At 44.7% G+C, this 69136-nt stretch overlaps 6 protein-coding genes and 1 long non-coding RNA gene across 12 annotated transcripts; 4 read left to right on the top strand and 3 right to left on the bottom strand.

Moving 5' to 3' along the window:
- Window positions 1-14670: 14670 nt before the first annotated feature.
- cldc1 (C-type lectin domain containing 1) lies at window positions 14671-17099 on the top strand. 2 transcript variants are annotated; one of them, XM_076991215.1, is made up of 6 exons: window positions 14671-15144; window positions 15313-15436; window positions 15607-15750; window positions 16069-16220; window positions 16437-16558; window positions 16780-17099. In XM_076991215.1, the coding sequence occupies exons 2-6, from the start codon at window positions 15340-15342 to the stop codon at window positions 16940-16942; spliced, it is 678 nt and encodes a 225-aa protein (XP_076847330.1). In that variant the 5' UTR covers window positions 14671-15144; window positions 15313-15339; the 3' UTR covers window positions 16943-17099. The 2 variants fall into 2 exon arrangements, with proteins under 2 accessions (XP_076847330.1, XP_076847329.1); XM_076991214.1 differs by having other exon boundaries at window positions 14674-15144; window positions 15332-15436.
- A 2001-nt stretch (window positions 17100-19100) lies between these two features.
- Window positions 19101-25406, top strand: cops7a (COP9 constitutive photomorphogenic homolog subunit 7A). Its single transcript, XM_076991175.1, has 8 exons — window positions 19101-19206; window positions 19958-20080; window positions 20316-20391; window positions 20496-20584; window positions 21447-21649; window positions 21922-22027; window positions 24215-24384; window positions 24997-25406. Exons 1-8 carry the CDS (start codon window positions 19201-19203, stop codon window positions 25034-25036), a joined length of 813 nt encoding a protein of 270 aa, XP_076847290.1. The 5' UTR covers window positions 19101-19200; the 3' UTR covers window positions 25037-25406.
- A 2447-nt stretch (window positions 25407-27853) lies between these two features.
- On the bottom strand, window positions 27854-32354 carry pianp (PILR alpha associated neural protein). The gene is made up of 5 exons (XM_076991172.1): window positions 31191-32354; window positions 30587-30954; window positions 30135-30213; window positions 28488-28607; window positions 27854-27933 (listed from the first exon to the last, which is right to left on the bottom strand). The coding sequence occupies exons 1-5, from the start codon at window positions 31199-31201 to the stop codon at window positions 27912-27914; spliced, it is 600 nt and encodes a 199-aa protein (XP_076847287.1). The 5' UTR covers window positions 31202-32354; the 3' UTR covers window positions 27854-27911.
- A 327-nt stretch (window positions 32355-32681) lies between these two features.
- Window positions 32682-40994, bottom strand: LOC143493063 (uncharacterized). 2 transcript variants are annotated; one of them, XM_076991170.1, is made up of 13 exons: window positions 40657-40994; window positions 40167-40282; window positions 38885-39009; window positions 38072-38195; window positions 37824-37945; window positions 36817-36903; window positions 36432-36521; window positions 36249-36337; window positions 35738-35966; window positions 34877-34999; window positions 34585-34750; window positions 33192-33274; window positions 32682-32948 (listed from the first exon to the last, which is right to left on the bottom strand). In XM_076991170.1, exons 1-13 carry the CDS (start codon window positions 40744-40746, stop codon window positions 32860-32862), a joined length of 1533 nt encoding a protein of 510 aa, XP_076847285.1. In that variant the 5' UTR covers window positions 40747-40994; the 3' UTR covers window positions 32682-32859. The 2 variants fall into 2 exon arrangements, with proteins under 2 accessions (XP_076847285.1, XP_076847286.1); XM_076991171.1 differs by having other exon boundaries at window positions 32682-32945.
- A 410-nt stretch (window positions 40995-41404) lies between these two features.
- On the top strand, window positions 41405-51379 carry znf384b (zinc finger protein 384 b). Of its 3 annotated transcripts, none has more exons than XM_076991257.1 (11): window positions 41405-41588; window positions 42468-42523; window positions 42864-43074; window positions 43220-43309; window positions 43493-43635; window positions 44893-44966; window positions 45730-45954; window positions 47822-47989; window positions 48144-48222; window positions 49961-50119; window positions 50225-51379. In XM_076991257.1, exons 2-11 carry the CDS (start codon window positions 42473-42475, stop codon window positions 50564-50566), a joined length of 1542 nt encoding a protein of 513 aa, XP_076847372.1. In that variant the 5' UTR covers window positions 41405-41588; window positions 42468-42472; the 3' UTR covers window positions 50567-51379. The 3 variants fall into 3 exon arrangements, with proteins under 3 accessions (XP_076847372.1, XP_076847371.1, XP_076847373.1); XM_076991256.1 differs by having other exon boundaries at window positions 42837-43074; XM_076991258.1 differs by lacking the exon at window positions 45730-45954 and having other exon boundaries at window positions 42837-43074.
- LOC143493105 (uncharacterized) lies at window positions 50472-52605 on the bottom strand. 2 transcript variants are annotated; one of them, XR_013125345.1, is made up of 2 exons: window positions 52452-52605; window positions 50472-50597 (listed from the first exon to the last, which is right to left on the bottom strand). It is a non-coding gene; the product is annotated as an uncharacterized LOC143493105 (long non-coding RNA). The 2 variants fall into 2 exon arrangements; XR_013125344.1 differs by lacking the exon at window positions 52452-52605 and adding an exon at window positions 51573-51724.
- gnl1 (guanine nucleotide binding protein-like 1) lies at window positions 51758-61825 on the top strand. The gene is made up of 12 exons (XM_076991254.1): window positions 51758-52076; window positions 53201-53354; window positions 54150-54286; window positions 54771-54922; window positions 55635-55706; window positions 56837-57029; window positions 57158-57256; window positions 57352-57534; window positions 57706-57884; window positions 57985-58156; window positions 58438-58578; window positions 59723-61825. The coding sequence occupies exons 1-12, from the start codon at window positions 52004-52006 to the stop codon at window positions 59971-59973; spliced, it is 1806 nt and encodes a 601-aa protein (XP_076847369.1). The 5' UTR covers window positions 51758-52003; the 3' UTR covers window positions 59974-61825.
- The last annotated feature ends 7311 nt before the right edge of the window (window positions 61826-69136 follow it).

Here is a 69136-nt window from a genome sequence, read left to right as displayed (position 1 = left end):
ACCGGTAATATCTAATTAAATATCTAATTGATTTTAAAATTATTCTGTTGACCTATAAAGCATTAAGAATGACCAAATCCTCGTCTTTTGACAGAAATACCTTTCACTCCCAAAGCACTGTCTAATTGCAGGTGTTGGCAGGTGTGAATAGCCCTTCTTGCCTCTCCTGTCTCCTAATAGAAACTAATAGAAACCCTGCAGCAGGCAAGATGGGTTACAGTATGCAATGAGTTCACTCAGATATTGTAGGGCAAGACCATTTGCCTCCAGTGTTATGTAAATGGGGCGTGTGTCAGGTGTGGGTGGTCGCTGCTTACACACCTTTCCTTACACACCTTGGCTGCCACATGAGACTGTGCAAGCTCTCTTGAAGAAGTCTCCTCATCTACATGACCATATGTTTGAGATTTGATTTGTGAAAGGTTGAAATAATGTGAAATTGACACAAACATAATATTTGAATTATAGTGGCATATAAGAGGCATATTGATTATTCAAAATGGCTCTGATTTTTTAAACCTTATTTTAAGTAGTTTTTGTCTTTTGAAAAACTGCAAATAGGTAAAAATATTTTTACATAAATGTATACAAAAAACCCTCAGCTTTTAAGCTCCTCAGTTATGGAGCGCCGACTCTACTCCGAGCCTCTTCCGGATGACCGTGCTCCGTACCTTAAGGGAGAGCCCGGACACCCTGCGGAGAAAACTCATTTTGGCCGCTTATATTCACGATCTCATTCTTTCGGTCACTACCCAGAGAGTCAGAATGTAGATTGACCAGTAAATCGAGAGCTTTGCCTTTTGGCTCAGTGGTGAAGGAAGTTTTTATATGAACTCTTTATTAGCGTGCTCACTAACATAGTCCAACATTTCTTGTTCCCGCACTCCCAGGTTACACCCACCACGCAGGTTAACTCCCCTCAAACCCTATGACTCCCCATGACGTACAAATGCGCACTTTGTACATCAGTACACACAGCCTGCAATGGAAGTGCTGATAGGACACATTATGTCTAAAGTTAACAAAGGTTAAAAAGAGAAAAAGATGCTAACTCAACCACCAGACAATGACAATGCAAACTGACAAAAGATATCATTAGTAGATATCGATATTCTTTAATTCTAGCCATAATTAAACCTGTTTATGATATCATATAATTAGTAGTTTAGACTCATGAATGTTAGTACTGCATTTAAAGTTTTAGGAGAAAGCTGAAGGAGCCTGAGGAGAATGTCTTGACACTGTAGCAGCATGATGGCTTCAGCCAGCAGACCCAGTGCTCCATATGTTGGGTTTGATGGATTTTCAGATCCAGTGAGTCTACCCTGTGTGCACTATTTCTGTAAGTACAGCAGCACACTTCATCTACAGACCAGCACATATCCAGGTCAGCAAACAGAATGCCCCAAGTGCAGGAACATCTTCAATTAAACAGACATCCAGACTAACAGACAGACATCCAGACTGAGACAGCTCACGAACACTGTGGCATCTGTCAAGGCACATCTTCCTGAACTGGTCTCAGAGCAAAACGAGCAGAGCTATGCTGAGAGCATTGAGAATCTGAAGAATAGATTCCTCCAGATGTGTCCTGAAGACATCGATCTGATCTTCTGTGAGACAGATCAGAAGCTCATCTGGTTAGTCTGCAGTGATGGACATGTGCAGACCAGTTTTCATTCTGCATTTTTTTAGACCTTGTTGGTTACTGAATTAAAAAAGCTACCATAGCAACATGAAACAGATATATTAATGAAGTGGTGCAAAACGGTTTTGTCTAGAGATCTGAAATGAAAAGTATAGTGTGTGAACAGCAAACTTGATAATTCACTTTTGCTTTTCACACGATTTTGTTCTCACCTAGTATATTTTGTTCTCATCTAGTTCTCACCTAGTATATGAATTCTCCAAAGTAACATGCTTAAAGATTGAGTCTATTATTTTGGAGACACTAAACTTTGAGCTCTGTGTGTGTGTGTGTGTGTGTGTGTGTGTGTGTGTGTGTGTGTGTGTGTGTGTGTGTGTGTGTGTGTTTTCTCTTTTCACCAGGTCCCTGTTGGACGCTGCCTATTGCACCACGGCCACATGTGGTGGAGCTTGGGCTATATAGGTGGTTTGGGTGTTGCTCGCCGGCAGCAGAGAGGAGAGAGAAGGAACGTACTCTGTGTGTTTGGATGTTGTCTGTTTCTGGCCTGTTTGCAGACATTTAGGCGAACGCAGTTTCACTCTGGCGGGAGAAGCGGTGCCACTAGGTTTGGGAACAGGGAAGTACGTGTGCGCACCTACCTACATCTATGTAGTGAAGAACGTAAAATGTTACTGGAGGGGTTTAAAATGGACACAGCAAGAAAAAATAACAGATTTAAAGTGTGCAGAAACAGTCTGAATCGTGGTTTGATATAACCTAGTTTTTTTGCCGGGACCGAATATTAAAAAGAAGAAAAACCGGGACAGCCCGGGAAAACTGGGACAGGCACGTTAAAACCGGGACAGTCCTGGGAAAACCGGGACAGGTGGCAACACTAATAAAGAAACATCCGGTGACATTGTTGGCCTCAGTGACCCCTTGTCTCGTGCTGCTGTTTGCGTTCCGGCATCGTTTGATTTACAAATTAAGCACTGGGTGATTACCCTTTAGGGGTGTCTGTTGAGCTGTGATTATACACTAGGGTATCCTGAATAAAGTCGTCTGTGAGTCCAGGGGCAGGAAAAGCTTCTCCACTGCTACTCTTTTACAAATCTCTGTCAGTTTATTGTGCTGTGGGAATCTTTCTGAATGACAATGAAGAAGCCAAATCTATTCCTATTTTCTCTCAAACCAGGTTCAAACCTGTGACTTCATTGTGTTGTAATGGCGCTGGATTTGTGAAGTATGTGTTATCTGATTTATCTGCTTTTAGCAGCTGTTTTCACCACATATCACAGCTGTCTAATATCATTTGGCTTCTTTAACACTTTTCTCCTTGTGATAGCAGCAAACGTGACTGTACCTGTAAGACATCTTCACACATTTTCTATTCAAGAAATCAACTCTACTCTGATGGTGGATTTGTTTCCTCTTTTAGGTTTTTATTAAGAAGGAAAAGTTCTGTTTTCACTCCTGAACTGGAGATACATAATTTTCCTGCTACATTCTGAATACATTTTTTTCTTTCTTTCTTTTTATTTGATTACTGATTTTGTAAATAATGTAAATAATTCAGCATATACTTAATGTATATAACAACAATAATAACAGCGACAACAAAAAAAATAATTTAACTGATGTGTTTCAGTATACAGTAGGTCTACCTTTCAAACCAGTTCTGTGCAATACTGCTTGTTTCCACCAGAGGTCAGTCTCTCCAGAATTTTGAGTTCCTCTTCCTGAGCGTTAGCCTCCTGTCCCAATTGTTCCATGTTGTCTAATCAGTCCCTTGCTCCGTCCAAAATGCCGTCATTTCCTCAATATACAGTACGCCAAAGCACTACTCAATAAAGGGTAGTATGTCTAAATACATAGTATGCATTAAACAGTAAGCGAAAAGTACAAGGATGGCTTACTTAATTGTGATCTGTTTTGAAGTATGTGATTGCAGCACATTGTCCTGTCCCTTGATTCAACTGGAGCATTTAACTATGATTGTTTGACATCATATGTCATAGATAAAGTGGCGGATTTAGTATGTAAGTTATGGCTTTAACGGTTGAGCAGAACGTACTACATTGAAATGTAGTGCGTAGCTACTGCCATTTCGGATTGAGCCTCTGTGTCAGCTCCTACTGACATCTCTGTTTAAAGGCCTGTGGTTCTGGGTGGCTCCACCTGCTGGTTACTGCTGGTTTGACCTTTGCTTTGCACTTTTCAGGTGTTGGGTTTCTCCTCTGGTTTTTGTTTTACCTGGTCTCTCTATGATTAGTCACTGAAGTAAACAATACACAATAGAATATGGATAAACAGTAAAATAATATACAAATACACAAAATGCACAGGTGCCCAACTTTTTTTGTTGTTGTTGTTGTTGATGGGATTTGAGAAAGAGACCTGACAACCAGTGACTGTTCATTGCACAATGTGTGGCGATGATTCCAAACCAGATGGAAATGGATGACACTGCGACTATCTGTGCTGTGGCTGTGCTGTGGCTGTGCTGTTGATGTGTCTTGGCTGAGCAGCTGGGCAGGCCAGGCTGGGTGGTTCTTGTGACACCCCCGACGTCTTGTGCAGAGACAGAGCATGTACTGTTGGGTCTTCCAGGTCTTTTGAGTTGGACATTCCTGGTCTATTGTTGGAATACCGTCGGAAATACAAGGAAAGGCTACGCAGCCTGGAGCGTGCATGTTCAAGAGAGTGAAGGGTGTGCACTTCCTTCTGAAGACAATAACCATCTGGACAGCTTCTTTTCTGTCTGCACTGCTCCAATCACCATGACAGAGGCACCGTGGATCTGCATCACAATTTGAGATGAGACCAGTCACAATGGAGCTGTCTGCAAATTTCAAAAGATTTGGACAGAATAATAGTTATTTACCACAGAGGAAGATTAGCACTGTGTGTTTCCAGCAATTGCTACTGTGAAGAACCATGATGAGTATTAAAACATATGTTGGCTAACACACTGGCACAGAATAACTGTCATGACGCCTAACTACACGCCAAGTAGAACAGATTAATGCACTTTTTACTCTACGGTATGTCCAGTCCTTGACTGGGTGTTACGTTTCAAACAAGCTCATATTAGTTGTATGTATTTTTTCCTTCTCTTCTGGCCCTTCCCTTCCACTCTGCTTTTTTTAGACCTCCACAGCATCTGGTAAACTCTGTTTCAGACTGGTATTACATCATGATGGGTCCCATTTCCCCCTCGGTGTAGGAAGTAAGGGTGGAAGAGAGCAGTGACCATAGGTCAGTGAGAAACTAAACAACAGAAAACATCTTCTTTGATTTCTCCTCCCTGTGAGTTCAGATAACTGTGCACCCAAGCAGCATGTCAACCCTTCACTCCACCTTATTGTTCACTACAGTTCAGAGTCACTGTTCTGTCTTACATCATGCATGTGTACAGTGCACACAAAACAAATGCTACACCAATCAACATCTGCTCTAAGGTGTTAAACTAATCTAATGAGACAATATTGGTAGCATATAGATTAATTAATTAATACTGATGTGTTACTAGTTACTAGTTGACAATATTTGTAGCACCATGCCATTATTTTCTAGTTTGCTTGCTTTCACAGTAAGCACAGCTGATGCCTTTGTGTATTTTGAAATGTGTGTATAGGTCCATTTTAGACAAAGGCTTTGCCCTGGTCCGTCCTCTGTAATGAATATGACATATACTTGGTGACGTGTTCTCCCCTTGAGAAACAGACTTTTTGGACGTGTGTGAAACAAAGATGGCCTCGTCCTTGTACAAAAAGATCCTGTGTGTCCGGTTGCTCGTGTGACCGGGCAGATCTGGACCAGCTAGCGCCAGTGTCCATTCTACACGCGATACGTCTTAGGCTGCGTGTGAAGACGCACTCTGAGCTGAGACCTCTTTGATGTCATTGAAGATTCTGTGTTTGTTGTGCTGCTGCACTCTCATTGGCTGCTGGTTTTCCAGGACAGTGGTGAGTGCTCACAGAGACACTCACACTTCTCGATGTTCACAGTGACATGAATGGGACATTTTTCATACAGTGACCCTGACCTAACAGATGCTAACAATGCAGTAATGAGGTTTGCATAATGATACCAAAGCACTAGCAACAAGGAAGACATGTAATTGGTAGAAGATGAGTCAGGGATGAGCTTCAGAAACACCTGTCACTTCTCACTCACTGAATATATAAGTTGTATATGTCCATTGTAAAGCAACCTTGGGTTCCATGAAAGGAACCACATTCATTCATATAGAGTTCAACACAGCAGCAAGAACACCCAGATGTTTTACTCTGACAACAGTTCAGCATGTAACTGCATGTAACCAGTGTGTAAAAAACTTTAAAACCAGATAGGCTTCTTGTGCTGTGTCATATTAGTAACATAAATAAAACACTACTCATATACTGTCCAGACAAAATCGTATAATTAATCAAGAACCAACACGAACTGTGATTTTGAAGAAGATGGTTTACAGACTCTAGCTAATTGTACTACCGCAAGACACACTCAGTGTGTTTATAATGAAGTTACTGGTGTGTGCACTGCATGGTATCTGTGGTGATATTTATGGAACTCATCTGGGGGGTTCCTGTCCTTTGTAGGGTTGTTCCTTTGCAAGAACAATGCAATGATGTGTTCAGCATGTATTCATCTATGCTGTTCATGTATACATCTACCATCTGTACTGTGCAGGATGAAGTGAAGAGAGCACTTGGAATCCTGTTATCTATATCCTATTAGCTATAGCAGTAACTATAGCACTAAATATAGCAGAACCTGTAACAGTAACAATAGCAGAAATGAATGCTTTTTACATTCATTACAAAGAAATTTGTAAGATTACAAAAGATTACAAAGAAATATTTGGCAGATTAATCTCACATTAAATTCCCTATAACAAGAACGCCATGATAATGTAATCTTCAAATCTTGTCCGAATTGTCTGAATTTTCATTTATTTGGGTGTGTCATTATATCCTGACGTGTCCAGAAGTGTTGAACGCCCAGAACTAAGTGTCATAGTGAGGATTCTCACTTATCTTGCAGGAATGATAACGGCAGAGATGAGACTGTATTTGTTCACAAATAAGCCAATTAAATTGTGTAAAAGTGTTTTAATGACAAATGATTATGGAAAATCATTAAATTGCGTTATGCATTGTGGGTTATGGTAACTATGGTAGCTATGGTAACTAAATAAAATGCATTATGCATTATTGGTTATGGTAGCTATAGTAACCCTTAATAAAATCCTTCAGGCTAATGCAAGGGTTCATTTTGTTTGACAAAGCACACATATATCTTGCTTCTATTCATAAAAAAGAATGTACCCACCCTCAAAATAAATAAATAAATGAAAATGTAATTTGATGAAAGTTTAATTTGAGTGATTTAGATTTATGATCTTGAGCTGAAAGGTTTTGGTCTTGACTTTTTCTCAGTCTCACACCTCTGTTCGTCTTGTTCTTGTGACGGATATGACTCACCAAGGCCTTGTCTGAACTTGGTCTCACCTAGGAAAGCCATTCTAGAGACACACCAAAGTGATGTTAGATACATGGGACTAAACATGCGTGTTCTGTTCAGAAAAAGTTGGGGGGGGGGGGGGGGGGGGTGTCATAATTATCCTTCATTTCATTATAGGTTGATGATCTCTGGGCTTATAAATTAGGTCATCATTGGGACAAGATAAAATAGGTTACTAGCAAACTGTGGAGGAGATTTTTGTGCACAATTAATTACTGATTTAATTACGCATTTGACATTGTATAACAAATATAGCAAATGAAATATGAACATACACAATAAATTAAAATTGAAAATAAATTGAATTTAAAAACTAATTTTAAAAGTCCTGTTATTATACATATGTGTGTATTTAATACCTTCTGTATAAATGTGGCTGATGTATACATGTTGTATAAGGGTGGCTGATATATTTAATACCTGTTGTATAAGAGTATCTGATGTATTTAATACTTGTTGTATAAAGGTAGTTGCTGTATTTAATACCTGTTGTATAAGGATGGTTGATGTATCTAATACCTGTTGTATAAGGGTGGCTGCACATTATAGAGTCATTCTGGGAAGCTTTCACAAGGCTGCCCTTGTCTGACATTGACCTGAGGCTCAGTGCTCCATAACTCTATGATACACATACAGGTCAACCCTAACCCTAACCCTAATCAGCCAATCACCAACTAACCATACTCAAAATACTCAACCAATCACCACCTCACCATACTCCATACTCAAAATACACAACCATCACAAATTCACTTTCTGATAATGAAAGCGTGAATTTCAAGTGTTATGCTATGTAGCATAGTTGAAATAGCACGTTTAATTATTTAAACTCACTTATTTTTTCACACTTTGCAATATTGTTATTTACGTTTTTCATATATTTGACCAAAATAAATTCCAAAGTAAATAGTAGAACAGGAAGCAAGACACAAAAGGAAAACATAAAAGTGACGTTCTGTTGCATACTGAGGACTATTGTATAACTAGATAAGAAGACCTAATTGGAAGCAGGTGCATATCTTCACTTTAACACAGCAAAGTCCTTTTCTGTGACTTGTGAAGAAAACTTTACATGTTAGATACATATATGGTCAGTAGTGTCAATTGTTCCAATTGTTATTTTGTAAAAAAAAAAAAAAAGAGACCTTGGGACTGTTTATATTAACATCAAACTACCATTGATCAAAAGTGCACTTGAAGGCAGACAATCTGAACATCCTTCTGATAAGATAAAGAATGACAGACAGTGTTTGAATCACACCAACGAGGGAAGACGCATGAAAGTGTCTGACACCAATAATTTCTGACTCAAATGAAATTGATCTCCAGTCTGTGACTTCCGAGATCAATGAGCATGGTCTCACATTTCTCCACTCCAAGTACTTAGAGTGTCTGAGCGATCTGCTGATTATAACGAACTGGTGACCCTAACCTATGAGAAGACACTACCAGCTGGTGCCCCAGGGCACGTGTTTTGAGAAGCATCTCAGGCACCACTTCAACTAACTAAATAATTCTCAAAGAAAAAATTTTACATTTGCAAATAATGCAACTGTGATATGCCAATCAATAGTTTATGGATGGGGCTTCATTGATTAAAACATCTGTAACTTATACCACTATTGGTGTTTAGGTTGCTGACCAAACATTACAGGGTCTTGTCAGTAATACGTCTAAAAAATTGCAGATAACCATTTCTCAAGAATTGCTGCTCTGATCAAAACAAAATATTCCCTGCTGCTTTTGTGCGCAAGCTGGATCAAAAATTCACAAGGATTACCTAATAAATAACAAGATGCCATTTAGCAGTCATTTGTTGGTTTTAACACAGGTCAATTTTCACAAAACAGGCAGGAATTTTATACAAACCTACACAATTTCATAACATTTGGCCTAAAGTGGGGGGAGGGGTGTCTTATTGCTCTATTCAAGATGAATTCTGTCTTTCACAGTTTTTCTGTGTTTCACAGTTTTTCAAATGTTCAAATTGGGCATCCAAAACAGACTTTGCAATTAACATTTTTTATTGTTTACAGATAATCTGTTCAGTTTTCTTCTACTGTTGATTGGTTGCGATACACACTTCATATTTACAACATCACATTCTGAAGATATCTGCCAAGTTTGGTTAAAATCTCCTCAGCAGCTGATATAGTGGTGGTGTTTTTGTCTCAAAATAAATGATGCATGTTCATCATATTTGCTGCATTGCAACATATTTGTGAGTCTAATCTGAGAACAGAATTTTTTTTTTCTGATTCCAGGAAACCTACTGAATAAATGGGTTTAAGTAATTTTTTTCATTCGCATTTTAGATTTAAAAACTAAGATTCAAACCTCACAAATTCAGTTTGCAAGAGACTGAATCACAACAATGATTTTATCTATGTACATAATATACCCTTGACATGCTACTCATCTTTTATTAAGTGTTTCTATTAATTGAAAACTTTATTTTGAATGACACAATTATCACTTCACGCAGCAGGTTCAAAGCAGCTAGAGTACTGTATGTGCTGGAGAATCCAGTGATCACTCTGAAGACTATACTTCTTATTAAATACTTTGGGCCTCAGCAAGTCTGAAACTGTCTACTCTTTTTGCCTGATTTTGGAGATACCAAACCATTTGAAGTGATGGATTACATATTTTTTGGTAACAATCAACTGACTTCATTTTTGGAGTTGTTTCTGCTGCAGATGATTGGGCAAATTTGTGCTCCCCTACCCAATATGCTGATGAAGGACTTCTAAAGTGGCAGATATACTCAACCACAGCAAGGTGGTTTTTTGCTGCCACTATTAACCCAATTAGCAAATCTAGCCTGCAACCAACACCAGCAACACAGGGTTCTAAGCACCCTGGATTGTGTTTTTCACTATGGTGTGAATGCCAAAAAACTGCCAACCATCAAAAGAGAGTTTATAGTCTATAATTGTTTTCTAGCTAAAATTGACATACTTAATTGAAAGTATTTTAAAAGGCCACCCTTCAATAACAATCTCACAATAATTCAGCCAACTCCATCTATAAACATTAGCCTAAAAGAAAACTTTTATATAGGTAGTGTAGGTGTGCCTGGCTAACCTGTGTCTCTCAGCCAGAGGGACACACCCACTGACTCACACACACCTACATGCACACACACGCCTCGTCCTCCCTAATCAACGTGAAAATTAACACGTACACGTCATTAGCGTCACCCGTGCCTGGTTCTGTTCGCTATATTTCAGGTCTGCAGGTTCCTGCTTCCAGCGCTACGCAATGCTCTTCCAGTGCACTGTTGAGGTCTGCCGAGGTCTCCAGTCATGACAGCTAGCTGTCTACATCCTTTGTTACCCATTTTTCTTTTTTGGGGGTGGGGGGGTTGCGGGAGGTGGAAGTGACCTGTGGCCTGTGCATTATACATCCACACAGCTGTGTAAATATTACATTGAATGCAATTTGCTTTTCTCTTTTGTACCATAAACAACTGGTGCTCACTGTGCTGTACTAAAGCTTGATGACTGAAGCATGCAACCCTCAGTGGTATCACTTCTCTAAACATAATCATAGTGTTAAGATCATAACTTAAATTTATGGAAGAAACAACAGTAAAGGACCAACTGGAGATGGAAGTGAGGAACATCACTGCAGAACTTCTCCATGGTTAACGAAAGTCCAATGGACTCACACACTACAGGGAGTACAGATTCTGGAGACTGCACAGCATGACAAATGTTTACAGGTAACTCCTGTAAACTTACTAAAGGTGCCACTTACTTATTTGCCTCACATCACACTCCCTGGAAAGTTATATGTCATAAGTAAAGTCATACTAAAGTCATTACTTTAATGCATTTTGTAAAATATTTTTTTGGTTGTTTGGGAATTTGTAGGTGCATCAAGGTAGCAGGAGCTCTTGATTTTATAATATGATTTTACATGGTTGTTTCCACAACCACATCCATAAATATATTTCAGAAAGTTTACTAGATCACCTGGATGCCTATTCGGCAAAGGCAACAGTTTTTTAGTAATTTGATCAACATGTACATAAAAACCTACTCCCAAAACACAGTATTAGACAAACAGTATAGCAGTAATGCTGTTTAGACTTCAGTATATTGCCAGATGCTATTCTAGTCTAGTTTAATATCAGTATAGGAGATATTTACACCAGACACCTGCATGTTTTGTTAACTGCTCACCATGTCATGTCAAAACCACCATGTATCTCCCTCCACAGTGCTGGAGTAATTTAGAAATTCCTGTCACAGAGGTCACAGAGCAGAAAGACAATGCAGAACTCAAGTAATTTAATTGTAATTTACCAAGCTTTCACATCATTATTAGTCATTATGGTTATTTCTGAGAATGAATAAATCCCCATATTGTCTTCATATTGCAGGTACAAGTGAAGGGTGAAGGACCCCGATGTGATTCCTGACGCCTCATTTATTGGTCGTTATTTGACTCACCTGCAGTTCTTTGTGTGAAAAAAGATGCTATAATGATCAAAGCATGTGAAGAAATTACTCTCATGTGCACAGATGAGATCATTCTGGGATAATTGTAAATCTGCTCACCAGTAACATCAAGTAAACTGGACGTCTTACTTTAAGAAACATTTTTAAAGTATAAATGTTGCTAATAGCATCAAATCACTGCCAATTAGCATGCAGTCATTAGCATAATGGTACCTGGTGGCTGTTCGCATTGTTTGGCTAGCATGGTATATCAGCTAGACTGTCCTTCTCTGTGTGTTTCCTGAGAGACTGACCATAAAGGACCCCACAGACTCCTAACTGAAGGCGTCACCAGGAGGCACATTCGTATAGCAAGCTGACAGGTGGTCCACAGGAGTTAAGGAGTAGCAAAACCAATGGTGTCAACAGCAGTGAAAGAGGTCCACTTCCAACTTAGTCCTGATGAGAGATTTCATCTCTGCCTTTTTCAGGGTAGAATAATGTAAAGTCACAGTAGAGGACAGAAAACCAGTGTTTTGCCTACATGTTTGCCTACAGGTCTATGCAGGGGTTCTGGAGAAAAGAGTCCGGTCGATAGTTGAATATCAGTTACAAGAGGAACAATGTTGGTTCCCTCCTGGTCGTGGAACACTGGTCCAGCTTTTTATTCTTGCGAGGGTCCTAGAGGGTGCATGGGAGTTTGCTCAACCAGTCCACATGTGCTATGTGGATTATAGGGTATGTATAGGGAGTATAGGGTATGCGGCCCATTGCTACAGGCTATTCATTCCCTGTACGAACGGAGCAGGAGCTTGGTTCGAATGGCCGGCTGTAAGTCAGACTGGTTCCCGATGGGAAGTTCCCTGATTCCCTTTGTCACCAATTCTGTTCATAACTTTTACAGCTGGGATGAGAATCAGCACGTCTAAAACCGAGACCATGGTACCATGGACAAAGGTGGAGTGCCCTCTCTGAGTTGGGAGTGAGTGCTTGCCTCAAGTGGAGGAGTTTAAGTATCTAGGGTTCTTGTTCATGAGTGAGGGAAGGATGGAACGAGAGATTGATAGGTGGATCGGTGCTGTAGCTGCAGTATTGCGGACGCCGTACCGGACCGTTGTGGTGAAGAGGGAGCTGAGCCAAAAGGCAAAGCTCTAGAATTACTGGTCAATCTACGTTACAACTCTCACCTATGGTCACAAGCTATGGGTAGTGACCGAAAGAATAAGATCGCAAGTACAAGCGGCTGAAAAGAGTTTTCTCCGCAGGGTGTCTGGGCTCTCCCTTAGAGATAAGGTACACAGCCCGGTCATCCGAGAGAGGCTCGGAGTAGAGTTGCTGCTCCTCCATGTTAGTGAGGAGCCAGTTGAGGTGGTTCGGGCATCTGGTCCGGATGCCACCTGGGCACTTCCCTATGGAGACCTTTGGTGCCCACTGTGAAAATATTTTGTAGGCTATGCAATCCTGTTGTCTGCATGGGAATGCTAAAAGCAAGATGGCCCTATCAACAAGGTCAACCCTTGGCTTCTCTAAAATCACAGAATGTACTTTTGGATATGGTAGTGCTTATCTCTGAGGTCAGGGCAGACTTGTGAAATCTGATTTCCCACTAAACATGCTCATACGATTTTGGTATTTCCCCAAACTGATACAACATAGAAAAAATCTATTATTGCTTGAGATTCTTAACCAGTTTTGTAATTATTAAGTTCATATAATTCTGAGGTAAATGCTCAAGGCTGACTTTAACTGACATAAACATTTGTGTTGTATGCATCCTGTATGTGTTTTGTTGAACAGGATGGTTTAGAAGAATTGTTAGAAGAATTGGTTCACTTGGTTCACATTGGTTCACATTGGTTCACATCTGTAAAACATACAAAGTGTGTAAGCTTTACAATGTTTTAAACTCAAAAGAGAATCAAAAGAGAAACTTATAAGATAATCAAAAACTGATTATTAGGCTGAATTGATTAGGCTCAATTGCAGCATAATTTTTGCATTTTAAGGTGCAAAAAGTAAGAAACAGTCAGAAGGGAAAAAAGTTTAGTATTTTAAGGTCCAAAAACATTTGAAGGTCTTACAGCAGAGAAACACCACTGTCATGTTTGGTCATATCAGCGTGAGTGAGATGAGTCCTATTGCTGTGTCATGGTTCGACCTTAGATCAGTGTCTCAGCACAGTTTTGTCAATATTTACTTTTTGGAGCATTTAACACACAGTCCTCTCTCTCTTTCTCTTTCTCTGTCTATCCCACCCATTACTAGCTGTACTGTCTGAAAGCACTGTCAGTGTTTACCATGAATGTAATCAAAATGAGATCATTGTTTTGCTTTCATTGATTTAGAAGATTTATGTGTATAGTCTCTCAAACTGAACACAAATGAGCCAGGTGCTCATTTCTGGGAATGTAACTTTTATAAATTTTATAAGAAATTCTGTTAATCATTGCAACATAATGCTGGCAGGAAAGCCTGTCTGTGCCAAGTGTAAAGGAGACCTGAGACTCAGCATGAAGGCACTATGCAAATGATGCTTTGTAATAGAGAGGAAAGGTGTCATTGAATAGGTGGGTAGGAATGATGTTCAGGTGAGACTGATTAGTGTGGCTGTGGTGTCTGACAGTCAGGGATGAAGTCAGGGAGACATGATAATCATTACTCAGTGAATAACATGTTGTCCATAGACACATATGCTATTGTGGATTTATGATTATGGGCAAAATATTCACATATGAACATAAGTAAACAAAAACATATATCAGAAATTTTGACTAGAATGTTGAATATTACAAAAGGTTTTAGGACAGAGATGAGTACGTTAGTCCTTGTATGAAAATTTTTCCAGTTCTAAGGGTTCCTGGGTTTTTATAAGTTACGAAATGTGTGTTTTATAATGTGTTATTTTGATTGGGTGTTTTCAAAATTGCTCAACCACTACTTTACCTCTCTTCCTTTCCAGGAGTTCATGTCCTCTGGATTCCTGCTGTTTGGCACTGACCACTTTTGCACACTTTCTCTCTCTCTCTCTCTCTCTCTCTCACTCTCTCTCTCTCAGTCTCCCACGCTCTCTCCTAGTCCCTCACTGTCTCTCTCTCGCGTGCGCCGTTACACGCTGTTTGCATGTCTGTACATAAGAGGGGGAGAGTGTGAGGAGGTGGATAAAAGCAGGAAGGAGCAAGGAGCAAGCTGAGACTTGGTCTGAAGGGAAGGCGTCACAGAGCAGCTCCTCACTAACATCTTCAACTCTCCAGATCCTCACACCTCACACAGGCAGTTGGCTGTTGTGTGGATTACAAGACCACAATCATAAGGACCTGAAACTAGAGGTGGACTGTCTTATAAATCTGACAAACCCAGCAGATTAAACTACTGTGTTTTTTTGGGGAGGGGAGCAGACTGGCTTTGAGACTTTTGGTCTTTGGAGACTGAAGCAATCCAATATGGCAGATATTGAGAACTACAGCACGTTACAAGAGTTCACAGAGGACGGCTCAGGCAGAGGGAACAAACCTATACTCTACACGTCACAGGGCAGCCGAGGTAATGCACATGCATGTGTGTATCTGGAAACAATGGGTTCTTTGGATGGCAGAGAAGAGGTTGCGTCAGGGCAGCCATAAATCGGGGGTTAGGGGCATCCATTCACAAATTCACAGTTATAATTTAATCCATTGCATGACTTGATTCACAGCCTTGACTCAGTGACAGATTTATGCTTACATTCCAGGAGGTATCATGAAAGGACTGGAATGTTTGAAAGGACAGATGTCTGTTTTCATATTCATCGCTCTACTGACTTCTCTTTGTGTGAACATAGTACTGGGTGTTCTCTGTAAGTAAACACACATTCACAAGTAAACAACGTCAGGACCATCTATGTTTCCCTGTTTTAGACTAGATGGACATTTCTGTTAGGAAGACATCTCTGATCTCTCTCTCTCTCTCTGTCCGTCTCTCTCCCTCACTCTCTCGCTCTCTCCAACACACGCACATGTCCTGCAGTGACTAACAGCAGGTCCAGTTCTTCTCCCAGCCCATGTTCTGTTGAAGCTTCCACACTGTCACTGAAGCTGAGTTCGGTGCAGGAGCGTTTCTCTCGCCTGTGCTCCGACTACACGGCTCTAGGACAGAGCTGCTCCAAGCCAGGTGAGGAAGCCGCAGACATACACGTCCTACGTGGCCGTAACTGCTTTGGCGGGAAGGTGGCACACATCACTCAGGGAGGGCTGGGACGTGCGCCATTTTACAAACTCGACAGTCATCTGCCCTGCTGAATACAGTCCTCCTCAGTGATGTTTGCTCTCATTTAGTTTTCTTAATATCATGCACATTTGACGGGGAGGGGCACAAAGGAAGCTTTTATGTCACCGGGGCTCTCAGACAAGGCACAGATAAACCCACCCACCCTCCTGCCTCCACTCCCACTGTCCCCACCCTCCATTGACCCACATCCGTATTTTCCAGTGAGGACGTGCAGACCGTGTCCAGAGGGCTGGACCCACCTCGAGGGGAAGTGCTATTACTACAGTGACGACAAGCTGAACTGGGAGAGCAGCAGAGAGAGCTGCACGTCTATGGGCAGCCATCTAGCAATACTGCACACCCACAAGCAGCATGTGAGAGAGTGGGGGGTTAGAGTACACCACAGGAAGTGGATCGCTAGGGTGCCCAGTTACAGCTATACAAACAATACAGCATTTAGTTCATATTCTGTGTTCCCAGTGTGTTTGTGTTTCATTCAGTTGATTCATTCTTCTTTTTGTTCTTAATATTTTTTTATTATTATTATTATTATTATTATTATTTAACTTTGTGCATTTATTTTGATATAGGACTCCCTTGCAGACTTGGCTCGTAGTATTAGTGGGATGGACTACCATTACTGGATTGGCTTGTCAGATACTGAGGTGGAAGGGGTGTGGAAATGGGTGGACAACACACGTGTCAATCAAACGTAAGAGCTTGTATACATAAAGACACAAGTGCTATGTATATTCACACGTACGTTTATGCCCATGTTCAAATATGCACAACTAAAAGGATTCATATCTTTGTTTCATTCACCATTACAGTTAAAAGATTTGACACAGAGACCTACAGGATTTATAGCTGGGGTGGAGTTTGTACGTTTGTAAAACTGTTCTGACGCTCTGTGCTCACTGCTGCCCCCTATAGGTATTGGAATGAATGGGACAAAGAACCCAATAATCACCAGGCTGGGGGTGTTCATGGTGAAGACTGTGCAGTCCTGGAGTCCCACTCTAAGAGCTGGTTTGACGTACCCTGTGAGTTTCATTACAAACGGATCTGTGAGATGGATGCTGTCAGTACAGAGTAAATCACATCGTCCATAGAAAATAATGTGAATAGAATTGTGATATTGTAAAAAAGTCACCACATATATTTTAAAGTTTGAATGTTATGTTTGAATGCTATGTTTTGTGCCTTTCCAATTCTTTTTTTTCATAAATAAAAGACTTTGCTATGTAATGAAATTGCCTGGGTTTTGGTTTTTCTATGGTTGGTGATTGTAACATTAGGGTGGGAACATTTCGGAATGATAAACTGACTCTAAAGCACAAATCTGGCTGTAGTTTTGTTTTCGAGGCGACAGAGAAAAGCCTTTGGGGTTGTTTTGGAATTCTGAGTTTTATTAGAACAAAATATTCGATTTTTTAGGTCAAAATATTTCAAACAGGTATAGCTATTATCCAAATGTATCAAACAAAATGTAGAAAACAATATACACCTCCATTTCATCTCCAGTTTGAAATGTTAATTAAAGAACTGAATTTTGTGAATATAGAATGTGCGACTTAAAATCTTAAGATTATTAAATTTAAGATTTAACAAGTACAGATTTATATAAATGACATGGAGTGACGATAAGGTTTTGTACAAACATGAACCCGTGTGTATTTCCAAACTGTGTAGAAATATTTGTGCAGGACTAGAGATAGATACATATACAAAAACTGTGTTGTGTTAGAATTAGTTGTGTTGGAATTATGTACCATTTGGAATTATTACAAACCAAAGGGCAATCTGGCATGCTTTCAGTGACATCACATGTGACATAGGAAGAAGAATCTTCTTTGCATCACAGGGCATCTTTAATAAAGGATATCCTTAATAAAGGGTCTCTTTAATAAAGGGTATCTTTAATAAAGGGTACTTTTAATGAAGGTTATCGTTAATAAAGGGTATCGTTAATAAATGGTATCGTTAATAAAGGGTATCGTTAATAAGTGGTATCGTTAATAAATGGTATTGTTAATAAATGGTATCATTAATAAAGGGTATTGTTAATAAAGGGTATCTTTAACCCTTTATTAGTCACACTTTACAGCACCTGTTGCACTTTGATCCTCTTCCACCTTAGGGCAGCATGTTCATTGATGCAAAAGGAAGATCACCAGTCTTGTCTTTAACCTTTTATTAAAAACAAATAAAAATACAGAGCGTTCTGGAGAGAATACACAAAAGCCTCACTACTCTACTCTGTAGCTTTGTGTGCAGGTCTCTCAAACACATACTTTTCCTCCTGTACTTTATAGTATGGTCTGGGTATAAGCCCCCACCTTTGCTACTCTGCGATGGAATCTCCCTATGTCTGAAAACGTGTCTGCCTATTCCTCAAAATAGACTTCCTGTCAGCCGCTCTACCCCCAGTGCACTTGATCTGACCTTTCCACTGTTTTGCACTTTGATCTCTGGCTCCCTCTCGCAGATGCTGACGACCGTTTTCAACTTAAAACATATTCTTTGAACTTGCACAGGTGTTAACATTCTGTGGAGCTTCCAGTTGGTCTTTTGCAGAGAGCACACTAATATGCTGCTTAACTCTTGCAATCCACCCTCCAAAATTATGAATATACTTTTGTAATTTAATGCATCTTATATCTAACTTTAATATCAAGTTTACTGGTAAACAAAATATATTGTTGCTAATGTTACTGCTAAGCAAAAACCCATTATCTCAACACTAGGGATAGTAATACAGTCAGTGGAAAGGTGTAAAAGGCGTGGGCGTGCAGCTGGGTTAAACTACACTGGGGACACTGGAAACTTACTGGTTTAGTTCTAAAATATACACGACTGCATGTAGACATAAGATTGCACGTCAGGATGAATTTTGTCCTGAACTTTGTCATTTAATACCTTATGATTGTTTTTAATGCCCCTGTCTTTTAATACCCCTCCCTTTGTCTTTTAATAACCCATCTTTGTCTTTGTCTTTGCGTTTCATTATTTGACAGTTAAATTTTTTGACCTCGTGTTCTTGTTTGTTATTTATTATCATTGATGTTGCTGTTTGTTTGTTTTATTATTCCTCCCACTCGTAATATGATCCTTTTTAGGTAGGGATTTTTGCCGAGAACGTGCTGCTGTTCCCCACACTAAAGATAGGTGGCGGGCTTTTTTGCCAGCCTGACCAGTTCGCCCCCCCCACGCCCCCCCCCCCCCCACGCCCCCCCCCCCCCCCCGCCCCCCGCCTCCGTCTGTCCAATCACACGCGTCGTTTTGTTGTGGAGCGTCGGTAACGGAAGCACCGGTGCGACTGCGGGGAGAGAGCGAGACTACCTTGTTTATCACATGAAGGTGAATGTTTTACTCTTTACTGATGACACATGAACACTGTGTGTTAACGCACATTAAACACATTACTAACGTGCGTGACATGTTCAGTAAACACTGAAATGCGGTTAAAGCGAGCTCAGGCCTGCGCTTCCTAGCTAGCCTATCAGCTAACGTGACTAGCTCACGGTGTGTGTCGGTACCGTCACCTGTAGATAATGAACCCGCTAATCCCGGTGTGCTCCGGACTAAGTGTAAACCAGGTCTAGGTCTAGGTCTAATTCCCAAATGTGCGCCCTGTACTTCGGTCGTGTTTGTAATTACGCATTAAATTGACAGGTCGTTTCGTAACAAGATACCTAGCTGGCTAACTAGCTAGCTTAGCATGAAGTGTGGGTCTTTCTGTATCAGCCCACTTGATCATCTAATGTCTGGCTGTTCTCACTAATAGTATTCACACTCATTCTCATAATAATGTCTACTTGATAAAAGGTTTCTGTTGTCATTTTAATTCTTTTGTTGCGGCTTGCATTGTGGCTTTGCTGAAACCACATAGCTCTGGATTTTACAGAATTTTAATGATGTATTATAAATGTTCTGACAGCTGTGTATGTTTTTGTTGAACATTGTGTATGTCAGTAGCTAGCCTAGACTGCACGTCTTACACTTACTACCTTTTCTTTTTCCTTCATGGTCATAAATATCTCTCCCCCGTGTGTGTGTCCTATAGATATCAAACATAATATCTCTTTCTGTCTCTCTTTCATTGTGTCAGATGGAGGTGGATCAGCTGTTGTCTCTGTCTGGTTCTGCTTTGGCTCAGGCTATCAGTTCTTTGTTGGAGACACCAGGCCTTTATGTTTTCTCAGACATACTGGAGTTGCCTAACGTTCGAGAGGTAACATACACATTTGTGTAACACATACACACGACTAATGCCAGCCTAGTCCAGTTTACATAGTCCAGTATTCCTAGGAATACTACCTACCCAGTGGTGTCACTTCTCCATTGGCTTATACTGAATATTAGATTATTAATTTTGGCTTACACTGAATATTCAGAAAATTGTTATTTGCCACAGCGTTGCATGTCATCAGCGTTGAGTCTGTCCCGCCCTTTCTCTCTCCCTGTAGCTGGAGACAGGCCCTCATGCCCCCGTCTACCAGCTCCTCAATCTGTTTGCATATGGAACCTACTCTGACTACAAAGGTAAACCCTAAGTAGACAGGGGCCGTCGGTTCTGCTCTGGCAGACCCCAGACAGTGATGGTTCCTCTGACACATGTGTGGGTTTTGTGTGTGTGTGCTCCTCAGAGAGGGCGGCCTCTCTCCCCGAGCTTACGCCATCCCAGAAGAACAAACTTCGGCACTTGTCAATCATCAGTCTAGCCTCCAACCTCAAGGTACCTACTCAGTTCTATTAGCAGTTCCTCATCATTTTATACCATGAGTCATACAGATCGTACATTCTAGTCTAGTCAACACCAACAGTGGGGCCTGTCTGCTTGTCTACTGTCGTCTGTCTGCCATGCACTAAAAGCTATTTTAAAATCCAGGAAAATTCTGCACTTAAATGTAGTTCAATGGCCATATGTGACGTTTATGTAAATGTAGTTCAATGGCCATATGTGACGTTTATGTAAATGTAGTTCAATGGCCATATGTGACGTTTATGTAAATGTAGTTCAATGGCCATATGTGACGTTTATGTAAATGTAGTTCAATGGCCATATGTGACGTTTATGTAAATGTAGTTCAATGGCCATATGTGACGTTTATGTAAATGTAGTTCAATGGCCATATGTGACGTTTATGTAAATGTAGTTCAATGGCCATATGTGACGTTTATGTAAATGTAGTTCAATGGCCATATGTGACGTTTATGTAAATGTAGTTCAATGGCCATATGTGACGTTTATATAAGTCTGTTGTTAAAAGATAAAGATGTCCTGTTATCGCTTATTACTCTGAAAATGCAACTGTGCTGAAAGAAGGACAAAATTATTGATATTTTTTGCCTGTAGTCTTTATCCTCTGGAACTGCTTATTGTCATGTTATCGATCTTGATTTTTTAGTAACTGTTGTGAAGGATTCAGTATCGTATGCTGACCGGTATGGCGGTAGTTACAAGCTGAGGGATTGAGACTATGGAATAATGTTATTGGTTTAAATATGACAAGTATGGATTGGATGGGGTGGTGTGGGGTGGTGTGTGGTGGTGGTTAGTGGCTGTGGGAGTGACGTTGGGGGGTGTGTGGCCGCAGTGTCTGCCCTACTCGCTGCTCCTCCAGCAGCTGGAGCTGAAGAACGTGCGTGAGCTGGAGGACCTTCTCATCGAGGCCGTCTACTGCGACATCATCCACGGCAAGCTAGACCAGCGCAACCAGCAGGTGGAGGTGGACTTCAGCGTGGGTCGCGACCTGGGCCCCAACGAGCTGCCCAACATAGCCAACACGCTGCAGGAGTGGTGAGCGTCTGTGTGTGTCTGTGTGTGTGTGTGTGTGTGTGTGTGTGTGTGTGTCTGTCTGTCTGTCTGTGTGTGTGTGTGGTGTTAATCTGGTGAGAAAGCCTGAATGGGAGACGGGGAGAGCTGTTTCAGAGAGAGCGTGTGTAAACTTTCACTGAGGTGGTGTGTTGTTGCACAACAGTGGTTGTGTGGCACTGTACAGCATGTGCACTGCAGTGTTTCACTGTGTATATGATACACACTCCATTTTCTCCTCTCTCTCTGCCTCTCAGGTGTGCGGGATGTGAGGCCGTGCTTTGTGGAATAGAGGAGCAGGTTTCCAGAGCTAATCAGTACAGAGAGAGCCAACTAAAGGTCAAAGTTCAAGTGGAGACTGAGGTTAGTGTGTGTATACACTTGGCAAAAGAACAGTTAAGTACATAACTCATTACTGCAGTGGTTCCCAAAGTGGGGGGCGGAGCTATTGCAGGGGGGGGCGCGGAGCTTGGAAGTAAAACATGTGCACATGTGTCAATATTAGGGATGCACCGATTCCGATATTAATATCTGAAAAAATTCTAGATCGGGTCTCGATGACAATGTGACTGATCCATAAAAACAGATCTATTCAGTCTAATTCTATGCATGTAACGCGTGTTTAGTTCAACCTTAAATATCCACTCTGTCCCGGATAGAAGTGAACTTGGGACAGTTAACAGGCGAGCGAAACACGAAGCACACAGAGGAGAGGTGAATCACTGACTCGTACTCGCGCTGGTGGTATTACACTTAGTCCGTTTATTTGCTGGTTGACCAAAATAAACCTGGGCTCCAGCACTACTTGACTGTTCATACATGAACTGGTGAGTTGTTCAAAGATCATTGAATGCGTTACTTACAGAAATAAAATAAAGAGCAGTGGTCTGAGTCTGTCTACGGCAGAAAGCTAAAAAAACAACAATATTCCATACGCGCACTCAACTCGCTCCCTTAAAGAGACAGTACACATATTTCTGGCCGTTACATGCTTTGTGCTCTGCGTGATGTCTGCGCTTGCAAACTAGCCGCATAGGTATTGCTGTTTCTCTTATTTCATCTCCTTATTTATCTTAAATTATATTTAGAATTCTTGAATCATTTCAAAGGTTTCTTGCAGTTAATTTTTTTTTATGTTTGACCAAAGTTGTGAACCTATTGTTTTTGTCAGTTTCAGGTTCTTTGGTATTATTTATTTTACATTCAATGTTATATTCATAATTGCACTGACTGAACAAATGCAAGTTGTGTTGTTTTTACATGTTTTTATGTGTGTTTAAGTGTGCTATACTGGTGCAGAGTTTTCAATAAACTTGTAATTCAGTATGTCTGTGTTAAAAAAATGTTTTAAGTTGATTCAGCACTGCTTTACTCTATCAGATCGGTATCGGATCAGTGTCCTCAGATATCTGAATCGGTATCGGAAGTGAAAAACGTGAATCGGTGCATCCCTAGTCAATATGGGGGGGGGGGGGGGGGGGGGGGGGGGTGTAGGGGGGGCGCAAAAATATTCTCATCTACTAAAGCGGGGAACGGCAGAAAAAGTTTGGGAACCACTGCATTGCTGTATTGTGATTTTTTTTGTTTGTTTTTCTCAGTCTACGAATGATATATACGTAGGTGGTTTTTGGTAATATACATGGTGAGATTTTGGACATAACGGGTTTCTGATTTCTATGTCTCAGCAGTGTAAAGACAGAACTTTAGTCTCCTGAGGATCACATTTATCCATCCAACTGAGCGGTGATGCGAAGAACAGAACTGTAGTCTTCTCAAGCTGTTTTAATACCAGTGTGTTATGTTAGAAATCCAGAAATCTTTGTGCTTTGTGGAAGGCCCCATTTCAGAGCTGTTGGGTACAAGCTCACTGTTCAATTCAAAAGAGCTTTGATATATTTCAAACTGTCTGATGAATTTAGCTTAGGGCGATGGTTGCATACCCAGTGAGAACAATTATGTTTTACTGTTCATTCAATTTAGCTGCTTGTATTATGGGTTGTTTTTTTTTTATATGGGTGTTTTTGACTGGCTTATTTTTCTACTAGAGTTGTCATGCCCCCCACTCCCCTGATAATTACATGTCATATAGAGATGTGTCTACACACTTCAAACATCATGTATTTATAGCGTGGGTGCTATTCTCAAATACCCTGCAATAATGTTGTCAGAAAGACAATTCCTTGAGAAAGCTACACCGCCGTAGGCCTAGCAGCTCGCCGTCTTCCGCACCTCATAGATGCCTCTCGACCAGCTTGGACACCGCGACCATGTTCCTTACGTTGATAAATCCTCTCTGCCATGATTTGAACAAGCACTGCCGAAGTCCACGTTGGCTCCGAACATAATCGGATTTGAATTGATCTTCGCTTCCATGATGCAAATTAAACTTGATGGGAGATGCTGGGTTTTCTGAGGCAGCTGATGTAAAGGTTGTAGACTGAGATCAGTTTGTGGTGAATCTGCAGTGCTGCTTGTGTTGGGGGCTCGCAGATTCCGACGCGAGAAGTGCACAATGTGAATCCTTGGTAAACATTCTTGTCTCTTGGCCAGGTGTCAAACCTACAGAAGACCCTGAAGGCTAGCTCAGCCTCGCCATCATCTGGGCCCGCCCCCGGAGGTGCGGCATCCAATCAAGATGCAGATCAACCCGCAGAGCCACGAGACCCCGCATCTTCTCAGGAATCTCGACAACCGGGCAAAAAGAGTTCAAAAGTTAAAGGGTAAAGGCGTGTCCCTAGGCTTGGCTTCCTTCAGCCAGCCTGTCATGCTACGGGAGCCGTTTAAACTATCCCATTGCCGTAAGACTGTAGCCACCGAGACATGAGGTATATGGCATCTGTCAAACCTCAGGAGCACAGAGCCATGTTTCATGTAACCCGGGATGAGTGCTGGATCAGGTCCCTGATTCATCACCATGCTAAGAACAGACTTGGGCGCCTTCTACGTTGAAATAAGTGCTGTACACTCTGGAGTCCTTCATCTCATTAGTATTAAGTGTTTGCTGTAGTTCCATTTTGCCCGGGTTAAGTGTTTTTTGATTTATTGACAGACCCACAGGTTTAATTAAGCTCTGACAGTCTGCTAATTGTTCCCCTCTTGGGGCTAAAACCTTGTGAAGCTAGATCAGATGCACGTTGTTTGTAGAAGGGTTTGATCAGTTGCTCGTCCACTACCCTGCCTCATGTCATTGGTGTTACTCTAGTTGCTTCACCTTGGTTGGTTGTTTTAATAATCACGTTTTCTGCATAGTGTATTATATCCTTATTGTTGAATGTTGATGACGGGCATCACAGCATTCTGCTGCCTGAATGTCGTTTCTGCGTATGATGTAGGCTTCGTGGGAGCGGGAAGATCTGGTCGAAGTCTAACTGAGCACGGAGGCGAGGACGATCCGGACCGAGGCTGCGTGTCACTGGCTTCCTGCTGGACCCGCTCCCAAAACCGGGACAGACACACACTGGCAGACAGCTGGATTAACATGGCCAGAAGGACTAGAGATTTCAGCTTCGGAACAAGGCTGTACAGACATCATGTAATTGCGACTTTACAAATACAAGATCCTTATTGAAGACTGTGTGTTTGTGTGTGTGTTTGAAAGAGCAAGAGAAAACGGAGCCCTGTGTGTATGTGTGTGCTGTAAATGTTTTAGCTTAATCTCCATTTTTCCTTATTGAAGTGCTTTGAGTTTCGTTAATCCATAATTAGGATGTAAATTGATAAAGGAATAAACATTTTCCATCTATTACTGCTCCCTTATAATTGTTGATCCTCTCTCTCTCTCTCTCTCTCTCTCTCTCTGGTGTTAAGTGGTGGCAAATGTTTAGTCACAGAGGGAGCTTTGTCTGTTTAGAGGTCATGGCATTAATTATCTCTCTTACACACGACCACACAAACACACACAACCCGTCACACACACTGACATGCGCACCATTAGAGCCATCACATCTCTCCAGATGGGTTTTGCCTACAAGTGTCTGCGCCTACCACACAAATTGTTAGGGGCCTGGAACCATCATTTTCTCTCCTTTGCTTTCTGCGTCTTTCGTTCCATTTCCCCTGCATGACGTTAATGGCAGCAATTAACTCCTGGCACCCACTCCATGAACACGAGACGAGTTTGAGAAATGAAAAATCCATTTTTATATTAACACCCTTCCTCTGTTGTTCTCGAGCCACGCGCGTCGTCTCTTACCAGCCGTCTTCCTCCATTCACTCTGCTGCCTTGTTCTCCGTCTGTCTGTCCCCCTCTCCCTCTATAAATAGTAGTGTTAATTTCAGTCAGTGTGACTGAACGTCAGTGTTTCACAGGCTCCCAGAACAGATGGGTTCTGTGAACTCTTGGAGCTGCACACCTGCGTGTGTGAGGACGAGGTGTGCGTGTGTGTGTGTGCATCACAGACCCTGGGTGAGGATGGTAATCTGTTTCCAGGTAGAATGTTTAATGACTCCAATTATCTACTTGTGGAGGGTTTGCAAGTGTCCATAATGTCACAAGCAATATAAAAAAATCCATATTTCAGTACTTTTAAAACATCAGGGATTTTTATTGATCTTTTTGTACAATGAAACAAACGATATTTAAGGCAATGCTACTTTAATGATATAAAACTACATTTCACAAATCCTACATGATATCACAGCTTGTAACTGAATATTGGTTCCATAAATCCAGGTACTTTAAACAAACTAGCCCAGGTCCCAGATTAGTAACATGATCCCAGATGAGTAAACAAACACAGAATATTTATAACTTCTCACTGCCTTTGTCTACAAGACAAAGACCGACAATTCCCATAAGTCACTGGGCACGTGCTCTGAATGTATTTTTCATGAAAGGCATCACTTTCGGATAAATGTCTTGAGGCTGCTTCTTGTATTTACAGTCACATATACAGTGTGCTACATCCGGGACGCCCAGGTCCAGTCGGGGAGCTCCGCTGGCCCACGCTGCATTTTCCTCCACTCGTTTTCCGCTTCATTTCCTCATCAGCTGTATGCTTAGCAGTCTTTGAGCTGGATGGAGTTATATGTTAAAAGCAGGACATTAAAATTGTGCAGGGAGGGGAGTCTCCCTCCGTAAGTGTAAAATCTTGCCGACTCCAGAAGGACCTTATAGTTTGTACTTTTCAGGTGCAGAAACTGAAGATGATCCCCCCCCCATTCAAACTACATAAACCTTGCCTGGAGCCTAATGTTTTGCAAAAAATCAAATTTCTATTCAGATGCTTTGGATAAATCATGCTACCAGAACAACAACTTTTGGTCATTAATTTTAAAAAGGTTTTCTTCAGTTTTGGCCTGAGGAAAGTGAGGCACAGGAACACACCCCGGGCTCCCCCACACCCCGGGCTCCCCCACACCTCGGGCTCCCCCACACCTCGGGCTCCCCCACACCCCGGGCTCCCCCCCACACCTCGGGCTCCCGCACACCTCGGGCTCCCCCACACCCCGGGCTCCCCCACACCTCGGGCTCCCCCACACCTCGGGCTCCCCCACACCCCGGGCTCCCCCCCACACCTCAGGCTCCCCCACACCCCGGGCTCCCCCCCACACCTCAGCGTGCCTGTCCCACGGCCGCCATCACGCCCCTCTAAATGCATCTGCGTGTCGGAATGAACCTTTCAACACCGCCGGAACACCGCCAGGTCGGGCTCCCTCGCCCCAAGTGGTTTTCTAATGTCCAACATCGCGACACGGTTTTCTGGCAGATGCTGAAGGCGGAGGTGTTGTCCACCACGATAGGAGGCCACCGGAACAGCAAAGGGGTGTTGATGGCTGGGGCCACGTACGTGCATTACAGTTACAAAACAGCAGTAGAAATGACAGTGGAGGCATTTTGAGAGCTCCTGAAAGCGTTCCAAGCGTCGCACGTCCACGGCCCGAGAACATCAGCACATTTGCTGTTGCCAGGGGTGACGCAGCTATATAAAACCGAACAGTCTGGATACAGAGTCCGAGAAAATAGGCCATGTTGGAGTCTCCCGCACAAGAAAGTCGTTCTTCGAGCCTTGACAACTGCTACGTGGAGGGCGTGGAAGGCGGCGGTGGGAGTGTTCGCGCAGGAGAGCGGTCAGCAGACGAGTTGCGGGCCACAGAGCGGCAGTGAGGCGCTGCCACTGAAGCAGGCGGGCAGGAGTGGTTACGTCTGCGTGAACAGCTGCACAGCAACGGCGCGACGGGTGGGGGGTGGGGGGGTGTGTGTGTGGGGGGGGGGGGGGGGTTTATCGAGCTCGGTGCAGTCGGCTTCTCAGAGGTTGACCACTGGAATTCTGCATGAGGAGAGATGGATGGAGGAGAGGGAGGGAAAGAAAAGGAATGAAAGAGAAATAAACCGGGGTTTATCGTGCATGAGATTAACTTCAAAATCCCCTGGCTGGAGAAAGACAGCAGATTTGACAGACTTGCTTTCTGTCTGTGTCTCCCTGTCTCTGCCATTCAATATGAACATTCAATTCCACTATCAATAAAAACACAAATAAGGTCATTCTACATTTGAATAGGAAATTCTGTATAAACAATCATGTTTTTTTTGTCTCCCCTGCACATATTCTTGCATCCCCTTTAATACACTCACATTTCAGCCTAGTTACCTCTGGCTGGCGCGTGCGTGCGTGCGCACACACACACACACACACACACACACAGCCTCTGTACTTCTTGGATACACGTGGCCACACGTACAAACACTAAATCAGCACTGGCATCCTTGCTCGGTCTCTGAGGTGCACGCACACACACACACGCACACACACACACACACACACACACACACGCACACACACCCACACACACACACACACACACACACACACACACCCTCTACCTCTCTCTGTCAGGGAAGGAGGGGCTGCTGGGAAGAGCATGCCTGCTGTCCTCCTGGGCCAGGGAGCGAGAGACGGAGAGGGAGAGAGGGGGAGGACGCTGTGAGAGGCTGCGATCATAGCTGAGAGAGGGAGAGAGAGGAAGAGGAGATAAAAGAGAGAAAAGCTCGTGAGAAAGTGGGAAGTGGGAGCACATCAGCGATTCACTGAGAGAAAGTGAGACGGCCCAGCAGCTGGTATCCCAGTGACTCCTCGGGCATCTTTGGTATTAGCTAATGTCAGAGAGAGACGGAGACAGCGGGAGTGGGAGGTCTCACCTAATAGGAGTGTTTGCTATTTGTCAAATTGTACCTTTCAATCAATCAATGAGCTTGACTAAGAGCTGCAGGTAGATAGTCCCTGCACATGCAATATTCATATCACACGCACACACACAAACACACACACACACACACACACAGACTGATGGAGAGTGCCAGATCGGGTTCTGTTCCGAGTGAGAAGCCATAAACGGCGGTGGGTCGTTAGGAGGGGGCAGGGCTAACACGGGGAGACTGCCGCATGCGGACGGCGGGTTCATTTCATCTCCCCGTGAACACGGACACGACAAACCACCAGCAGCCGAGTTCACGTGACGAGGCGGAACGGCGCTGTAGACGCACGCGGATCAGAATCCGCTCTGTGCACCGACGCAGATGCTGGTTGACAGGCCGGGAGAACAGAATCCAGCTGCCTTCAATATCATCTTCTGTGTTAAAACTGCACTCACAAGTGTCCATGGAAACATATAGTAAAGATGTATGATAACAATAATCATACATCTCTTACAACCAATACAATACAATACAATACAAACATACATGATCATACATCATACACGATGCATCACTGAGATCACATTATATACTGAGACACATTATTACACATTATAAGCCTTAACTTGGATAACTGGATAATCCTCTTCAGACTTCATACATGATTATAGCAATGTTAGCTTTGGTTCAAACTATTTCAAACACTTGTGTTGTGACGTGAGCTCTCTAGGCTATCAACTCATTTGAACAAAAGCTTTGTATGAAACAGCGACTGCTTCCTCACAGGTCACACGTGCGTGCAGCTAACAACGGTAGCGCTACGGATCTTACGGAGCCATAAAAGTCCCTCTGTAACGCATCCACTGAGAATTAAGGGCAAGAAAGCCTGGTGTTGGAGACTGCAGCATTATCAGCCTGAAGGTACACACGTACACACACACACACACACACACACACTCACACACACACTCACGCACACACATGTGTACGTACAGGCAGGTTGTATGGCTCTGTGACTGTCTGACCATAAACACACACACACGCACGCACGCACGCACGCACGCACACACATGCATGCACAGGCAGTCTGTAGGGCTGGGTGACTGTTTAGCAATCACACACACACACACACACACACACTCACTCACGCACACACATGTGTGTGTACAGGCAGGTTGTATGGCTCTGTGACTGTCTGGCCGTAAACGCACACGCACGCACGCACACACATGCATGCACAGGCAGTCTGTAGGGCTGTGTGACTGTTTAGCAATCACACACACACACACACACGTGCAACAGTGCGGTGAGAACAGAGTGCTGAAAGAGTCTCACCAGAGTTTGGCTGAGATGATGACCGCCGCGAGAATGAGCAGAGAGGAGATAGTCACGGTCACGTAGAACTGGGGATCCACTACAGCCAGAGAGAGGGAGGGAGAGAGAGGGGGAGGGGGGGGAGAGAGGGAGGGGGGGAGAGGGAGGGAGAGAGAGAGGGAGGGAGAGAGAGGGGGAGGGAGGGAGACAGACAGGGAGGACAGGATGAATTATAGAATAAATACAAGAGTTGGAAAAATGACCAGAAAAGATACAAAGAAAAACGTCGATGGAAACTCGGTAAGCAGAACACAAAGAACTTCAAAAGGGTTAAAAAGAGAAGGACGGGATTATGAACTCAGTCAGTTTTCTTGCTTAATGTAACAGAAATCAAGGTACTTGTTATGTGTGATTTTATACAAAATATCACTGGGTGTTGGAGTCCTTATTGCGGAAAGCTCCAGTGTATCCACCTTCTTCAAACTCTCTCTCTTCTGCCTCACGCTTGTGCTCCCCATCTGAACCTCTGGCTTCGATGGATAATGGCTGCTGCTGGGTTTGAGTAGCGGGTGCGTTGTGGCGACGAAGCCACGCCTCGGCTGTGGCCGCCTTCACGCCTTCCATTTCCTGACTGGACAGGAAGTGATGCGTATCGTCCTCCAGCGGCTGCGTGGGGCCCCAGTCCACGGCCCATAGCGGAGTGGGAGTGGCCTGTGCTGTGACGGACAACTGCATCTCACCCAGCCCCTCCTGCCATTCGTCCTCAGAGCCGCAGGAAGTGGGGCAGGCAACTATGGCAACCAGCAGGAGATGGCAGAGAGGAGTCACCCCAGAGATGAACCTAGAGGGTAGAAACAAGTGACAACATAAAACATTAATAGTCAAGCAATACGTTTACATGGCCAAAAACATGGCACCCATGTTGTACATGCCAGCTGTCTAAAACAGGAGGTGACCGACATCCATGCTAATAAGCGGACACGCGTGATGGTGTTTAAACACGCGTGATGGTGTTTAAACACGCGTGATGGTGTTTGAACACATGTGCTGGTGTTTGACACCCTCCTCTCCCCTTACCAACTCTCCATGGCTTCTCTCTCTTCACTGGCTGCCTGCTCCTCCGATCATCTCTTTAAAAGACAGAGGGGGGTGAGGGGGGTGGGGGGGTTCAGTCTTCACACCTGCTGAAAGACCATAAACAGACGGCTGCAGGGGGACGAGACACCTTGCTGAGAGAGAGAGAGAGGGGGAGAGAAAGAGAGGGAGAAAGAGGAGGAGAGAGAGAGGGGGGTAGAGAGAGACGGGGGAGATGAAGAGAGAGAGGGGGAGAGGTCGAGAGAGAGGGAGAGAGAGGGAGAGAAAGAGAGGGGGAAAGAGGAGGAAAGTGAGAGAGAGAGAGACGGAGGACATGAAGAGAGAGGGGGGAGAGGACGAGAGAGGGAGAGAGAGAATGAGGGGGAGAAGGAGAGAGAGGTGGGGGACAGGAAGAGAGGGAAAGAGGAAGAGAGAGAGAGAGAAAAAGAGGGAGAGAGGGACTGAAAGAAGGAGAGAGGGAGAGGAGAGGAAGAGAGAAGAAGAGAAAGAGGGGAGAGAGAGAAAGGCGGAGAGAGAGAGGGAGAGGGGGAGAGAGATGGAGTGAAAGAGAGGGAGAGCACAAACACGCCCGCGTGCTTTACAGTTGTACTGTACAAAACACAAACCTCAACACACTCACACAACACTCAGTACGGTAGTTGCACATTTGTAAACGAACATATATAGACACACACACACACAGACAATCACAATAAAATCATTCCCATCACAGAAAAGATACAGTGGAACTCAAATGCACACTCACATTTTAACACCCCCCATCACCCCAACACACGCACGCACACACACACGCACACACACACACACACACACACCTGTGGATATATCCACTAAGCACTAAACCAGGTCCTGACTGAACAACAACTGAACATATGCAGCCGTATCCAGTACCGCTAATTAATGCTCCAACAAATGACACCGTACACACACCCCCCCCCTACACACACACCCCCCACACACAGCGCACCACACACTGGAGACAGTTATCAGTCCACACTGCCTACCTCACCGCTGATGAAGAGTGGGAGAGAGCCAGAGCGTGTCAGAGTAGGAAAAGGCATTGGTTGCCGTAGCGACAGAGACATGGAGAAAGTGAGCGAGAGAGAGAGAGAGAGAGAGCAAGGGGGAGGGGCTAGGGTGGGGGGCTCTCGGTTGGGGGGGGGTAGATCCTGTAGAACAGATATTTAAATGCTAATTATGCTTTTTAACTGGTTCAATTAAACAGAACAGAAGAAGGAAACATGAACAGATTTCGAAGACAGAAATAGCGGGACGATGAGTAGAAGCATCTTACTGATCTTCCAGAAAAAATGTATTATGCGCCATTTCAGCGGAGGACACAAAATATGCAGGGGCCGAAAAAAAAATCAATGTACATTAATTTAATACAGGGAACGCTCAGACGAAGAGAGCTTCGAGTATTTATAGACAATAACTCCAGTGATGATAAATAATCGCTCACACGCACACACATGCTGTCACAATATGGCAATTTTATTGGCTGCATGGCACAACATTTACATGGAGAACAATCTGTTGTCCATCCGTTCTCCACCACGTCACCATTTACCCACAATCTGTTACACTTCACACCTCTCATTCTACCCTTCCAGACACTCTCTCTCTCTCTCTCTCTCTCTCTCTCTCTCTCTCACTGAAGAACACAACGCAGCCACGAGGATCCAGCTGCCTCTTCTACGTCCGATGAATCTTGGGGAATGTAGTCTTCACCATCATCTGCTGGAAGACATGGGCTTTGATTATGTGCACCTGTACCTCATGGTGAAACATCTGCTCTCCATCTGTTCATACATTTGCTGGCCAATGAAACTTCTTCTAATGGACCAAACAAAGTTAGGTCTGATAATACTTGAATTTTATGTCCAATTGTTCTCATCAGATAAAGATTTTTAAAGCAAATTTACCTGGACCTCACAAAATCTATAAAGAAGAGTAGACTGTCCTGTTTTCGTTCTCACTCACCATCACTCTCCTCCTCTGAGTCTCTGTCAGATTCCTCCAGTAAACTGTCCAATCGGCTGTCTCGTCTTACACTGACATCAGCTCTGGAGATAAAACAACAGAAATATGACAAAACACAAAAAACAGAGCTACTGGGTTATGAATATCAAACCCAACCCACTAACTTCATGCGTTTACCAGATTAGGCCAGAGGTCAGATGACCTGGGTGGAATTTGTTTGGCTAGATTCATGTGGCACATGGCCACTCAAGTTGGATTTTCCGAATTCGGATAAAGAGCCATCATCCTGCCGCCATGAAGACAACTTTGGCCCTCACAGTATTCTAATCAGCCAATGACAATGAGGTATAGCTGGTGTGATATGCATCGGGATGACACCAGTGAAACATCGCTCCAAAGGCGCTGCGTTCAGACAGTCATTGCCACATTATCACACAGTCGATGAACACAAAGACAGAAGTTATTACTATCAATAAGGCAACCAGAAGACGAACACGCTATGACAGCTTCTTTAGAGCGCTCCCAGACGGCTGATTCTGACTACACGTGAATATTATTTGTAAGTCGATACGTCAGTCAATACTTCTCTGCATAAACACACAGCTCATGCTTTCTGAAAGGTCATATCGACGAAGCTGGAACTCGGCATTTGAGAACAGACTTTGAGTTGGTCTATGAAAGCCCAATACAAGAACATAGAAAGAATACGAGTGCGATCCAACTTGGATACTTCAGGAGTGTGAAAGTTTACATAATTAAGTTGGAAGCAGTGTTAGAAAATGTGCTAATCATATGCAAAACACAAATTAACATTTTTACCATATCCATTGGATACAGCTTATAAACATCTATGCAATTATGCAAGAATGAAATAAAGTAAGTTAGTATGAAATACTAAAACTTTCTATTTGAGTACTCCATTTGAGTACCATGTACTCAATTGCCCCCATCATGTCATAGAAACTGAACATACAAAGACGGATGAGAAACAGATGGAGCCGGGTTACTTTCCTGATTTTTGATTGGTGCACGTAGCTTCAGAAAATATCATAAAGCATTTGTAATGACGAATAAATAAAACAAGAAGAACATGAAATAAAAGAAAAGTAAGTCGCCTTCGTCAAGCCAACTTAATTATTGATTGCCCATTAGCGGCTGACATTGAAATATGCACTAGCAGCATACAGTAATTGAGACGGCAGGTAGTTCATTATATGTGATTTAGTGGTCATTAGTCTGTGGAAGGAAATCTGTGATATTTTTGGGAACACAGACTTGGTGTTTGGGCGGAGGGGATGGATGGCCTGTAAATGGAAGATTCCCAAGACCAGAGACAGTAGAAGTGAAGAGGGAAGAGAACCATAAAGGTAGACTGAAGGGTTAAAGGTCACACCTTTTTTTGGCATTTACTGGAAGCTGTTCCCAGACTATGAGCTCACGACCCCCGGTGACCCACCGATGACCCCCGCTGGGTGTAAGCCATGCCGCAAAGCAAAAGATTCTCTGTAAATTTGAACTGGTGAGAGAGATGAGGTACCTACACTGGGGAAGAGAAAACACTGAGAGAGAGAGAGAGAGAGAGAGAGAGAGAGAGAGAGAGAGAGAGAGAGAGAGAGAGAATATCAGATCAAACCAGGAAGCAGGCATTTACAGAGATCTGACAAAACATCAGGGTCCTCTCTTACAGTTGAGGTTACTCTCTCCAGTGGTGAGATCGAAGCAGGAGCCAATCAGAACACCTGGTATTTGATTGACACAATCTGTCACGCCAGCAGTGCTGCTGTGATTGGTTAATCTGCTCACTGTGCCTAAAGGGGATTGGACAGAAAAGATAAAGCTTTTTTACATTATAAAACAAACAAACAAAAATCTGTAACTGAAACTAAGGAGACATGTAAAAGCTATTTTGTTGCTTTGAAAATTACATCATTTGTTTATGTCGAATAACTGGATCCTGAGCTTTATGTTTTTGTCCCCGGTCCTAACCATATTTAGCAGATCTTGCAATACATGATAAACTATTATCATTACTGTGCATTACCCTTTCAATTAGGTTATCACACCATCCCTTTCCCTGATGGAACTGTTTACTGATTCTGGAATAACACCCTTCAGATCCACCGCGCTCCACGGAGAAGGGATTAAGGCGGGAACGTTATGGATGTTTTCAACATTTCCTCATGCCCCGCAGGCAGGAGGCTTCTCGCCGCTCCCTCTGAGCCGCTGGGATTTAGCGCGGTGGAGAAGGAGCAGGCCTGAGCTAGGATGCTCGCCATTATTAAATCTGTTCCAACAGCTCCAGGGCCGGGAAGCGGAGCGCGGCTGCCGAGAGTGGTGAAATATTAAACACAGCACGACTCTGCCCGGCAGACACTCGCGCGCGTAACGGGCTGCCGACCAAACGCCGGCTTCTTCTCCCGCGCGGAGGCGTTGAGGCTGAGGAGACCCACGGGCGCCGTTGAACCGCCGGCGTCCGAACCCCTCGCCGCACGCTCCGCCGGTTCTCGGCCCCGGAGAGCGCGGTCGACGGGGGAGTACGGGCGCACCTGTCTGCCAGTCCAGCACACGGAGCGTGGCTCTTCCGCACGCCAGGTACAAGCGCTCGCCCCGCGCGCTGAGCCTCAGCCTCCCGCCGACGTCAGTCCCGCCGCCACAGCGCGTGACTTCCGGCCCCCACTCCCGCAGCCGCCGGAGAGGCTCCGCCCCCTGGTGACGCACCTCCCACACGCACACGCCGCCGTCGGTGGAGCCGCTGAACAGCAGAGGACCCTGGGACTAACGAGGGAGTGGGGGGGGGGGGTCGGTCGTTAGTGTCACTGTTTCCATAACAGCTCAGTCAGACTCTTAATAAATAAAGAGCATCAATAATAAATAAATAATGGCAGATCAGACGACGCATTTGCATCCTCAGAGAAGCTTCGGGCCCCGTTTCATCTTCAGCTTAGCATAATGTTAAATTGTGAAACTGACTGGATCGATGCCACTAACGAGGAGACAGGAGAGCGATAAACCCCCCCCCCCTCCCCCCACCCCACGGTTGCCATGGTGCCCACCCACCTGTAGTGCATCCACGACGTCTGCGTGTGCGTTGACCGACTGACAGTTCTCCTGATCGAGCCAACCCCACACCTGCAGTTTCCCGGCATCTGTCACACAGCCCAAGCAACATCAGCACCAGTCACACACACGCGCGCGCGCGCTCGGCAACAGAACACCCGCGCACAGGTGCGATGCTCTCACCTGAGCCAGTGACAATGTAGCCCTCTCCTTCTGCTAGGAAACAGAGGCTGGCGATGGCGTTAAAGGTGTAGACAGATTTCACGCACTGGCCTGTCAGAGAAACCCAAAGATGACACTCTTTCAAATTCCACACTAACCATCAAAAGCGCATTAACAGTCATACACACCACACACAGTTGAAGCCCTGCATTTGTTTACAGGACACTCCCCTCTTCACCCTTAAGCATTCCGCGTTATACTGTAGCGTACACTAAAGCAGCGTTTATCTTCTTCAGGCATACCGAAATGTGTGGCTGTTGAGACAGGTGATATTTAGTGTGCCTTCACCTGAATGCGCGGGGGGCGATTTGAGTCGGCATGGATACGACGTTGGCGTGTGACTCACCCGAGCTCAGAGTCCACGTCCGCACGCAGCAGTCGGCGGAGCCGCTGAGCACGAACCTCTCGCCGTCGGGCAGACGCAGCGCGGAGGCTGAGGGGGACGGCCCACGGAGAACCATTAGAGGAGCAAAGTGGAGGAGAAAGGGCAGACAGAGCCAGATGGCAAGGAGGAGTGGAGGGATGGAGGGAGAGAGAGAGAGAGAGCAGTCAGGAGAGAGGAGGTGGGCGGGAAGAGTGAAAGGAGGAGAAGGAACAATGGAGCGGTGGTTAGCGCATCTGTGACAGCCAGCTGTTCCGTCCAGATGATCGGTTGTTCTCTACTTTGTACTTAGGTGGTGTAGGTGTGTGTAGGTGTGTGTGTGTACGTATGTGTGAGCCTGTGTGTGTAGGTGTGTGTGTATGTGTGTGTGTGCGTGTACGTGTGTGTGTGTGTGTGTGTGTGTGTGTGTGTGTGTGTGTGTAGGTGTGTGTGTGTAGATGTGTGTGTGTGTGTTCATGTTTGTGTGTAGGTGTGTGTGTGTGTGTAGGTGTGTGTGTAGATGTGTGTGTGTGTGTAGATGTGTGTGTGTGTGTAGGTGTGTGTGTGTGTGTGTGTAGATGTGTGTGTGTGTAGATGTGTGTGTATGTGTGTGTGTGCGTGTACGTGTGTGTGTGTAGGTGTGTGTGTGTGTGTAGATGTGTGTGTGTGTGTGTGTGTTTGTGTGTAGGTGTGTGTGTGTGTGTAGGTGTGTGTGTGTAGATGTGTGTGTGTAGGTGTGTGTGTGTGTGTAGGTGTGTGTGTGTGTGTAGATGTGTGTGTGTGTGTGTGGGTGTGTGTGTAGGTGTGTGTGTGTGTGTGTTTGTGTGTAGGTGTGTGTGTGTGTGTAGGTGTGTGTGTAGGTGTGTGTGTGTGTGTAGGTGTCTGTAGGTGTGTGTGTGTGTGTGTGTGTGTGTGTGTGTGTGTGTGTGTAGGTGTGTGTGTGTGTGTGTGTAGGTGTGTGTGTGTGTGTGTGTGTGTGTGTGTGTGTGTACCTAGTCTCCTGCAGTACTCAGCAGGCGGCACGCTGAGGCAGGTGACCCCACCACTGTGACCTCCCAGGTTGCGCTGCTCTGTTGCCGTGGGAACATGCCACACCTTAACTGTGGTGTCGCGGCTTGCGAGAGGGCGTGCGTGCAAGCAGATGAGTGATAAGCAGTAAAATCTTTAATCTCACCATCTGTTACAATTATACTGTTTCATTTTGTACACAGATTAAAAAAAATTAATAAGCTCCCAGTACCTGCCAGAAATGACAAAGTTGTCCACGACGGCCACGCAGGTGATGATGTCACTGTGACCTTCTAGAGTCCTGAGACGAAACTTGACTTTTTCCCAGGATGCTCTAACAGCTCTGAACTCTGTGTCTGGGGACACACACACACACACACTAGTGAACCCACTTTACTGGTCTCGACACTTCCTAATTAACCCTGTAATACACAGACAGGTAACGGAACGCAGTCCTGTCTTAAATCCACATTCAACTTGGAGATGAACACCACCACAATGGTGGTAATTCTAGCTCATAAGTGTGTGTGTGTGTGTGTGTGTGTGTGTGTGTGTGTGTGTGTGTGTGTGTGTGTGTGTGTGTGTGTGTGTGTGTGTGTGAGTGTGCACGCATGTCTGAAGCAGTGATTGGTAGGAGCTGTGTATATATATATATATATATATATATATATATATATATATATATACATACATTGTGTGTGTGTGTGTGTGTGTGTGTGTGTGTGTGTGTGTGTGTGTGTATGTGTGTGTGTGTGTGTGTGTGTATGTGTGTGTGTGTGTGTGTATGTGTGTGTGTGTGTCCAATCTGGGTCAGGGGTGGCTGTGGTGGATGTTAGGTATGTGTGGGCCTGTATGTATGTGTGTGTCTGACCTCTGTAAGGAGGGGCAGTGGTGGATGCTAGGTGTGTGTGAGGATGTGTGTGTGTATGTGTATATGTGTATATGTGACCTTGGTCAAGGCTGACAGCAGCGACTAGAGATTGTGTGTGGGAGTGTGTGTGTGTGTGTGTGTGTGTGTGTGTGTGTGTGTGTGTGTGTGTGTGACCTGGGTCAGGGCTGACAGCAGCGGGTGGGAGGTTGTGTGTTTCTCTGTGTTTGTCCTTCTGCTTATCTTCCCGCGCTGCCTTTGCTGTGGGCGGAGCCACCAAGCAAGTCTCCGCCCCCTCCTCTCTGTCCACAGGAACCAACCAAACAAACACAATGAATTCACGGTGGCTGCTGTAACCCATGTCTGTGACAAATGCCCGACCCATGTATCCCATGTCAGACGCATGTAACACATGTCAGACGCATGTAACACATGTCAGACGCATGTAACACATGTCCGACCCATGTAACCCATGTCCGACCCATGTAACCCATGTCCGACCCATGTAACACATGTCAGACGCATGTAACCCATGTCAGACGCATGTAACACGTCCGACCCATGTAACCCATGTCCGACCCATGTAACCCATGTCCGACCCATGTAACACATGTCCGACCCATGTAACCCATGTCAGACCCATGTAACCCATGTCCGACCCATGTAACCCATGTCCGACCCATGTAACACATGTCCGACCCATGTAACCCATGTCAGACGCATGTAACACATGTCCGACCCATGTAACCCATGTCAAACCTGGGTCAACAGCGTATTCACCAGCATCACTCCAAGGTTATGTACCGTATGCCATTAAAACCTCATGCCAGGTCTCTGTGCTCCTAGCTTCACCTAGTCCATGGGCTGACCGTGTGATTTTGTACAGGGCTTTCTTTCCTAGTCTTGTCTGAATGTCTGTTATAAACCAACTACAGTTTCTCTAATGTTAATGTGTGACTATTTTGGCAAGCGAATAATGTGTACATCGTGTAACACAAAAGCACATACTGCAAAGTGCTAACAACACCCAGGTCATGGGTTCCACTCCTAGACAGAATAGATATAATGGAGGTAACTTGCTCTGTATAATATCATCTATCAAGTGTGAATGCACACATAGATCCAGGTTAGACAGTGACGTCCTACATGGCTCAGTCCTTTTACACCTGGGAATGAATTGAGAAAGCTTGATAGGAAAGAGAATATATCTGTGTATGTGACACACTGTGACATTACACACATCTGACTCCTGACACTCTGTGACATGACTGTTATTACACGCATATTACTCAATGTTGTTAATCTGGACGTAATATAACGGACAAACTGAACCAGGTATAAGTAGATGTGGCGAAACACTGTTTAGATCAGAGCGCTAACAGATTACGCTTCACACGCTCCAGAAGGTAAGGACCTCCGGCCTCCCTTTCTTTTTTCCCTCATCATCTCTCGTTCTTACACTTGTCTCTTCATGCTCCCCTCCTCTCCTCCTACAGGACGCTGTGTTTGCTGGGGGACAGACTGCTGCAGGAGCAGGTCGGCCAGTCTGGTGCGGAGCTCTGCCTTCTTCAACACCTGAGAGACAGAGATCCAAAAAACTGTGTGTACCAAATGGAAATAAATCAACAAAAAAGGGTTCAAATACGATTTAAATATATATATATATATATATGAGGTCTTTTTTGTTGTTGATTTCATTTTAAACATATACTCCTAATGACATTTGTCCTAAAAAGCACGTTGCTGCAGGGTAATCTACTGTGTACAACTGAATTATTAAAAAGTAAAACTATTGGTAAGTAAGTTACTGTCTGAGACAGCAGGATTCGCCTCTTAAGAGAGACCAGCGGCCATCGGACACGTTGGCAATACATGTGCACAAAACACAGGCGGAATGCAACACCACCGCAGCAGAGCGAATGCGTTTTGCAGCAGGATTCATTCTGTACCTTTATGCTTTCCTCCGGAGTGAGGGAAACTTTGGTCTCCAAGTTCTCGATCTGCCTCAACTTCTTCTGGAGTTTCCTCACTTCCCCCATCTGAACACCTCTGTTCAAAAGCTCGTTCCTTCTGCCTCAAACTGAGATGTTGTCCTTCTACAAATATTTACGTTCTTCTAACATCTATCATAGTTTAAGGGTAATGTTCACTCATGCTGAATTCGCCAGGAGATTTACACTCTAGCTGTACCGCCCAGCATAATAAAAGTTGTTTCCATAAATCCACTGGCTGAGATTCTGATCGTAAAGGTTTAATAAGACCTTACCAGCCGGAAAACCACTGAAATATTGATGACCTTATCTAACGGAAGCGACTGTAAATCTCTCTGGCGACATCGCGCGGGCATTCAGAGACATTCTCCTCCATGGTGTAATCTAAAACCAATTATATACAAAAGCTGATTTTATAAATACGCACTAGTTACACAAAACTCGCCTCGAAGTGAAATAACGTGTGGTGCAAAATATGCAGAGGCACACATCAGCAATACCACGTGAATGTTTTGCTGTCACATGAATATTATTGAAAGTCAAATACTTGGAGATCGAATAAATTAAATTAATAAATTTAAAGATATTTTGGCCATGCAGAATATGTGATGGTTCGATTGCAGCCTATCTGTCGTAATTCTGTGTCATTAGACCTCACTGGTCGGAAATGACGTCAGGGTGTATGGAAGGCGTGTGTGAAATTCGACCTCATTGGGAGGAAGTGGAGCGCAGACAGTTCGGGCAACTCCGTAAGAAAAGAAAAAAAATAGAAAAAAAACGAAAGAACGGAAACTCGTTGAATTTCTTCAACCGGGTGTTTCTGGACTGACTTCAGAAACTACCCCAACCGGAGGAATTCCCCGGGGAGGGAACGAAAGTGTCATTGACTGGTAATTAGGCTCGATGTTTTTTGCTCGAACGTTGTTTTTTTCTGTTAATTTCGGCCGCTAGCAGCTGTCGCCTCTCCTGCGTCTCGCGCGAGCCGGAAGTCGGCGGGAAGCCTCGGTTTCGGCGGCGACGTTTGTTCCGCTCACTTGTTCTGCTGCCCGATCCGCCCGCGTCTCTCAGTTCATCCGCACGGCGCCGCGGCGGAGCGGGCGAGGGGGGCTTAACCTGCCGCCTCGGGAGACACGGGGACGCTCCTGGTCCTTAGCGAGGCTACGTTTAAACAAACCCATCGATGGTTTATATTATAACATTCCTGTATATTATGTGATATTTTCGAAATAAACAAAAACACTCCCATCTTTCATTAGCGAAAACAAATTGAGACACTATGTCCATTTGAATACGTATGACCGGTTTCTGAGTAATGATGATCCCGCCAAACTAGTCCGCTTCCGAAACACACAAAAAATGTTTAGAGCTGTAATGTCACAGCATAAACACAGCCAGGGAAGCCGAGTATTAATTACTAGCTAACTGGAGAAGAGTATAGGTGGGTAGGTTAGCTACTTCTGTTATAGCAGCTCTTTACAGAGAGGTGACAGACTGTTTAATGGGCCACGGTTGAGTGTTATTGTTCTGTACTACTGTAACTCCAAGTTGGACGTAATTGTTATTGAGATGTTGTTTTCATATTAGCGTGGCTCGGATGTCGAGTCCATTAGCCTTTCTGTCAGTGCCGCTTCCATCGGTTTGCAGGATGTGCCGTTAATTTAGATACGTTTTAAAATAATTTCTGTAATGAAAGTGGGGCGAAGCCCCTGTCCTTGTTATGATCATTAGGGGCATGCCTTTTACCTCTTTTGTCTTTATGTTCATCTCAGGAATAATGGAGGATTCCCATTTTAACTCCTACTTCTGGTCTCCAGTACAAGGACAGGTAAGGGCGTGTTGGATATTACCCCACAGAATTGGTACTTATTCAGATGTACATGAACACTGTCAAGTCAGTGCCTGGACACCTAAAGATGGGTCACATTTTTGTTCTGGTCCCGATATGACTGTACTGTGTATACAATGTCCCCAACGTCTTCATTGAGGTGTTATTTGAGCAGGTACATGATATAGACCATTTGAGGAACACTGCATTAAGACATTTTTTAAGTAAGCCATATTTGAGCAAATATTCCGTTTTTTCCAGTTTCTCTTAATGTATGTGTGTGTGTGTTTGTGTGTGTGTATGTGTGTGTCAGATTGAGAATGCTGTATTTCTTAACAAGGTGAAGGAACAGCTGGGACAGGACAAAAACCCCACCTACCCACATGGCTCCTCCCATTACCCCACCACAGCGGTGGTGGCAGTTGCCGGAGGCGTGGCGATGGACACAACAGCTGGAGGGCGGGTGCTGAAACAGGAGCAGACACACCCGCCCCAGTCTTCCCACAGCATCACCGTCGTGCCCGTCCCCTCTACTGGAATCATGACCGCAGGTACAGAGTACTTGGCCGTGTGAAGAGCACCACTGCCTAGAAACCTCCCCACCAAAGGCCTGACGTGGAGCTCTTGGGGCCTGTCTCACTGCCTGTTCCGTTTGTTACACACACTGTGTCTCTCTGATTCTTGCACCCTGTGCAGCGGGCTTGGTCACTCTGGTGTCTCCTGCATCCTCTGCTCCATCTCTCATCCCTGGACATCCAGCAACTACTATGATAACATTACATACAGGTAAAATACCGCTCTACAGTAAATCTTCTCACAGGTAACTCGCTGCTGTAGCTAATCTACATACAGTAAACACACCACCGTCGGAAAATACACAAACATCATTGCAGCGATATCCAGCAACTCACTGGATGATGGGAATTATGGATCAAACATGTTTTCGGTGCTTTTTGCCACGTCTGGCAGATAAGAAAGAAGACGCCGTGTCCTGTTCCCCTGTTGTCATACCGATACCTTCAAAGCGAGGCAGGAAGAAGAAATCCACCCACTCGCTGGTGGGCCCTCCCACAGGAAGTGACACGCTGATGCTCAGTCACCTGACTGGACAGGTACCACACCCATATGCCACATTTGCACAGTGCTAGACTACAACTGAGGTGTTGTGCAGCACTTAGTGTGACTAAGCCCATAGTGTGCACACATAACTGGCTTTTGTATGTTTTGTGAATATTTGGTATTATGTTGTGTTACATTGTAAATACAATATATAAACTATAAATTACATACACACACAAAGATAGTCAGCAGTAAGAAACCACATCACCTTGCAAAACTACCAGTTTTATTATATTTTATTGTTGTAAAAGAAACACCAGTTGAAGTCACACAGGCCTGCTGAAAACTCTGTAGGGGGGGGGGGGGACGAAGCATACCTGATTGTAGATGTAGACGTTGTAGAGCAGGTAGAGCAAGGTACTAGAAACCCCAGGTGCACAGAGCATGGGGTTATATAAGCTGCTCTGAAATGCATAAATCAGGAAACAAGCACCCACATGATGTTTGACAGTTCAACAGATGTCATTGATTGCACTAGACTGCACTTTTATCTGTTCTATGTCCCTAAACCACAATATAGAAATACTGTGATAAACCTAAATGAACTGTAGCCAGGAAACCGGCTCTTGCCGTAGGGCGTGCCTGACATGCCAGAGGGGGCGTTGGCATGTTTCCTCCACATACGTCCAGTGTGGTGCCAGCGTCTTGATAGTTACTCACACTGGATCTGACTCATCTTTCCAGATACGTGCTGAACATGTGATTTTGTTTTGATGAGAGATATCAAAAATATCAGTATGAAATATAGAAATTCCTTCACTTAAACTAGCAACTTTTGCTCTGGGTAGAGTAGTGTGCAGAGTAGTACAGTTTTCTTGCTCTGGGAGGAAGGTAGTTAACTTGAGCAAAGCGCCCTTGATGGTGGAAGATAAGGAGCGTGTGCTGGTGTTGGGTATTAACATTTGCATGCTGTTAGCACCCAGCCGACTCGTTCGCTGCTGACCTGACTGGTTGGGTAACAGGGCCACTCCGCGGTTCACTCGTCTCCTGATCTGTTTCTCGCCACTACCTTTTCTCCTTGGCCCCTTGTGAGCCTCCTCTGAAGCTGGGGGCGGGGCAACCCTGGTGGTGTTGCCACATGACCCCTGTGTGAGTGACATAAAGGGACAAAACAAAAGTTAAATAAAGCCCAAATTCTGTTCCTATGAGAGATTTTAATGAGAAATCTGCACTACATGCTTATGACACAGACAGAAGGCCCTCGTTGGAGGTCTTGTGCTAACGGACCACGTGCTCTCTGTGTTCTCCAGCACCATCCCGCCGATCACTACGACCTCTCGGCCGAAGAAAGCCTTGCGGGGAAGGAGGGAGGAAAGACGTATAGGTACGGCACCTCGTGAGGGTCATAGCCAGCATGCACGATGCGTGTGTTTCCATTTCCAAAAGCTCATAGCGGAGGCAAGACTGAAACGGAGGCACCTAGTGCATTGTTCACTGGCACAGCAGCGGTGCATGGTTCCTCCCCTCCCAGCAAGCACGCGTACACACACACACACACACACACACACACTCACACACACGTGCGCTTGTGCATTTTAGGCTGTATGAGTTTCAGTTGTATGAGGAATGAGTTTCAGTTGTATGGTGTTGGCTTTGCTTAGTATAAGTGGTGTCCCTCTGGCATGTGAACACAGCTGCATGTGCTAGCATGGCTGTTGCCAGCTACACACACACACACACACACACACTCTGTCCTCCAGACCCTCCCCTTCATCTGACTCGAGTGTCTTGCCTTCCCCTCTCATCTTTCCGTTCGTCGGCAGTCTATGGTTTCCCTCTGTTGTTTTCCTCACTGATCTCATCCTCTCTGTCTCTCTCTCTCTCTCTCTCCTTCCCTCCCCTCCCTCTGTCTTCCTCTCCTCTCCTACATCACACCATCCACTCCGTCAACCCACTTTCCCCCTTCTTCCTTTCTACCTGCTTTTATCCTTTGCCCTTACCCCCCCCTCCTCCTCCTCCTCCTGCTCCCCGTCAACCCCACTCCCCTCCACTCCTTCCCTCTCTCCACCTCCCCTTCACCCTCCTCCCCTCACACCCCCTCCTCCTCCTCCTCCTCCTCCCCGGTGTGCGTGTGTTCCTGTCCGTAGGTGCCGGATGTGCGGCCTCACGTTCTGCAATAAGTCAGACATGCAGCTGCACGCCCAGTCTCACACGGAGGTGAAGGCGCACCAGTGCCCGCACTGCTCCAAGTCCTTCGCCAACTCCAGCTACCTGGCGCAGCACGTGCGCATCCACAGCGGCGCCAAGCCCTACATCTGCTCCTACTGCCAGAAGGCATTCAGGCAGCTCAGTCACTTACAGCAGCACACACGGTACTGCCGGCGGCCGCGGGACAGGGAGAGACGGGAGACGGGCGCGCGTGCGTGCGTGTGTGTGTGTGTGTGTGTGTGTACGCAGGCGGGCGAGGGGTGGCCACCTTCATCACCGGTGACGATGATGAAGGTGGCAGGGCCAGTTGGGTTTCTCTTCTGCACTCTCTGACATCAATATCCACCCTCCATCACACCTGGATCTGTAGCAGAGGACACAGACTCTACACGTACTGAAGGAAGAGGCTTCTGTGATCGGACTGTGATTGGACTGGTAGAATATTGTGGAGCCTCGAGACTAATGGTTACAATAAAACATGAAGGGACCGGTGAAGCGTCTGCTGCATTCTGCTGTGGGAACGTTGGAGTCGAGCGCGAGACACCGAGACTACATACTGGAAGGTGGCGTGTGATCGGCCCTATCAGAGAGATGATTATTGTGTGAGGTCATGTCTCCGTGGGAACACTTCCTCCATAATCTCTGCCCCTGCGTTCTGTTTAGGATGTCCCTGTTTTGCGCCTGTTTTATGCTTGTCATACTTTCCAGCACTATTTGAGCTTTTTCTCACATGGCTTTTACATGCTGTAGATATACAACCTCTGACTCTGCCTGAAACACACACACACACACACAGAGCAAAAGCAGCAGGTAGTGAAACTCAAGGGAGAGTGTGTGTGTGTGTGTGTGTGTGTGTGTGTGTGTGTGTGTGTGTGTGTGTGCGCACCATCTAACCTTGCCATCCTGCACACTCGGACAGCTTTACAAGCTTCTGAAATAGAGGTCGCCAGAAAGGCCCAGGGACCAACTGAACTTTCTGTGGCTTGACCGGATGAAGCAGGTCTCAGGTTTAATGGCTTGGACCGATTGAACTGGCTTTACAGCCTCCTAGCACACTAGAGAACAGAGAGACTGCACCACTCCAACACACCAAGCCTGTGCCTGTCTAAGCCTTGTAATGAAGAGGTGAATTACATGAGCACTTTCTCCGTCGTCTGTGCAGAAGAAGCACATTCACACTAGCAAGAGTGCAAATCTGCACATTATGCTGACTCGTACACCAGTGAGCATCACAGACCTCAACCCATGCAAGTTGTGCTGGGGTGTGAAATGGTTGATCAGAGGGCGATGATGATTGGCCAGCCGCCAACTGTCGTGTGTTTATGTCCTGAATCGGCATTCTTCCAGAGAATCACAGACAGGAAGCTGTTGTATATCCAGAATTGAAAAGAATAATGGGTAAACTCAAACAAAGCAGAAAGAACATCGAGGTTGGTGAGAAAAGCTCTCTAAGCCCAGCCCAGAATCTGCCTGTTACGTCTGCTTCCCAGGTGGAGACACATGGTGCTGTGGGCTGGAGAGAGTGGGGCAGTGATGCCAGGAGAGTTTATACACGCACTAACAGAAAATATCAGGCTGTTGACACTTAACTAATTATACAGGATATACTGATTTACAAAGAATATAAATATGCCAAGTATAATGCTTATTGGTTTAATGCTGACTACATTCATATGGTAAACATATATGAGAGAATTCATTTATTCATTAATATCACATCGTAAATGAATTATTGTTTATTAGTAGGTTTAAAATAGTTGATGAATGTATTCTATCCTTCCGATGGCTTCTTGCTAAAAAATATGTTGATGCCTTAAAGCCAACATGCAGATGACAAGATTTGTGTAGCTGTTGTTGATTAGAATAAAGAGTGAATCAGTAAGAGTGATCCAGGTACATCAACATTAAAAGATGAATTACTGCATTAAACTGTTACTTATGTGCATGCCACATTTATGCTCACCTGATTACAGCCTTGCCAACATTTCTAAAACCCCCTGCTATCGATCCTCTTTCTCCCTCTCCCCACAGAAATCACACTGAATCCAAACCCCATAAGTGTCCCCACTGTTCCAAGTCATTCGCCAACACCAGCTACCTGGCCCAGCATGTACGCATCCACACGGGAGTGAAGCCCTACACCTGCACCTTCTGCCAGAAGTCCTTCAGGCAGCTGAGTCACTTACAGCAGCATCACAGGTCATTTCATCCACCCTCCTGCCAAACCCCAACTGCCATCTTACCCAACTACCACTGTTCCCATTCTCACTCTTCACGTTTTTTTCCTCAGTATTTTTACATTAAAACATTTTAAGTCTTTAAGAACTCCCAAATGACATTGGTGTTTGTGTAGAATCCACACGGGAGACCGGCCGTATAAATGCGGTCATCCAGGCTGTGAGAAATCCTTCACTCAGCTATCAAATCTACAGGTATGATTAGTGTTTTCTCCATTTCATTATTTCATGATGCATCAAACAAAACATATAACAGGAGCCTTTGCACAGCCGCGTATGCCCAACGCTGTGAGCTTTTCACATTCATGGTGCTGGTCATAAAATTCTCACAAATATCATGATAAAATGTATTTATTTCAGTAATTCCATTCAAATTATACTCATTCATTACACACAGACTAATATATTTCAAGTGTTCATTTCTTTTAAATTGAAGATGATAACTGACAACTCATGAAAACCCCAAATTCAGTATTTCAGAAAATTTTAATATCATGAAAAGGGTCAATATTGCAGACACCTGGTGCCACACTCTAAACAACTAATTAACTCAAAAGGCAAATGCCTTTAAACGGCCTCTCAGTCTAGTTCTGTAGGCTACACAATCATGGCTGCTGACTTGACAGTTGTCCAAAAAAATGACCATTGACACCTTACACAAGCAGGGCAGGACACAAAAGAGCATTGCTAGAGAGGTTGGCTGGTCACAGAGCTCTGTGTCCAAGCACATTAATAGAGAGGTGAAGGGAAGGAAAAGATGTGGTAGAAAATAGTGTACAAGCAATGGTGATAACCGCACGCTTGAGAGGACTGGGAAACAAAACCCATTTAAAAATGTGGGGGAGATTCACAGAGACTGGACTGCAGCTGGAGCCAGTGCTTCAAGAACCACCATGCACAGACGTATGTGAGACATGGGTTTCAACTGTTGCATTCCTTGTCAAGCTGTCTTGAACAAGACAGCGTCAGAAGCGTCTTGCCTAGGCTGAAGGCAACAAGGACTGGACAATGTTGCTTGAGGTCCAGTGTAAAGATTCCAGGCAGTGATGGTTTGGGGTGACGTCATCTGCTGGTGTTGGTCCACTGTGTTTTCTGAGGTCCAAGGTCAACACAGCCGTCTACGAGGAAGTTTCAGAGCACTTCATGCTTCCTGCTGCTGACCAACATTATGGATGCAGATGCAGATTTAATACCTGGTTTAAGGACCATGGTATAATTGGCCAGCAAACTCGCCTGACCTCAACCCTATAGAAAATCTGTGGGGTATTGTGAAGAGGAAGATGAAATTCACCAGATCCAACAAACAGAAGAGCTGAAGACCACTATCAGAGCAACATGGCTCTCATTGCACATGAGCAGGTTCACAGACTGATGGACTCCATGCCACACCACATTGCTGCAGTAATTCAGGCAAAAGGAGCCACAACTAATTAATTCTAAGATACTGAATTTGGGGGTTTCATTAGTTGTCAGTTATCATCAAAACACTTGAAATATCAGTCTGTGTAATGAACGAGTATAATTTACAAGTTTCACTTTTTGAATGGAATTACTGAAATCAACTTTTTTATGATAATCTTATTCAATTCTTAGTATAAAAGCATGTAGCATTGTTGTCGTACCACTCCCAGTTTATAGTAAGTGTAATTCAATACAGATTTCAATTCAAATGTCAACATTCTATTTTTGATTTTATGTTTAAACAAATTGGTTAGTGTTAGACAGAAATATCTGTCTACAGGGAACAAAGTTCATATCCACTAAATTAAACTGTTAATTGCCACAGGCAGTCGGTGTAAATCAGTGCTGGAATGGGACTATATTCATGCAAATATATAGTGCATAATTCTACAATTTTCTGGTCAACATATCCTGAATGGAGATTTGGTGCTGTTCACTTCATCCTTTTTAATATCGTGTTCGTTTTCTACAGTCTCACCGCCGTCAGCACAACAAAGACAAGCCATACAAGTGCCACCACTGTAACCGCGGCTACATCGACTCTGCCAGCCTCGAGGTTCACCTCTCCACTCACACGGTCAAGCATGCAAAACTCTACTCCTGTGGCCTGTGCAACCGCACCTACACCTCGGTACGACCGCTGCGACACCTGCCGGCCCCACCCATTACCCCCACCTGTGTCTGTCAGAATGTCAGTTTGCTCCCTCAAACTCTCCGCTGTCGTGTGTTTTCACAGGAGACGTATCTGATGAAGCACATGCATAAACACTCTCCAGAGCTGGCGGCCACTCCGCAGGGCGCAGTGCCCGTCCAGCGGAGCCACAGTCCAGGCCAGGCAGGACCGGGCACGGGGATGGTGGCCGAAGGACCTACGCCAGCGGGTGTACAGGGTCGCGGCGACAGGGCCAGCGCCTACACACAAGCCGTGTTCGACCTCCACCAGTACAAGCAGGCACTGGCACCGCAGTCAGATATCCAGTACAAAACAGTCAGCGTAGCCGACCTCTCCCCTCACAAAGATCTCTGTATCACGGTGGAAGCCTCGGCTATACAGGTGGAACACCTCAGTTCCTCATGAAGTGGGAGAGAGGACTCCCTGGAACAGGACCCTGGAACAGGACAGACATTTAAATGAAAAACCTAATGAACACAGGAACTGTCTAAACAGAAGCTGCCTGAAAGGAAACCATGTTCATACTAGGCATGTTTTAATGTTTGAGGAATCAAGTGCTGTTGAGGACTGTGAAGGAGGAATAGTTTTTAAACATTTGGGTCGTTTTTCTTCCCTCACAATTATCCCGTTCTTCCTGTCAAAAGTCTTTGGTCAAAGACATGGCTGTTTCTATGGTTATACTGGTCAAATATCAAATCTATGACTAAACCTTTGGATTTTTTATTTAATATTGTAGCTTAGTCATCTGTAGATATTTCTATCTACTGCTATTACTCTATGAACTTCATACTTGCTATTGTCAGACAGCATGTATGAACATTCTCAACATGTTGCACAATATGCATGTTATTTTGTCCTTTAATTTTAAAAAGGACATTGATTTTCAATCATGCTGAGGGGGAAAAGGGACATCAATGAATCAAGTATATTGTGTGTATGTGAGTTAAAGTTTCAATCAATGGTATGTAAATGGGAATTGCCGAAAGAAGAAGAAAGGGGAACCCATGTTGCAGCAATAGCCTAAATCCTGACAAACATGCCCTTGACATGATTAATCCTTCACTATTCGTTCAAGTGAATGATGTAATTAAGTCACTATTCCTTTATGACCACTACTTCATCTTAGTATTAACTCACAGACCCCATCCTAGACATTAATAAAACAAGCTAATTGGAATTAATCGCCCTTCCCAAGACAATAAAAAAATATTAATATGACCTTAGGTTTGAGTCTTTGTTACTGCATCTTCCATCAGAAACTGAACTGTTGAGTGTTGGCCTACAAACCTTTACAACCTCAGTTAATGTTTATTACTGTCTCGAAAGCCTAATGAGTACATGTTCGTTTTAGCTCATCTAGCTGTGTAAACATTACTAACTTGCTCACTAGTTAACTAACAATTTTGCTCACCTTGCAACGTTTATAGTCAACTGTCCACCCTTTCACAGACTCAAAGAAACCAGTTAATTAAACGTTTTCGTTTTTAAAACCAGACACTACTATACAAGAACCTGGAGGTGGGTGTTTTCTGATGACGATTCTGTGGAGGGGGTGTGCTTCATCTCCACTATATCAAAAGAAGCAAGCTGTCACATTAAAACTGAAAAAGGGAGACTGAGTTTATCTGTGTTCTGGCTATCTCAGCCCAGCTGAAGTGCCGAGTGGTAGCGCCCATCTCGTCTGACTGTACTTGGCGTCGGTGGAAAACTACACGCAGGGAGTCGTGGAGAAAGTTCGCCACCGTAAACATTGAGCGAACCGACGCTAGCGTGCTTGTCTAGATAAAGTAGCCGAGTAGCCAGTTGTCGTGGTGGAGTCCTCTCGTTTCACCAGATGCCGACATGCCACGCAGAAAACCGTTTAGTAATAAGCAGAAAAAGAAGCAACTTCAGGTGAAGCGCGAGAGGAAGAGAGGTGAGTCGCGCGGAGGTGCTCGCGCGCTAGGTGCTCGCGCGACGTTCCCAACGGTCGTTTAGCTTAGCGAGGTTAGCTAGCGCTAGTTAGCTTACCGACGAGATGTCTGATGCGCTGACAATCTCTAAATATATCTTGACAATACAATCTGTCTTGACAGTGCTCATTGGGCTACTTAAACTGAAGTTAATATTTAAAAAACATTAATTATGTGTCTAGGTTAGCTAGCTTCAGACCTGATTTCGTAGATGGCTAACTTCTCGTAATCGTTTTGACTTTTAGGTCAGTTTCTCGGGTGCTGGCAGACACGTGTGGGGGCCCTACACTTGCATTAAAAGTGTCTGAATGTGAATAAAGTGTGTATTGTGTACTTACTGGAGAAAGCGAATTGGCCTTTGTCAGTATTAAAAGCTAGAAAACGTAAAATGCTGTGCCTGGTATTGCTGAATGTCACTAGTTCGCGTAGAATAGAATGGGAACAACACTAACGTGGAGCGGCTTCCTCAGCAGTATTTGTGTTATGCGGATGGATGTGCGCATACTCGCCAGTGTGTTATGCAACTATGAGGCAGATACACTGGTGACTCATAGTAAATTCGTGCAATATCTGCACATCTCTAACATAGGGTTGTAAATCCAACGCAATGAGTACTGCCTTTACATCTAATGGACTCTTTTATATTCTTAACTATTTACTGTGAATTTAACCTGTTCTCAAACTAGAACTACATTATCTGATGCAGCATTGCAGAGGATGGGTTCACCTCTTCACACTTGGGTCCCATCAGAGTTGCTTCCTCAGACCACCTCAGGGAGATTTACTTATTGTTATCCTCACCTTGGTCTTGATTTTAAGAGGTCAGCACCAGGTTTCCTGTTGAGATGCTTTGTGATGGCACCTGTTCTGGGAAAAATTAAAAGATGGAAGTTCGATTAATGGTCGGAAATGGTTTTAGGTTAAATACACTTTTGTTGTGATGGCTGATATTCACAAAGGTACTTTTTTGATGCTGTAGTTAATTTAGTCATGACATTAATATAGATCATGCTGATCTTCAGGAATTTGTGACGCATATACATAATTTGTAACATAATCTGTTTTGTGTGTGTGTCTGTGTGTGAAGGTGACACAGGCTCAGGTCAGACTAGCCGGAGTGCGAGTGCAGAGAGAGGCGTTAGGCGGGACAGACAGTCAGACACTTCAGACAGCGAGACAACAGACATCAAGAGGATCAACCAGCAGCCAGGCAGCAGAGACGGCAGATATGATCCCAACAGGTGAGTCTGGAAAGGCAGAGTGGTAATTTTAGAGGAGTGTCTGCATAAACAGAAAGGAGATATTTCAACTGTTGAAGGGCAGTGACAGTCTTGCTGTCTGGTCTGTGGTTACCAGTAGGAGGGTTTCAAATTGTTTATATAACAAGAGTATGGCAGAGTTGGGCCTTGGGGCAGTATATTATATGATATATGGTTTAAGATATTATTAGTAATTGTATATGTATGGGTAGTTGTCAGTGTGATTAGCTGGCCTTACACAAGAATACTTCAAATGCTGGGATATATAATGTATAACAGTCATATCAGATCTATGTGGCCCAAAGTGTGTAGACTTGTGCCCTAATTATTGAGCTCTGGTGTTTTAGCCACGCCCACTGCTAATACATGTTTAACACCAAACAGGTCCTCCATCCTCCATGTGTTTTGCTAATGTTGAAAATGCATTGAAAAAAGAATGGAAAAAACACAATAAAAACCACAACTTAACATTAGCTAAATGTTTGCATGGAAACCCCCGGTGTAGTCATGCAGTCTGAATGCACAGACACTGGCAGTGGTATGGGTCATGCAGAAGAGCTCGGTGACTTCACACCTGGCACAGAATGTCACCTTTGCAGAGTCTGTGCAGGTCTGCCTTCACAGCACAGAGTACACAACCACTTACTAAGCAGGCAAATTCTACCATTGCACATGCTGTGAGGCAGGACTTTGGAATTTTCTTGCTTTCTGTTTTTTGTTCTTTCTTCCTGTGTTTCTGTTTTTGTTTCTCTCTGTTAAACTATATGTTTTGTTCAGATTCCGGCTGCACTTTGAGAAGGAGAGCAAAGAGGAGGTGGAGAAGCGAAAGAAAACTGCCCAAGAGAAAATCCTGCAGCCGCTTCCAGAGTCTGAGCTGGAGATGGACGTGAGCCAAGTCTTCCCGGAGGAACAAGGTTCCTGGCACTCAAATACTCACTCAAACAGGGTTCCTGTGCTCCTCACTCACTCAAATACTCACTCAAACAGGGTTCCTGTGCTCCTCACTCACTCACTCACTCAAATACTCACTCAAACAGAGTTCCTGGGCTCCTCATGCACTCAAATACTCACTCAAACAGGGTTCCTGGGCTCCTCACTCACACACACTCACTAAAACAGGGTTCCTGTGATCCTCACTCTGTCACTCAAATGTTTAAGTACCTGATGCTTAATTAATGAAGGCTTTTCCGTGGAGACAGAGTTTAGGTGCGGATGCAGGGACCTGACTCTTTCACTGATGAACTTCATTTACCCTTTGTTGATAATGCAGAGATCTTAGACAGTAAAACCCACTTCACTCTGTCCTGCTAGGTTCCATTTTTGTTGTTTTTGTTTTGTTGGATTTTTTGTTTTTTTTGTTTTGTTTTGGTTTGTTTTAGTTTCACGGTGTGGTTTCAGGATTGGATTTTCCCAGACGGCCCTCTTGGCATTATGAGATGCGGAGAGAGGAGCTATTGCGGAAGGAGGAGACGTCTTTCCAGCAGTTCCGGCAGGCTCTCTATTCAAAGAACGCTCCCGGGACCCTCAGCCACTTTGAACATAATCTGGAGGTGAGGAGTCCTGACAAAAAAAAAAGTTATTCCCAAGGAGGTGTTTCCCTGTGTGACAATTTTTTAATTTTTTATTTAAATTTTATTTATGTGTAGGTAATAAACATGTTGGTGAGCAGTATTTCATATTGCAATCATTTGTGGTGTTTTGTGCTTGATGCTTTGTACCAACGTTTGCACACTTTCTCACCACCAACACGTTGTCTTGGAGACTGGTATGCAAATGTTGCATGTTGACAGCTGGTACCTGAATTGTAGGATACCACAATGATGCACAGCTTTTTGAGGTTAAGGCAAGGCATAGATGGGAGTAGACACTCCCACGGCAGTAACTTGTGCCAAGAATTCCTATCCTGCGCAGTCTGGTCATAAATTGTACAGACGTCCTGTAGTAAAATGACATTGCTCCACCTCAGTGTGTAAAACGAGTCCCGTCTGAATCGGGACTTTAGAGGGAGTATTTAGTCTCACCAAGGAAAGTTGAGGTGAACCGCATGTTGCTGAAACTGTTTAGGAGGTTTTCATCCAAGGACACGTTGCTGTTGACTGTTCTCTCTCTAAATGCTGCTGTAGCAGGAGAAGTTACACTGAACATCATCCTTTTTGTTGCTCCACTGTGTAAAAGAACTCTGCTAGAATGACTAACATTTACTGATTATGCTCATTCATATTTCTGTCATATTTTCATATTTTCTTTCATGTTCTTCCACAGACATGGAGACAGCTATGGAGAGTGTTGGAGATGTCTGATGTAATTCTGCTTATAGTGGACATCAGACACCCGGTACGTGTTTGTGCTACTGATTATGTGATAAATGCCTGTGGATTGTAAATGTTTGTGTAGACAAGACATGACAAACAAGTGGCCAATAAGCTGAGACCAAGGGTCTTTTCTCAGATGGCCAGCAGAGGGCGCAGCTGAACCGATAACGTGTGCGCAACGTGACTCCTCCGCTTCAGCCTGGGGCCAGGGCTCCAGTAAACAGCCAACAATGAGCTACAGCAGAGTGGCTTTAGGAGAAAACAGCTTCTGTCATGAAGTGAAACTTCCATTAGAAAAGATAGAGAGTGTTAGAAAGAGCCAAAGAGTTAAAATGACAAAAAGCCAGAGAGAATTTTTTGTTGCTTAGATTTTCTTTTATAGGGTTTTTAAAGGCAGCCCTTTGTAGCAGCACTCCGATGCCTCCTCTAGTCTAACTGGAAGCAATGGCCTTCTGGCTTTTGGTTTTATGTGATGAAAAACAGGTTGTTTCTTATGTTCCACGTAATATCACTGCACTAGTCACTACAAACCACAAAGCATAGCTGAATCAGTCTGCGTGCGTAACTGCAGGAGAGAACCATTAGAGATGAAACATCAAAATAAAAGCACCTCATCACGCCCATGCGAGTCTTTACAGTGGTTGTGTACGCAGGAAATGAGGAGCTGCAGAGCAACAAAAATTGAAAAGCAAAAGTAAATTTTTTTCAGATAAATGTGCATTTTGGGCTCAAATTGTATTTAAGTATACTGGGATTATACATAATGTAGTGGATAGTATCACTATCTGCAAATACTCGGTATTGCATGCTTGTACTTGCAAAGTGAGTCCTATCCAATTTACACTACATGGCCCAAAGTGTGTGGACTTGTGCCCTAATTATTGAGCTCAGGTGTTTCAGCCACGCCCACTGCTAATAGGTGTTTAACACCAAACACTTAAGCAGGTCTTCTATCCTCCCTCTTGCTAATGTTTTCTTTTGTAGTTTTTCAGCAAGGTCTGAACTAGACGACAGGTGTTGACATGACCATGTTGCTTGGACATTAATTTGAAACTGCATTGAAACTCCACTGGTTGTTCCAGAAAAGTTCAGAGTGCTGGTAAAAGCTGAAGTCCGTGTTGGTTAATTCTCCATCCCCACCTGCACCCACAGGTCTTGCAATTCCCACCAGCTCTCTATCACTACATCACGGGCCCACAGAAGAAGCAGGTCATCCTGGTGCTCAACAAGGTCGACCTGTGCCCCGCCCCATTGGTGTTGGCATGGAAACATTATATGGTCAAACACTTCCCCCAGCTGCACTGTGTCTGCTTCACCTCACACCCAGGCCAGCCCTACAACACCTGTGAGAGCTCCGCCCACACACCGGGGGAGGGGTCTTTTGATTCAATTACTGTCCATGAGGCTGGTTCTAGCGCTGGGATTCCGTGTCTGTGTTTCTGTTTGGTTCTCCGGTGTCGCCTGTCGCTGCAGTGCTGCAGAAGAGGAGGACGAGGAGGAAGGGTGGCTGGAGCCGGGCAGGAGGGCCCATCCACATCATGAGGGCGTGTCAGGAAATTACAGCAGGAAAAGGTGAGATGGACCTGCCCCCTAAGGTCACCGGAGTGGACTGGCATGGTCGGTTATTAATGTTGTTGTTGGTGACGTTGGCTGATTTTGTTTTCCAGTGGATTTAAGTAGTTGGGAGAAGAAGATACAGAGGGATGCAGTTGCCATGGGAACAGAGGGGGACTGGCTGGATGATGGGGTGGAGACAGTGGTAATGGAGCATCACAGTGATGTTGCCATGGAAATGAACAGCCCCACACAAGAACGTTATAAGGACGGAGTTCTCACTTTAGGATGTGTAGGTAAGCCCCTGTGACCAGCACAGCCCATTCTGAGCGGGTGTGTGCACCTCAGTCTGAGGGAATAAGAGGGTCTTTATTTAGGTGTGGAATCCTCATATGCATATACAGTGTTAACATGGTACGATGTCTGCCATTTTCAGTATTTTCAGTCTTGTGTTCTTTGCCCTACAGGTTTTCCGAACGTAGGCAAGTCTTCGGTGTTGAATAGTTTGGTTGGTAGGAAGGTTGTGAGTGTGTCTCGGACACCTGGGCATACTAAATATTTCCAGACGTACTACCTCACCCCCACCGTGAAACTGTGCGACTGCCCCGGCCTCGTTTTCCCTTCTCGAGTCGACAGGCAGCTCCAGGTACCGCACACGCGCTCGTGCTGAGAACATGCGGACATACAGCACTCGGAACATCACTCCTCATCTGAATGGACTGCCTGTGTGTGTGTGTGCACCTCAGATTCTGGCCGGCATCTACCCAGTCTCCCAGCTGCAGGAGCCCTACAGCTCAGTGGGTTACCTATGTGAGCGGACCCCCTTCCTGTCCGCGCTGAAGCTCACGCCCCCCGGGCAGAGTGCAGACCCGCAGGCTCCCGAAACGCATGCTTGGACAGCCTGGGACGTATGTGAAGGTACGGAGCGTCCACCCCACAGATGGTTGCATCCGCCACTACTGGGCGCTGATGTTGTCGTCGGTAGCACTCGACCTTATTTCCTTTGTCCCATGGTACAGCCTTGTTCCTTCAGTCAGAGACCTGAATCAGCTTAGCTGGCTTGGCATGAGTTTGTGGTTAAGTTTGTTAACCTCCATCCTGCCAAGATGGTTCTGTGCGAACATTTCTCCACTTTCTTTCAACATGTATAAACACCTCTCTCTCCCTCCCTCTCTCTTCCTCTCTCTCCCGGTTAACAGCGTGGGCAGAGAAGAGAGGCTATAAGACGGCGAAGGCAGCGCGTAACGATGTGTACCGAGCGGCCAACAGCCTGCTGCGCCTGGCCATGGACGGACGTCTGAGCCTGTGTCTGCGCCCGCCGGGGTACACACAGGGAAAAGGTCAGGGGTCAAATGAACCCACAGCTCCCTAGTGCACCCTAAAGCTAGGTTTATACTTTCGCTACTCCGCACACCTCGCGCGAACTGCGGAGGCGTTTATACTTGCCGCATCACATTCTTTGCAGTGTTGTCCGAAACGATATGTGGTAGTATAAAGAAACACCCCTCAAAAACAGGGGAAGGAACTACCTGACAAATTTTAATGTTGCATTGTGTTCCAGCTTTGAAAAGTGCTGGAATTTAGGCTAAAGTACTTGAAAATGCTTGAAAGTGTAACTACTTCGTTTTACAACAAATATCTGTCTGACTGAACTGTTCTCTTGTATTACGTTAACAAATACGAGCCTCTTGTAATTCCAGGACGAAACATGAGAGAACGTGAAGACGTTAAGATTGGGCGTTTTGAAAATAAACAACCATTAAATAATGTGATTAAAAAGCGAATTATTTCAAATTATTTCGAGTATATGTATAAATATTTAACCTAATTAAGTTTAACGTGCTGGGAAATATTGAAATGGACCTTGAAAGTGACGTACAAGTGCTTGAATTCCACCTTATATAGGTGTATGAACCCGGCAAACATGACTTTGTTCATTGCGCTAAGGCACAGCACGCGCGAAGTTACAAAATTCGAGAGGTGCATGCGAATCGCGCACGGGTGGAGCCCCCGCGATTGTCATTTTCCCCGAGCAGACCCTCGCGATGCGTCAAGTATAAACCAGGCTTAAGGGTGGCCCATGCAGTCCAAGTGTAAAGGCAGTTTCAAAAGACTAGAAAGATATCACAATATTTTGTAGAAATTAGTACCGCCATATTTAGTAATAGATACAAAACCCTAACCCTAACCAAAGCTGAGAACAGTGATTTTCTTTGGAAGGTATAAAAAAAATAAGTAAAAGAAAATTGACAGAACTTAATTTAGCATAATGGGTTTTAAAGAAAACAAAAAAAAAAATCAGTAGTCACAAATACAAAACATGCAGACGAAGGCCTATTAATGTGTAGCTTATTACCGAAGTCTTTCACTTGTGTGTGGTTTGTTTGTCAGGTGAAACTGATATTTTTAGACTAGTTTATCATACCATGGAGATTTCAATGAAGGAACAACAGTAATCCTGATCCCGCACTCTCCTCTCTCTAGACCAGTGGGAGTCACACCCAGAGCTGGCTGAAATAGTAGCGCTGCAGGGACGAAGGCCTGAGGAAGAGGAGGAGGAGAGGGATGAGGAGGAGGGCGAGTCCAGCTCCGAGCCAGAGGATGAGGATGACCGCGATGATGACGAGGAGGACGGCGATGGAGACGATGAAGATGAGAGCGTGAGGTCTGACAGGAAGGACAAGGGCTTGGTTATGAACATGTTTGGTGTGCTCGGTGAGAACGAGTGTGAGTGAGGGGCAATCACTCTCCGCCTACTCTCAACTAGCCCCGCCCCTTCTGACCACACACACCTGGACTCCAAAAGCACCTTAACTTTACCTTTTGTTCCTCTTCCATTTCAGAACATTTCTCATCACTGTTTTCAGTGCTGAAAACACACACACACACACACACACACACAATCTTGCACTTCTCAGGCGTATCAGGCACTCTCACTTCTGTGGCCACACCCCCACACTTCCTCAAGCCTGTACCTGCAGCACTGCAGAGTCAGCGTGTATGTGTGCCTCTCTAACCCCGGGGGCTAGACTCGCTTAGCTTCACGTCATTGTCATCACCAAAACCTCCGTTTAGCCTTTCTCTTTCATGGAGTGCGTTTTCCCAGTTAAGCTTGGAGGGTATTACAGTAAGCGATTATACAGACGACGTTATGAATCTGTCACAGAAGACTGCAATCATTGATCAAAGTCTAAGCTTGCCGTTTTATTGCCAAAGGTCACTGGGAGGTTGTTGCCGGCAAACTCCAGGTTCCCCGCGGGGAGCACCTCCTCCCTGTTTCACAGCTGCAGTGCAAGTCCCCCTGTGCAGGTGTGAAGCGGGTCTATCAGGTTGGTTTGAGGCAAATGAGTAAATATGAACAAGCCATAAAATAACACACTTGAAGACAGTATTGACCAAAGATGAGTTCCAGTGGGGCGAAAAATGAGTGGAGTGGATAGCAAAAGCACTTTCTGAAGACAGAAGCACTAGTCAACGTTTCACTGTCCGTGAATAGGTCTAGATTCAATAGACGTTACAAGCACCGGCTTCAGTAGGTGGGGAGTACATGTGGAGGCACTCCACCAGAGCCAAATCCCACATTAACTGTTCAGTCATCTCCCTGCATTTACAAAATCCACCACTAAATCTGCAGTCAGATCTGGGCTATGAACACTTCAGTATCTCTGAAACTCGAGTCTTGGGGTGCACCATATTGACAAGCTTGTGTGCGTAGGGCGGTGCCTCTGATGTAGATGTTTGTGGGGTGGGGCTACAGTTGGGCGGGGCTACAGTGGGGCGGGGCTACAGTTGGGCGGGGCTACAGTGGGGCCTTCTTCCCTATGCATGTGGCTGAGCTTTCCTACGCAAGGTTAGGGCTGTCAGAATAGAGGGCTGCACTGCTGGAAACATGTCTGTGGAGATAGAAGACACACACGCGCATGTTGCATGCGCGCACACACACACACACACACACACACTCCCACTGTACCGTAATCATGTAAACATGTGCAAAGAAATTAATTTCCCCCAGTGCCGAAAACTGAAGGCGTCTGGATTTGATGCATTGTTACGTTAGAATCAAGCGGACATTACTGATCAGTTCAAACTTCTCCTGCTGTACAGTGTTGTTGAAAAACATGCGAGTCTTCGACTGGGCCAGAGGAGGGCCGGTTCTGTGGCAGTAGCGTGTTAACCCAGGTCACGCCAGCTGAAGCAGCCACCCCCGTCCTCCACCCCTCCAGCCACCCCCGTCCTCCACCCCTCCACCCCTCCAGCCACCCCCGTCCTCCACCCCTCCAGCCACTCCCGTCCTCCACCCCTCCAGCCACCCCCGTCCTCCACCCCTCCACCCCTCCAGCCACCCCCGTCCTCCACCCCTCCAGCCACCCCCGTCCTCCACCCCTCCTTCCAGAAACATGCTTGCACAACGCATGGCCAGATGTGCCACTGCTGCACTTCCTGATACGAACTCCTGTCCCAGTGCACGGTTGTGAGCGCTGTGTTCATCCGTGGGAACAATCATGCGTATGTTTCATTCCTGAGAGAGACGAGGTATAACGTGGGACTCAACGTTGCCCTCTGCAATAAAGATGAACCTTGCCTGTATTACCTACATGCTTCTTCTGGTTTTTATTAACATTTGAGACCTAACCACATTTTACAGTTTCTAAAGCTTCTATGTAAATGTAATGTTTGTCTTGAACTTTCCTCTGAGGTTAAAACAATTTGATTCTGTTGTTCAGAATAACAAAAGAGAAAATCTATATTACTAGTTACTATATATGATCAGCTATATTTTCTACACTGAATTTTCAGTTGCGTATGTGCAGGCATGATTGTAATGGGTAGAGTAGAGCAGTATGGGTAGGGTTGGGGGCAGGGTAGAGCAGCATGGGTAGGGTAGAGCAGCATGGGTTGGGTAGGCGTAGAGCAGTATGGGTAGGGTAGGGTAGAGCGGCATGATCAGGCTTCATCAAGAACATCAACTCAAGTCAGAGCTGTTTGAGAGTGTATAATTATAGTCCAGTAATAAAATTCATGTCTCCACATATTCAGTTAATTTTCCAAGTATGGAGTGTCTAGAAAACATCTGAATTCATCTATAGGGAGTACAATATGACTATGTATAAATCACTATTAACTTTGATTTTGTGAGTTTATTCCCACAGTGCACTCTGGAGTAGCCTGTGCTGTTGCACAACTTGTATTTAATTGGACAATTAATCAATATTTTACTTTCCAATGTGGCTTTTTGGGTGTGACCAGGAAAAAATTGGTGGTATTTTTACTGTGGCCATTTTTTTTACAGTTTCAAATACAAATGATCTATATCCACATCAGCTGCACCACAACCGCATACATGCACCATGCAGACAGACAGAAGAATCTTATTTCCCAGTGTTCCAGTAAAACCGTGTGTCTGTTCATAATTACTGCCTGACCAGAGCTGCTGCTCTCGTGCCTCAGCCACGACTCCATAAACGGACTTAATTAAATTTAGGAGTATTGCATTCCTGCAGGAGCCATCGGTGCTGCCTCTGGCCGTGTGCAGTTAGCGGGCAGTGCGACGCAGTGTGGCCCTCTAGTTCACATCACGTACCGATCACTACCCATCTGCCCACACACTGTTGGGACCCCGCCCACACACCACAGGAGCAGATCAATTACACTCAGTACATCTTGGCCAAGACTGTTATATCTACGATAACGACTGAGACGCTGATCTCTAAACAGCCGCTCATGCACATGTCTCTCATGCAGTCAGCACACCTCTCCTTTCGGTTGCAATACGTCATCCACTCAGCCAGGGGGCAGTGTAGAGATTTCATTGCAGTATTGTTGAAACTCATCCAGCGCTTTCAGAAAAGCAGTATGGCAGATGTTCCTAATGCAGTCCATGTTTTTGGGTAAGTTCTAGAGTCTAAAGCCCTAAATGAGGAATTCACTGATTTACAGGAAGTAGAATTCAAACTTGGACTGGATGGAAGTTAAATGCATTTGCGTGAAGATAGTTTGCTAGTTGTGATTCCATTTAAAGGGCGGGTGAATGTTCAGTGGTAATGAAAATTTAACCCAATAATGAAAACAGAATCCATAAACACATACTGTATACATGTATACAATATATAAACTGCTAAATACAGCATGTACATCACTAAAAATACACTTCTGTTATAATCTATTCTTGAATAGATCATATTGTCTATAAATTTGGAACACATGTAATGGAAGAGCTCCTAGATGTCAGATCGGTGAGAGTCCTCAAACATGTCGATTCGATGTGCAGCAATCTTAATGGCCATGTTTACTGTGACATCACTGTCCTTTACGCCCACAAAAGATGTCTGAACACATTCCACACCAGTTTGATTAAACATCTGTTACATTTGAAGGGAATGTTCAGTATGCTGCATGATCAGGAGTAAACACACACACACACACACACACCCCATGTAATTTATGAGCCGGCAGTTGTCTCCTGAACACCCCTGAAGGAGTGTATTGGGTATCTTGAATACTGTTTGAATCCAAAGTCTGGTTTCCGTACGGCAGCTGATGAAGCCTAAACTAACTGGGCTATGCAGTTTTGTGGTCAACATAGTAAACAGTAGATGACAGGCAAGTTTACCTTGAAGGTTTATTCACCCTTAGCTGTTTATACTAGCCACTGCTGTGTCTTACTTTGCAATTTCAGAGAACAGATCGAGTAACACTAGAGTATCAACTCTTCATCATGTAGCTTTCTTACACACTGGGGCTTCTGTTAACAGATATTGCCCTTGAGGCTCCGATACACTTGTTTGTGTGTATGTTGTGTGTGTTTACCCTGACCCTGTTTGGGATTTGGAGTCTGTGTTAATGGATATTTTTAGCCGGGGCTCTCACTGCATTGCAATGGGGCACACATTCATGACACCCCCCCCCTCCACCTCTTGCCCCTACACAACCCCCCACACACTCTGCCTACTCTCACTATAGAGCTAGACACAACCAGTCATGAGATCAGGAAGAGAAAGAGTGTTCGCTGTAAACCCAGTTACACCCCACTGTATCCATGCTGACAGCTAGAAATAGGTACAAGAATGACTCCACAAACATTTTTTTTCTGTCTTGTTTTTACCGAGGGCCAATCAGCACGAGTGGGCTGGGCTTAGCAATATGTCATATTTGTCATATCTAGGACAGACGAGATAATGGCAGTAATTTAGAGGGAGTGGACATGTCTGAGTCGGGGAGAGGAGGGACAGATGTATGAGAATGGAGAGGCAAGACAATGAGACTCAGACGATGGAGCTAATGAATTAGATCACAGGCTTCCCAAAACCACTTAGTGTGGCCGGGAGTGAACAAAAGACAAAGACACAGAAAGGGAACGTGGGTTCAACGGGAAAAGCAGAACAAAAGGGCAGAAAAATTCAAGCTTAGAACGCAAAACAACGCAATTTCAATCGGAGTAGTGTGGGGACTGTGGCCAACCACTTATCTCTCTCTCTCTCTCTCTCTCTTTCTCTCCCTCTCCCTCACTCTCTTTCACCCTCTCTCTCTCTCTCTCTCTCTCTCTCTCTCTTTATTTCAGCACAAATAATAAACAATTAAATAGGTTTATAAAGTTGCGTTACGATCAAAAAAGTTCAATAAGCAAAAAATGAGAAAAGATAAAAGACAACAAATGGAACAGGAATCTTTCTGTTACTGATAGAAAGACATACTGCAGTTTTTCTTACAGAAGCCATCTATGGCTGACTCATACTGGCCCAGCCCATTAGGAAGGCCAGCTGTGTCTCCACCACTCCTAGGGGCCACTGGGTGGGTTGCACACCCTGCCGTCTCTGGACAGCCAGGACTGACTGTGGTGACCAGTCCCACAGGGCAGCACATGTTCACTGAACCAACATTGGTAGTTCCCTCATTTCTTGACACTGTTGATTGAAAGGTCAGCTGGGGCCAAACAGGATTTCAGTTTATATTGGACTTTTGTAGATTCTTTCTGATATGAGATCTTTCTCTCTCTCTCTCTCTCTCTCTCTCTCTCCCCCTCTCTCTCTCTCCCTCTCATTGACTATCTTTCTCTCCCTCTCTCTCTCTCTCTCTCTCTCTCTCTCTCTCACCACAGAGATCAGGTATCCCGAAAGGTGCAATGTAAATTGAAGGCTGTTGTGATTAGATATAGAATGAAACTTACCTAAACACAATTTGAAAAGTCTCAAGTAAAGAGGTGTTGATACCTGCTGGGGAAACTGAGTCCAGTTTGAGTTGTAGGCTACATTTACAGTTGCAGACTACATTGTAGACTGAGCCTTACTGAGAACAGTGAGCACAGTTCCAGGCTTGTGCTGAACACAGAGAGTGGGACAGGGCTTTGCAAACATTATTTCCAACAGAATGGTGTGATGCAAACAGAGGGAAAGCCGATCAATCAAAGTCCCAGTTCAGGAGAACATGAAAGAAGAACCATGTGAGAATGAGCTCCTTTCAGTGACGTATCTGTCACTCGACGGTATCTGACATTCGTTTCCACTCTGGCTGTGCTGTCGTAGGGCCAGGTTAGGTTGAATCTGTGGGGGGCTTGGGGCAAACTCTGAAATTGTCCACAGTGCCCACAGATCTGTAGGAAACAGACAATCTACTCTTTAGACAGGAATGGCCAATGGCCAACCATACACCAGGCCAGGTGTTTCCACATCTCCCATGGCCTCCTGACACCTGCAGATCTCTGAAAACCCTCCAGGAAACAATTCATAATGGTCTCCACAATCCTGGACCTATACCACCACAAGTGAGTCATGAAATCCCACATGCCCCCAGGACTGAGAACAGGACCTGAACATCGCCATTGTCACAGATTACATCATCCAAATCTCCACAACATGGAAGAAATTGACATACATGCATTACTATTAATACTATGTACATACGTAGTATTATTATTAGCATACTGTATTACATACAGTAAGTAAATTGTTCAATTAATTGAAAATATAGTTGTAAGGCAGAGAGAATGGTTTTACATCGTAACACATCATTAAGGTAGTGGCCACAGTGATTCCATTACATATATGCACAGACACTCTCACATGAACAAAGCCCAAATTCACCAGGGGCCCCCGACAACAATCTCAACCGATCTCATTTCATATAATACTCACACACACTCTGTCTCACACACACACACACACACACACACACACACACAACCACACACACACACACACACACACACACACACACCCTTCAGAACATCTCCCCAAAACATCACAGTATTTCTTACACCTTGGGGGCTCTTGGTTCAAAAATGTTCTCACAACAGTTCCTGAAGCCACATGCCATTATGAAAGAGGACACCATGGAGGATGTGAAGGAGGACATCCACTCATCTGTGTGTGTGAAAGAGAGAAAGAGAGAGAGAGAGAGAGACAGTGTGTGTGTGCGCATAACATTAAGAGTTGAAGGAGAAGCAGAGGCCTAGAGAGTGTGGTATAAGTGAATAATGTCAGGGATATGGAGGAAGAGATTGAGGGAGCTAGAGAGGTAAATGAATAGAGTAGGTGTAGGAGAATGAGTGGAATGTGAGTTTGTGTCAGTTCCCAACATTCTGCAAGCCTGGCATGCTCCGAGTGATCAGACTGCTCTGCCCCTCAGCAGCTGTGTGTGTGTGTGTGTGTGTGTGTGTGTGTGTGCGCGAGTGTCTGCCTGCGAGTGGGCCTGTGTATGTGTGCATGTGTCTTTGCGCATGCATGTGTGGGTGTGTGCGTGAGTGTGGGTGCGTGTGTGTGTGTGTGCGGGAGAGAGAGCAAGGGAGCTGTGGTTTTGTCTTTGTGAGTTCCACCTTTGGGAAACAATCAGTGATAAATTAAGTGCCCAAATGTAACCACGAGAAACACAGAAGATTTAAGTGCAAACTGTGACTGAATGTAACGCCACACTCTTCATCTCACCTGACTTCTCTCTCCCTCATTCCCTTGCCAGATGTATAACATTGTCAAACTCTAAGACTAATCTACATTAGCTGTCCAAAATATCTCTCTCACACACAATCTTTGTCTCTGTCTCTCTCTCTCTCTCTCTCATACACTCTGTCTCACACAAAAACACACACACGATCTCTCTCTCTCTCTCTCTCTCTCTCTCTCTCACTGTGAATTCCTCACAGGATAGGGCCTGCTTTTTCATGCTTCACTGAGTCCCAAGAAAAAGTCTGCATAAAAGAATAAAGACAAGCGTGAAGAATTTGCTCAGGTGGGTGAGAGTAAAAAAGGATTTGCAACAACCATAAAAGAGTGTCCGCTTCACAAGAAGAAATAGTACAGAATATCTGAGTGAAAATGTGTGTGTGTGTGTGTGTGTGTGTGTGTGTGTGTGTGTGTGTGTGTGTGTGTGTGTGTGAAAGCATGTGAAAGCTACAGAGAGAGAGAGAAAGAGGCAGAGACAGAAAGAGCTTGTGTGTGTGAGAGAGAGAGAAAGAAAGCTTGTGTGTATGTGTCTGTGTGAGAGAGACAGGGACAGACATAGAGAAAGAGCTTGTGTGTGTGTGTGTGTGTGTGTGTGTGTGTGTGTGTGTGTGTGTGTGTGTGTGTGTGTGTGTGTGTGTGTGTGTGTGAAAGAGAGAGAGAGAGAGAGCAAGTGTAAGGAGTAGAGGCAAATAGAACAATGTCCAAAGGTCATAGCAACATTTGAACAAGGCCCTGCAGTTGCCAGGACGACACACACAAAGCCAGAGGCAGATGAAGCACGAACCAAAAAGGGGGGTGAAAAGAATGAGCTAGAGATTAGCTTAGCACGAGAGCTGCTGTGAGTTCAGCCATGTTCACGAGAGCTGCTGTGAGTTCAGTCGTGTTCATGAGAGCTGTTGTGAGTTCAGTTGTGTTCATGAGAGCTGCTGTGAATTATGTCGTGTTCATTAGTGCTGCTGTGAGTTCAGTCGTGTTCATTAGAGCTGCTGTGAGTTTAGGCGTGTTCACGAGAGCTGCTGTGAGTTCAGTCGTGTTCATTAGAGCTGCTGTGAGTTTAGGCGTGTTCACGAGAGCTGCTGTGAGTTTAGTCGTGTTCACGAGAGCTGCTGTGAGTTCAATCGTGTTCATTAGAGCTGCTGTGATTCAGCCATGTTCATTAGAGCTGCTGTGAGTTCAGTCGTGTTCACTAGAGCTGCTGTGAGTTCAGTCGTGTTCATTAGAGCTGTTGTGAGTTCAGTTGTGTTCATTAGAGCTGCTGTGAGTTATGTTGTGTTCACTAGAGCTGCTGTGAGATCAGTTGTGTTCATTAGAGCTGCTGTGAGTTCAGTCGTGTTCATTAGAGCTGCTGTGAGTTCAGTTATGTTCATTAGAGGTGCTGTGAGTTATGTCGTGTTCACTAGAGCTGCTGTGAGTTCAGTCGTGTTCATGAGAGCTGTTGTGAGTTCAGTCGTGTTCATTGGTGCTGCTGTGAGTTCAGTCGTGTTCATTAGAGCTGTTGTGTGTTCAGTCGTGTTCATTAGAGCTGTTGTGAGTTCAGTCGTGATCATGAGAGCTGCTGTGAGTTCAGTCGTGTTCATTAGAGCTGTTGTGAGTTCAGTCGTGTTCATGAGAGCTGCTGTGAGTTCAGTCATATTCATTAGAGCTGCTGTGAGATCAGTCGTGTTTTTGAAAGCTGCTCTGTTTTTGAGGGCCGTTCTTGGAGCAGTGCCTCCTCGTTTGTAGCAATAAATTCCACTTATTTCTTTCTCTCTTGCACTTGACGACCCTATGGATGACAATCTCTGTGGTATTGATTTTAATTATAACCCACTTTAAGGCCACAGCAATGGGACCAACACCACTTCCTCAGCTCAAAAGCATCTTATTGAATATAAGCCCTATTTAATGCAATGTTATTAACCACATTAGTACAGCAATGAACCACATTGAGTAAAACAATGAAAGAATGCTGGGGAATGAGAATTAA

The sequence above is a fragment of the Brachyhypopomus gauderio genome, unplaced genomic scaffold, assembly GCF_052324685.1.
Source record: "Brachyhypopomus gauderio isolate BG-103 unplaced genomic scaffold, BGAUD_0.2 sc81, whole genome shotgun sequence".
Lineage (NCBI taxonomy): Eukaryota > Metazoa > Chordata > Actinopteri > Gymnotiformes > Hypopomidae > Brachyhypopomus > Brachyhypopomus gauderio.
Note: the sequence above shows the minus strand (reverse complement) of the source record. Positions and strands in the feature narration are given on the sequence as shown.

Excerpts from the sequence above, each read along its gene's own strand:
- cldc1 (XM_076991214.1), top strand. The coding sequence starts at position 15,045 with ATGGCAGATATTGAGAACTACAGCACGTTACAAGAGTTCACAGAGGAC. Across the intron at positions 15,145-15,331 it reads CACGTCACAGGGCAGCCGAG|GAGGTATCATGAAAGGACTG; the intron begins GTAATGCACATG and ends CTTACATTCCAG. Across the intron at positions 16,221-16,436 it reads TGCACACCCACAAGCAGCAT|GACTCCCTTGCAGACTTGGC; the intron begins GTGAGAGAGTGG and ends ATTTTGATATAG.
- cops7a (XM_076991175.1), top strand. Across the intron at positions 20,392-20,495 it reads AACCTACTCTGACTACAAAG|AGAGGGCGGCCTCTCTCCCC; the intron begins GTAAACCCTAAG and ends TGTGCTCCTCAG. Across the intron at positions 24,385-24,996 it reads AAGAGTTCAAAAGTTAAAGG|GCTTCGTGGGAGCGGGAAGA; the intron begins GTAAAGGCGTGT and ends CGTATGATGTAG.
- pianp (XM_076991172.1), bottom strand. Across the intron at positions 30,214-30,586 it reads AGAGAGAGAGTTTGAAGAAG|TGGATCCCCAGTTCTACGTG; the intron begins GTGGATACACTG and ends CTCTGGCTGTAG. Across the intron at positions 28,608-30,134 it reads ATCATCTCAGCCAAACTCTG|CTATGATCGCAGCCTCTCAC; the intron begins GTGAGACTCTTT and ends TCCCTCTCTCAG.
- LOC143493063 (XM_076991170.1), bottom strand. The coding sequence starts at position 40,746 with ATGGGGGAAGTGAGGAAACTCCAGAAGAAGTTGAGGCAGATCGAGAAC. Across the intron at positions 40,283-40,656 it reads CTCCGGAGGAAAGCATAAAG|GTGTTGAAGAAGGCAGAGCT; the intron begins GTACAGAATGAA and ends TCTGTCTCTCAG. Across the intron at positions 36,904-37,823 it reads TGAGTACTGCAGGAGACTAG|CCTCCGCGCTGCGTCTGCCC; the intron begins GTACACACACAC and ends CGTCCCCCTCAG.
- znf384b (XM_076991256.1), top strand. The coding sequence starts at position 42,473 with ATGGAGGATTCCCATTTTAACTCCTACTTCTGGTCTCCAGTACAAGGA. Across the intron at positions 43,310-43,492 it reads TATGATAACATTACATACAG|ATAAGAAAGAAGACGCCGTG; the intron begins GTAAAATACCGC and ends CACGTCTGGCAG. Across the intron at positions 50,120-50,224 it reads GCAACCGCACCTACACCTCG|GAGACGTATCTGATGAAGCA; the intron begins GTACGACCGCTG and ends GTGTTTTCACAG.
- gnl1 (XM_076991254.1), top strand. The coding sequence starts at position 52,004 with ATGCCACGCAGAAAACCGTTTAGTAATAAGCAGAAAAAGAAGCAACTT. Across the intron at positions 57,030-57,157 it reads AGGCCAGCCCTACAACACCT|TGCTGCAGAAGAGGAGGACG; the intron begins GTGAGAGCTCCG and ends CTGTCGCTGCAG. Across the intron at positions 57,885-57,984 it reads GAGTCGACAGGCAGCTCCAG|ATTCTGGCCGGCATCTACCC; the intron begins GTACCGCACACG and ends TGTGCACCTCAG.